Raw genomic sequence first — 72,089 nt, 5'->3', positions numbered from 1 at the left:
GTGGCGCAGGAGAGAGGGATTGGATGTAACTTCTTTTGGAATTAAAACTTGACAGCTAAACATTAAAACATTTGCATGATGGGGTGAGTCACCTACACCCCATCATGCACCCCTCAAACAGACAGGACAGGTGCACACACATTCAGGTAAGGCAGGATACACCTTCACGTTTACGCAACACGTAAGGAGAGGCATTAAGTAACAGGCTCACTGGCCTTAGAGTCAGGCTCAAGGATAGCATTTAGTTGTGGGTTTGTGTAGCGGCGCAACAATGGCGTTAGCATTGTGCTGCATGAGTGTGCAGCCTACCTGCCATGCTGGCATGTTTTCAACAGTTGACCATGGCCTTGTTTTTTTTAATCAAGTTTAGAATATTGAGTGTAATATAATTTTCAGTTGAATTCATTATTACAACCAATAATGACAAGTCATCTACTGTTGCAGCTAAAGATGTTTGTTCTGTATCTAAGCCAGTTTCACTTAAATTAGAACCCCCTTTCTCCCCATTTGCTGAGCTTTCCTAGCAGTGACGTTGCAACTTTTCTAACCTTTGGCCTGCTTTCAGCTGTCTCTATAAATGTCACAATTGTCTGGTTTCTCATCTTCTTTAAAATCTTTGTGGAATCATAGATCTCTAAAAGGGAGACTCCCTCCTGCCAGTGCTCTGTCTCTTTTGACACATTCCTGCACGCTCATTTTATTGTCCGATGAAGCCGACATATAAAAAAAAAAAATGGTGTTATGATGCACTGCTTCCTCCATGTCTACCTATTATATTTGCAAAAGAAAATAGATACACTACTTTGAGATATTTATAATACACAGAAAAATTTAGATTTTGGCAATTTAAATAAACCACCTTCCAGTATCAACTTTAACCCACTAGGACTGACCTGTTTCCTTTTTAATCCGGACAAATTATTCTAATTTAATCAAAAATAAATCGCAATTTAAGACCAGATGTACCTAATAATAAAATAACCATTATAAAATCATTTTATTTACCAGTAGCCTTTATTTAGCATTTTTTCTTAATGTTCAGGTTTAAAGAGGACATATTAAACCCCTTTTCCACCTTTCCACAGTCCTCTGTGGTCTAAATGAAACATCTGTGCTGTGCTTTGGTCAAAATGTAACATGAATCGAGCACCACAAGGGGAGTTGTCAACAGTGTATCAGTTGATATTCAACTGAAGTATTTCAACAGACAAGTAACATACATTCAACTAACTATTACTAGACTATAAGGTGCATTATCAGTAGATATGTAGTTGCATGTCAACAGTGTATCAGTTGATATTCAACAAGACTTGTCAACAGACAAGTTATATACATTCAACTTACTGCCAGTAGACTATAAGTTGCATTTCAAGTTGTTACAACATTTTACAAAAAATGTCTTCCAACTCTCTTATTCTTTTAAACAGGTTATTGATTGACATTCAACTAACTATCTGTAGCTTGTCAACGTCTTGTAAGTTGACACTCAACTACTCTGAATCAATCTGTCAGGTGAAAGTCAACAGTATGACGTCAATGGCTGTAGCTCAGTTGGTAGAGTTGTGGCCTCTCAACCGGAAGGTTAAGGGTTCCATCCCCAGGCACAATATGGATCTTGTCTTTTCTAAAGCAGCTACAAATAATATAACTCTCTGATGATAATAACAAAAAAAGTTGTGCACTCAATCAGTCATTTTTGACAGAAAAGGCGCAGGCAACCCAGGTATAATTTTGGTCCCCCAAGTATATGTCAGACCTTATACTAAAATATAACTTAAGATAGCGACTATCTAATTACATGATAGAAGGCAGGATATGACGTTTGGGATGAATTTGATTGGATCTTTTTTTATTGCTCGAAATAAGTAAACACCCTGTTTTGCAGGAAGAGAGAATGTAGATTTGGGCCCTTTCCTAAAAGCAATAGTTCAGTATGGAGTGCAGACTTTTCAGTAGGGGGTTTCAGTACACAAAACAGGCAAGGCTGACTGTCCACAGTAGCACCCAGTGACTTCAAGACGGACATTACTGAGCTGGATAGCTGTTGTGGGTGCAGTTTTACTTAGGAGGCTACGATGGAGGGTCCAATATAGTTTGTGTTTTTGAAATTTGTTTCCTGTACAGTGTGGGCAAAGCAGCCTGGCAAGTTTAGCCGCCTGGCAGCCTAGCCTGTGAGCCTGTGCTCAGGACAACAAACCCCACTAATGTGTTTGCAGATCAGAATGTTTCAGACACACATTTGAAGATATGTGTACGCATTTGTGGATCTTGCACGGCAGGAGTGTTGCAAAAGTCACATGTAAAATGACAGCCAATGGTAAGGCCCGCCTCAGTTTTAAGCGATCATTTGTGTGTATTTTCAGGATTTACAGCTGAAAATGTTCACTGCCATTAATAAATAAGTAAAGATTTTCAAAATTGGTCTACATATTTGCAGACAAGTACACGCATTTGTGGATCTGTGTGTGCATCTGTGGATCCTTTTACGCATTTGTGGATCTGTGTGTACATTTGTGGATCTATTTCCGCATTTGTGGATCTGTGTACAAATATTCAAATAGTTTTGCCACAATAATAGCTCCATGACTAGAACTAGGATAAGAAACTACAAAATAAAACAGGAAACACTAAAGACTAAACTATGAAACATTAAGACATTAAGACACAAGGGAAACAAGCAACACTAGGATGAATAATCACAAGGAAACTTAAACTTAGAAAAAGACAATACACAAACTAAATAAGGCTGAATCATGACAGTTTTTCTCTGCCTTGGTGAAAGGTATTTGTAGTTGCAAAGAGATAAGTTAATAATGCGTGAGTGTTAATAATGGCTGTTTGAATCCTTCTAGAATGTGAACATTTTATGCAGAGAATGTGGTTCCTGTATTTTTTTCAGAGAAAATGTAATACCTTTTTTGTTTCACTTTACATATATGAAGACACTTCCACTATAAACAATTGCATATAAAATAAAGGAGAATACAGGCAATAAAAGGTTTGACACTGAAACTGTCTAGTGGAGGTTAGTTTGAGTGAGAATGAGAGATGGTCATGTAACCTGCTGCAGTTTTAAATATTTGTTTGTAACAAACAATTACTTAGCAGTAATGGTTTTTATGAACATAAAATGTACGTCTATTACAGAAAAGTTCCAAAATTCGTTTGTTTTTGCTGTTAATTATAGGGCGTGAAAGAAAGAAAATTGGTATTGGACTAAAATCAGTATCGGCAGGTCAGACCAGGTAAAAATCTGAAATCGGCCAAAGAAATTGCAAAACGTGTATCTTTAGATAAAGTATGTGTGTAAACACAAGCGTAAGGTAAGGTTATAAGGTTATAAGGTTAAGTATTTAAATGGTGAAACAACAAATTACCTACAAGAAATATGCTAATGTATTATTTCAAATGTTTTATAAATCTTTTGCATAAAAAAACTAATCTTTTAGATTCTAGTTCTTAGATGTTACACAACCTGTCCATGTTTGTTTGTGTCAATGACTAATCAGGTTACAAAAAAGCTTACAATGATCAATGAGAATTTAATATAATTAACCTTGTATATATGATTACATAAATGTACTGCGATGTTCTGGACTGCTCAATACGCCAAGAGGTTTTTAATCCCTTTGCTTTATCATTATCATTCCTTTTCATTCCAAGTCCTTTGGCAAGATGTTAAGCTAGGCACAGGGTGGCTAGAAAATAAAAATATGTTAAAGAATACACACAGCAACAGATAACAACAGTATAACATGATGCCAATATACTGGCTCCATTAAAACATATAACCATACAACCATTCATACAAACCACCATGGTTCGACAGCACAGATTCAACAATACATAGCAACAGACAAACATGCACTCAGATTAAATACTATCAAAGCTGTTCACATTTTTGATTGCTTAAAAGCCAATCCTTAAGACGGTGGGTGAATGTATGGTGGGAGGTGCAATTTCTAATCTCCACTGGCAATTGGTTCCATAATTTAGAGGCTCTCACAGAGAAACATAATTGACCAAAGGAGCTGGACCTAAGAGGGACTACACATTCCCCTCTTAGGGCAGACCTTGTGGTTCTGCTGTTGGATTTTTTCTGCTGTATAAAAGTGCAGAGTGGTCGGGGAGCCTTGCCATTGATAATCTTGAAAATTAGGCATGCGTCAGTGTGTTTTAAAATATTTTCCCAGCTGAGCAAGTTATATTTGTCAAGGATGTAACAGTGGTGGTAAAGCTTGGGTTTCCTGTCCAAAACTTTAAGCGCTTGTTTGTGAAGTGATAAGATAGGCCTTAATGTTATGCTATTCACCTGGGTCCAGCTCGTCATACAATATGTTAAGTGGGGAATGATCATAGCATTCATGTAGAGCTTTGCTACAGGTGTTGTCAAACAGTTCCTTATATATCTAAAGTTGGCTAGATTGTATTTGGTTATTTGCATTACCTTGCTCACTTGGTTTTTGAAGGATAGAGTAGTGTCAAGGATAATACCTAGATATTTAAAATGTGTAACTGTTTGAATGACCTCACCAGACACATAGACCTTGGGTTCACAGTGAGATACAGTGTTAGCCTTGCTAAAAAACATACAGACTGTCTTCTTTACATTGAGATACAACTGTGAGTGAGCAAGCCATTAATGTACACGTACCATTGTATCACTGAGTTTGAGAATTCATATAAAGACTGAACAGAATAGGGCCCTATAGATCCCTGGGGTCTATAGATCCCTCAGGGGTGGTGATGTCTCACCACTTACCCTTACACACTGAACTCTATTTGACAGATATGATCTCATCCAGTCAATTACATGGGTTGAGAAATGAAAATAAGACATTTTGTGAATGAGTATTTAATGATTGACAGTGTTGAAAGCTTTTTTAAGATCTAAGAAAATTGCTCCAACTATGCCTCCTTTGTCCATTTCTGATTTGATGTTTTCCACAAAAAAACAATTTGCTGTCTCAGTGGAGTGATTGGCTCTAAAGCCAAATTGCATGGGGTGTAGTGTAAAAGGACTACTGTTAAGATGCTCAGTCAATTGCTCAGCCTCACATTTTTCAGAGATCTTAGACATGACAGGTAAAATACTAATCGGCCTTTAGTCGTTCACATCAGTTGTGTCCCCTGATTTATAGACTGGAACAACAATGGCTGACTTCCAGTCCTTTGAGAGTTTTCCCTCCTTAAAAGAGATGTTAATGATTTTAGTTACTGGCCCTGTGAAAGAGGCAGCATGTTTCTTTAAAAACATAGAATCCAATCCAAATATGTCTTTTGATTTGGAATTGTTCATAGAAGTAATGATAGACCGAACTTTGGATTCAGAAATCTCTGTCAGAGCGAAAACTGGCTTTGTAATATCAATTGGTGATGAGTATAGTTGACCACTTTGGGGACTATGTACAGTCCTTTCCCTGTTAGTTTATGTAGACAGTCCCAGATTTGTTTATGATTTCCCTTAGCGTCATGTATGAGATTAACAAAGAAGTTAGATTTAGCTGCTCTGATTTTACTTTGTTACTCTGTTTCTTAAGGACACAAATATATGCCTTTCAGTCAATGACTTGGACTTAAGAGAGTGCTTCAGAGCATTATCTCTCTCCTTCATTAATTTCCTTATATCACTAGAAATCCAGGAGAGGGTGTATCTATTATTCCCTTTAGATTTGCCTTTCTTAAGTAATCGTTTTGTTATGTTTTGGATTGTGGACACGAGGACATTTGTGTCAGTATCAACATCTACACCAACTATGATTTGGTTCCAGTTAATGTTTTTAATTTCGTTGTCAAATTCATCAATATCATGCTTAGGTTATCTTAATTGGCTAGATTTGGTGTTGGATTTCAAGTGGAAGCAAGATTTAGTGAGCTTTCTGGCTATAAGAGTAAGGTTATGGTCAGACAGACCAGTGACCATACTGAAGGATTTTGTCACCCTGTCAGGTTTGTTGGTGAATATCAAGTCACTTTGAGTTTTTGAGGATGAGGTTATTCTAGTGGGCCCTTTAATTAGTTGTGAGATCAAATTTATTTGAGAACCGTTGCAGTGCCTTATTAGTGCCTTTGTCCTCCCAATTAACATTGAAGTCACCCATTATTAGTATTTCCTGCCCTGAGCTGCATTCCCTTAGCACAGTTTCAAATTTGTCACAGAAAATAGCTTTTGCAGATGGAGGTCTATACACTCCAATGAGAATGAAAGACATCTGTGGTGATAGGCTAATATTAAGACAAATATGCTCAAGCTCATTCTCAACTGAGCAATGAACCTCTTTACATGATATATGGTCTTTGATGTATAACAGTAACCCCCCACTTCTGCCAACAGCTCTATCTTTCCTAAAAGCATTATAGCCAGGAATATGTAGGGCTGAGGATGGGGAGTTTTTATTCAGCCAAGTTTCTGACAAACATAAAAAGTCCAAGTTAGAGTCCGTTAGAATATGTTTTATCTCATCACTTTCAGGAACAAAACTGCAGATATTCAAGTGACCCCCCAGCAGACCACTGGGTTTTGCTTGAGGACTTTGGCATTGTTCACTGTTTGAAAAAGGTTGAATTTTCGCAGTTTTTTAATTGCTGGATTTAATCCTGCGGCTTTCCATTGAGTGGCACTGACTCCTGTTCTAAAAGTATTTTTGATTGGCCCACGCTTACCTGGACCACCGTAGAGAGTGTTGACAGGAAGAATGAAGTTTGTTGGTTTGAGATTGACTGGTTGTGTGCTGCCTGGGGACTGGGCAATGATCACCCTTGACGATGAGATTCTTTGAGCCTTGTCGGGGAAGACCTGGGAGTCGTCCGTGTGGTGGATTTGCTGTCGTGCGACTTCCCCGGGGATTGGCGAGGATGTACACCGTTTCAGCGATTGCGGCTCTCCCTCTTCCTCCTTGCCAGATAGCCCCCGTGATCTTGGTTGAGTGGTAATTGTAGTCGATATACTCCCCGAACCATCCGAGGAACAAGCATGGCAATTAGGTGGGTAATGAGAAATTATTTGTAAAGCGTTTGTGACAGCAGTTTGTATCTGTAAGACAGGTGAATAACTTGTTGTAAAAGTAAAAGATTTAGTTGCAAGTTCAGTGTGGAACATTGGGCCAGGGCATTGATGAACGTCACCAGCTAAGAGCAGACAGAATGTAAGGAGGAGTCGTTCCCCTCGTTGATCCGTCTCGGTGAATTGTTTGTCCGAGCCCTGCATTCCCATGCCAGAGCGGATAAAGGTGGTAAACAAAGCGAGGTGACCAAGTCCAAACTGCTTTTGTGATGTATGACTACCTATCGAAGTTAAGCAGTTCAGTTCATGCGAATGTCTGGCTCCCAAGAAGTTTGTTAAGAGTGCGTAAAAGAGCGCCGCTGCCATCACACCATGTCTGCCCGCCATCTTTTCCTTTTGATGTCTAATTTGTGATTTTTGTGCAAGAAAAAGAGCTCAAAGAAAAAAAAGGTCATAAACATTATTATTATTGTTACACAGCAAATCATGTGAATTTTACGAATTTTGACTTACAGGAAGGCATAACAAAATTGTATTATTACTGTGGAATCAATGTCCCACATATTATTTGACATGACCTGATATGGTACCTCAAGTAGTACATGAAGAAAACAGACAAATGTGCAAAAGTTAACACCCTATGACCTATTTCAGAAATATGTGCTGACCTACATACATATTACTAAATGCAAATTCATTATAAGATCGCTTCTCAAATCAGCAGATATATATATTAAGAATTTTTTAAAATCATGCAAAAATCACGTGCTACCATAAAATCCTCTGATAAAGCTGTCAATGACCACCACTTACCCTATGCTATGGGCACCAAATGATAATATTGACACAGGAGCTTTTTATGGAAACTGTTTAAACTTAAACCGTTATCAATCCCATCTTGGCTGACATTCTGCCTGCCAGTGTAGCCTAGCATACTTATGAACCATCTATGGTATGTTCTTGGGGATCTGCTAGCCCTGCTTCCCCCGCTTGAGTCTAACGTTAATTTATATATTATCGTAAATTTGCTTTCGCCAACAACCAGCCAAAATCTGTTTAAATGTGTATCACATTAATTAGCTAGCGAATAGGCTACAGCTAATTGAGTTACAGTTAATACATTTAGTGGTTGGTTTGGATAACATTATTCAGGATGTCTTGGTTAAGTACACTTATTTTTAAACGTATTCACTGAACTCCCTGCTTTCTCCGACTCGTCTCCGTCATCATCCCCGCGTCGAGCTGTAGCCCATGTAAGTGCCCACCGCACCACTCATATTGCAGGTAAGGGGCGGTTCAGCAATTTCGCCTGTTTGAAGATGGCTTGTTGATGCTGCAGAGAAACGGGAGATAACAATAATGTTTCACACACAAGTAATGACACTTGCTGTCTAAATAACACAATGTTTCTCGAGGGGGTTGAGGCTTACCGTTTTATCCAAAGTTCTGAAGTCCTGCGCCATCCTGAGCAGTTTGCGGAGTGGCTTAGCCAATCAGATAGTAGGAGCGCTCGATTATAATTATTTAGTCACGTATCAACTATGCAAACCCATAACCTCTGGGCTGGGGGGCGTTAAGAAGTATAAATCAAACGTATCTCTACTTCTTAAACCAATCAAATGAAAGTGCACCAGATTTGAAATTTCTGGGACATTTAGGCCTAGGTGTTATTTCCTCAGACCGCGGGCTCTATGGCTTCACTGCAGAGACAACTTCTAAGAAAGGTTAAAGAACTGTTAAAGAAACAAAAAATCCCACTTTAAAGTTAATAAAATGGATGCTAAAGCAAGGCGTGTTGAAACGCAAAGTAAAATGCAAAAACTACGGACACAGAATGAAGTTGGCCTCTTCCCAGTGCAAGGATCATTACATCTGGTAAGTAACACTATAGGCTAAATTATTATAATCTTAAGGGCCTGTATTTTGTTTTTGCTAATGTCACTTTTTTAACCGTAACACCAGAATTTTCAAGACCTGACCAATCACTCATTTTAACCGGAATGGTTTGAAACCTGTCCTGAACCTACAAGGGAAATTTGCCGTATGAGGAGGAACCGTTCTGAGAAGACCTTAAAAGAACAGCTCTGCTTCATAGAGTGGACCGACTGGTTAGCGAGAAAACATAAACATGGTGTACTTGCAAGACTTCTAAAGGACATAAGAAATGCTTACCACAGATAAGACAAAGTCAAGCTGCCTCTGGTTTCCCTCATGGAACCTTTTTCAGAAAACAATTCGTCATTTTGTGTGCCTACTGAGTTTGTTTTGTTTAAAACCAACTCAAATTAATGAGCTTCCCTTCTCTGATATGCAGTTGTGCAAACATGTCTCTGTTTTGCTCTGTTGATGGTTTATAGAGTTTGTACTGTTCTCAACTGTTTTTCACTTTAATTGGATAGTCCTAACACAGGTCTACAAATGCTTAGTCGAGAATGCCAACTGATAGTCTGTTGATAGTCATCTTTATATATGTTGACAATCAACAGATAGTCAACATAGCTTATCTATTGATAGTCAATTAATCTAATCTGTAGTTGACAACCAACAGAGTATCAACAGAGTCAGTCATTGATGAGTGAGAAACATTGGGGATATGTTGACATCATACTGTTGACTTTCACCTGACAGATTGATTCAGAGTAGTTGAGTGTCAACTTACAAGACGTTGACAAGCTACATATAGTTAGTTGAATGTCAATCAATAACCTGTTTAAAAGAATAAGAGAGTTGGAAGACACTTTTTGTAAAATGTTGTAACAACTTGAAATGCACCTTATAGTCTACTGGCAGTAAGTTGAATGTATATAACTTGTCTGTTGACAAGTCTTGTTGAATATCAACTGATACACTGTTGACATGCAACTACATATCTACTGATAATGCACCTTATAGTCTAGTAATAGTTAGTTGAATGTATGTTACTTGTCTGTTGAAATACTTAAGTTGAATATCAACTGACACACTGTTGACATGCAACTGAATATCTACTGATAGCTTGTTGAGTGTAAACAGACGGACTTTTGTTACCGGAATCTCAATGTGACATCCCAAGGAGAACAAATTTGAAACAGAGCATTTTTCTTTGTGTTGTAAGACTTATGCAGACTACAAACAAAGGACTGGATGGATTTATTTCACATTTTGTAGCTCAGTAGACACTCAGGTTCCCCAAATAAATGTACACCATAAAAGTCGATTTTTCATAATATGTCCCCTTTAAAGTTTTAACAGTATCTATTTTAATCTCAGCACCCGGATGTGGCTCAGTTGGTAAATTGCTTTGTTGGCAACGCATGAATGAGTGAATGAGATTAGATACTTCTGATGATCACTTTACATAGCAACCTCTGCCATCACTGTGTGAATGGGTAGGTGTTACCTGCAGTGTAAAAGCGCTATACAAGCTCAAGTCCATTTACTTAGGGCGTGGTCACACTGACTAACCGTGCCTAAAAGCACGATTACCTCTTGTTCATAACGTCATAATACAACGCATGCATGCTTTATGTTATTATGAAGCGTGCTCAGTTGACAAACAGGCAGACGAGAGAGAGAGAGAGGGGGAGAGAGAGAACAAAAAAGGGACGCGCAGTCAAGTCCACGTCTGCACGTCGGAGAACAACACAGAGAGCATGGCAGCTACTTTACTGACTTTGCAGCTTATTTTAAGCTATTTGTATCAGACACAGCCATAAATTAATTTAAAAATAAAAGAGACGAGCGGCTGAGTCCGCAGGTGAGTCCGTGGCCGCACATCGGAGAACAACACAGAGAACATGACAGCTACTTTGTGGCTTATATTGTGTCATTTTAGTCAGATACAGACATGAAACTCTGGATTTCTCCTTAAGGGAGGCTGTCAGTGTTGTGTACCTGTACGCTTGTGCTCGTGCATGAAGTGTACCACGCCGAAGCACACCTCTCCGAAGTGTGCCAAAGCCAAGGAAGTCACACTGGCCAAACGAACTGGACTTTAGGGTTGAAGCGTGGTTGGGCACGGTACAGATGGCCAGTGTGACCGCGCTCACACTTAGTGTTTCCGTTCAAAGGCAGCCAGACTGCTGAGGTGGGCATGAATCCAGACCGGACATGAATCCAAACCGGACTCCAAAAATGTTATGGAGTAGCATAGAAAAAAAAAAGATTTACATGGAGAGGTTCACAGCATGGAAAAACTGGGAAGAAATAAATACAGTTAGCATTGTGTGTGACAAACATACGTTACATATTATATTCCATTACATTTGGCAAATTAACCAAAATGTATTAAAAAAACGTGTTGACTTTTGGCAAAATCTCAAAGTTAGGCCTTGAACTGATATGTTGATGGAAAAGATGCATAAGAACACAGTAATTATTATGTATTTTTGATTGCATAGTTGGCTGTTGGTGTCTCAGAAGAATTATATATTTTTTTCCACATGATACATCTAGGTCTTATTGCCCCAACGATGTAGGCAGGTTTAAAAGAGGAAACAACTACCAAATACTACATGTTGCAATTTGTGTGAAAACTAATGGGATGAGTCCTGTTGTGAATTTCTGGATGAGCTGGTCAGACAGTCAGTCCATGTAGGGCTCGTCTGAGCCGAGCGGGGCAGGAATGTAGGGAGCAGTCTTCCTGTTATGGGAAATATTCAGAGAGGATTTAGACTAGGAATCTCAAACTTGCAAAGAGCTGCTTCTGTTCATGCCGTAAATCTGTTGGTCAGAGATGAGACACTGTGTGTCATCAAGTATCTCCTTGATTTTACTCCACACACATCCTCATCCTTTGGTTAATGACATGCAGGTCAGTGACATCAGCTTCAGACTCTAAAGAGTGTTATGGACAAGACCATTCGACCCATATGTAATTATTAAACTTCTATTCTGAAACCATGGGCACTAAAATATATCAGCCTTCATTCTGCTGATATACACTTAAATCAGATTTTGGTAACATCTGCTGGGATTTGCTGTCATTCAGAAGCCAGAGTTTTCATTCCAGCTCATCCAAAAGTTGCTTGATTGGGTTAAGGTTGAAGTTTTTCAAGAGCAAACTTGGAGAATAATTTCCTTAAGGACCTGGCTTTGTGCAGAGTGGCATAATCACATTGAAAGAACAACAGATCTAGTCCAAAAATGACAAATTATTGTGTGCTGTAGGCTAAAGATTCCCTTTTAATTGGAAAAAGGGGATTCTTGCTCAAATCCCCAAAAAAGACGGAGAGGGACACACAATTTCTTCTTTTTCTGATCACTTTTGTGACAATATTAGATTTTGCAGTAAAGGCTGAAGAGCGACAGAAAAGAATGGGGTACAGAGAGATGGTATGACATCTGGCAAAGGACCAGGGTTGGAAATTAACCTTGACCCAAGTGTTGAGGACTTAGTCTCAACGGTGGTCACCCAGGTGGGCTACCAGGGTGCGTGATAAAGTGACAAACTGCTGCAACACGCCCACTTGCAGTTAGATCGGTCACACTGCTAATTTTGCATAAATCATATCCTTCGTTAAATCAGAAACGGGTGATTTTATTTTTTTAAAGTCTCAACCCACACAGTGTGTGCTGATACAGACATTTACTAATCAGACCAAAATTATTTTTTGTACAAGGCTGTAAAAATGTTACATTTCTGCAGTCAAAATTGACATTTTAATGTGGCGTGTGTATGGGACTTCCAGGTCTTTTGGAGCGAGCCTCAAGTGGACCCTCTCTGGCAAGTCTTCAGAGGTAGTATCGTCTTGAGTGGCGTATCCAGCACTTCCTAAAATTGTTCTAATCTGGGCTGATGTTTTGCTCCTTGTGCGTCAAGTTTTGTTTGATTGATAACTTTATCTCAAACGTCAAAAAAATAAAACATATTTAAATAAATTACTAAAGTAGTAACAAATACTAAAATGAACCTAAACAACAATTTCAGCTAACATTTTCAGCAATACACTTATTTTATCCCACCCATTAAGTTATAATAACTGCTTATTTTTTAAATGAGTTTTTCAGCATGAAAAACAGTAAATGCTATGGTGTGTTTCGTGTTCATGTCATCTTCAGTTTAGTATTGACAATAGCGGCATTTTGTTCCCCTATTGCATTTTGTTCATATCAACAGCATGCTACAAATGAAAATGTGTTTTAGACTATTATTAGAATAGCAGAAAAAATGTCTAAGAAACAGTATAGCTGTGTACCTGCTTGTATTGATTACAAATAGCTGCCAATACACCAAGTCCAATTTAGTTGTCAAGTTCTTTGAGATCTCATTTTTAGAACCTAACGTTAATATAACCAACTATTTTACCTCATGAGCAATTCAGACCGATTTTTATTTTGAAAGAAATTTCTTGAAAAAAATACATTTAACTGGACTTGTTTGGAGAATGTAACATATATTAAGTCAGGCTTTCCAAACCTTGGGGTAATGACTCCACATTGTCCCATGGAATTAAAATGGGGTTGCCTGATATGTTCATTTATTGATCAATAAGAAATATATTTTATATTAAAATATATTGAACACAGGCTATACTTTGGGCCATAGCTGATGCCAAAACAAGAAACTTGCAGAGTCGCTGTCTGTCTGCCATGCATTGTGCAGATATCTCATCTCTTTCAACAATAACACACACGAAAAATGCCTGAATGTTGTCTAAAATAAATGTTTACTTTCAACACTGTCGAAAATTCTATAACATGATTGAGAACAAATTCATTTAAGCAAAAGGTTGAGTGTGTTTTGGATGCCTAGGGTTGCCAGAGTTTTGTGAAGTCAAAGTGGGGTCTTGAGTCAAAAAAGGTTGGGAGCTATACTGTATTAAGTGTAATGAGATATTTTTCACTAGGATTAAGCAAATCCACTCAGTAGGATTTGAGTATTTGCAGTGAAAGTGTATGTCTCAGTTGTGGGAATAGAGAAAGTGTCTTCTTTGTACAGATACACTTGGACTTGTAAATTTGTAGTTCTGTCTTTCAAAATATGTGTCACATTCATCAATTTACACACTGATGGCAGAAGATGCTTATGTTAAATGTCCAACAGTTACTTCAGTCACCTGACACTGGCGCAGCAGTGGAGGCAATTTGGGGTTCAGTGTCTCGCCCAAGGACACTTCAACATGTGGCTGCAGGAGCTGGGGATCAAACCCCCGACCTTCAGACCTCCTAGACAGCTGAGCACATCTTATAAAAACATGCTTTTTTCCCCCATGAAATCACTTCAAAATGATTACATGACATTTTTATATTGGGCTGAACTGATTTCAACAAGTGATTAATACTATTCAGACAACACAATTATTTCAAGGCATCCATATGTTTATTTAAACACTTTTCTGCAGAATTGTATTTTTTCACATTTTTGTTGGACAAGATTTTCATAATGAACTTAAAAAATATATATTTTCTTATATACAAATAGCACAAATGTGTAGCTCCAGAAAAATATTCTCCAATTAACAAATTATAATTTCAAAAAGAAAAGAAGACCCAAGAGGACGGAAGAACAGGATCTAGAAAAATATCTTTCAGCTGAGCTGATTTCTTGTATCTTGGGATTTCTTCGTTCAGGTTTTCATCTACAGAACTGGCGATAATATATGGATTAATATACAAGTCCCAGCCCAAAACAGCCAATCACACCTTTGACCAAAGAAGGAGCCTTTTAGGCTTTAAGATGATGACATCACATTGGTAGAAAAAGTTATATTACATCATAACAGCTCTATTAAGGGCCATCCATCCTCAGTCTGGTGTGAATGCCTTCATTTGACTCTACACTGTCAGAAGTGGAGTCAGGGGATTAGTGAGTGTGTCCACAGCAGGGCTGCAGAGCAGGGACGTGTCCTGCAGGAGAGACACCAACTCAAAAGAACCAGTCTTGTTTTGTGTGGAAAGGGTGACAGACCCATGATGATGCACTCTACGCTTTTTGAGCACCACTCTCTTTGTTTCACTGTAACCACTTAACCTGGACGCAAGAGATCTACTTGGTCTGGGCTTTTTAGTCTTCTTCCTCAGCGGGTCGTGAGCGATTCTGTGACGCTGGAGAGACTGCCTCATAGCGAAGGTCTTCCCACAGCCTGCATGGGTGCAGGCGAAGGGCCGCATCTCCTCGTGGAAGGAGGTGATGTGGCTCTGCAGGTTGAAGGCTGTGGTGAAAGACCTCCCACATCCATCTCTGGGGCACTTGAGGACCACCCGCACATCAGAGTGGACGTGCTGATGCTGCTGCAAGAACCAGGAGTCTCTAAACTCCTTGCTGCACTGGTCGCACCTCACAGTGAGCCTGTGCCGCTCCTTCCTGTGCTTCAAGTAATCCGTCCACGTCTTTCCTGTGAAGCCGCAGCCCTCCTCCTGGCAGGGGTAGCCTCTGTGCACCTTCTCATGTCGCTTCAGCTTGCTGGGGAAGGCGAATCGCATTTGGCATCCTTCGTGAGTGCACTGGTAAGGAGGCAGCTGGGTATGCTGCTCACACATGTGGGACTTGAGCTGCTTGTTCTTCTTGAACTCGAGCCCGCAGCCCTCAAATTTGCAAACGTACTTCTTCTGCTCCTGAGCGTGAGCGCGGTTCATGTGTCTGGTCCGGTTCGTGTTGGTGGTGAAGGCCTCTTTGCAGCCGTCCACGACACACTGAAAGGGTTTCACGCCGCTGTGACTGAGATCATGCCGGGCCAAGTGATACGGGCTGCAGAACGACTTACCGCAGCCTTCGTGCTCACACGCGTGAGGTTTGATTCCCGTGTGCTTACACAAGTGGGCGTCCAGTTTCCACTGTTTGTTGTAAGCGGCCGAGCAGTCAGAAATCGAGCAAATGTAACGTTTGAGTGACTCCGTTTTGATTTCCATCTCGGAGGCATCGATAAGTGACAGGTAACACCAGTTTATAAATATTTTTCTTTGACCGGCCCTGGCCACGTTTTGCGTCTTCTTGACACCGGCACTACCCACAATCCTTTGCAACGTGACGCTAGATCCTGAACTCAGTCTGCATTTAGGTGCCACTCGGATCCTCGGAAGTTCCCAGGTAAAGAAGTCTCTCGTCGAGGTTCACTGTGAAAAAATGATCAACATATAGAATACGTGTTTTATTTCAGGACTTAGTAACAGTTTACTAGAGTATTCAAACTAAATATCACGACTTTTATACGGAAATTACAAATGTGCCAAAAACTGATATACAGTACGCGATTTAAAAGAATTATTGACAACCTGTCCATCAATTACTTATAATAAACGTGATCCGTAGGACACTAGTTTTTCTTCTCCGACGTTCCCGGTTGTTGGTTCGACTTCACAGAGCATTCAAGTACATCATCACAGTGGGGAACTTTTATTTCCGATTATTCTTACAGCGCGTGAAGTCAACAGATACGTCTAATTACCCATGAGCCTCTTGTGTTCGGTTGAGCAGCTGAGCAGCTACAAGAGAATTACGTTGTACGTTGTTGTTGTTTGTTTGTTTTACTTTTAAACAAGAGTAAGCTTTTCAGAACCGACATTAGAATATGGGTTTAGCTGTTGTCGTCATGTAGCTTCGTGTTGCTCGTATTTAAACGTCATAAAGCGTCATACAGCGAGCACACTATTGCTCATGTTTGCTTGGTGTTAGCCTCGAAGCTTTATAAAGACAAACTGAGATAGTTCACATGAAGGCTTTTAAACTTTAAGATTTAAGTTGTAAGTAGGTACATAGAAGTGCATATTTTAAAATCAAGTCATTTGACCTTTTTATGAGGACAGAAAAGAAAATATCTGTCGGACGCTTTTTTAATTTAGATGTATTTTTTTCTCCCAGAGATGCGGAAACTGCTTGAATCTGAATTGTATGTAAATTTAATGTTGAAGTTCATTGCAAAGTTTTTACCTCTGTTCCAGTGACATGACTCAACAGAAACACCTCAAATATAAAATCCCCCCTTCAGCCCTCCACCTACTTTTTGACCTAGACTGGCTCTTTTGGGTTTATATGCTGTACAAACATTTAAACTACCTGGGTTCATGACAGCATGTGGTCAGTGACGTCGCTTCTGTTTATTGTTTGTCATTTGAAAACAGGGTCGTACGATCATTACTAGTGTGGAGATCCAGTCGTCAGTATGGTAAGCTTTGACCTTTATCATTCAACTGTGTCTGTCTGCATGCAAATGGTCTCAAGATTACATGTTTAATCTTTCTATACTGACCAAGCGCCCTACAATGTTCTCCTCTACAGGGTGAAAGAAAAGGAACAAACAAATACTACCCTCCAGATTTTGATCCTGCTAAGGTGTGTATTTGGTGACAGATGGTGTTCTTGATTTTGTTTAAATCTAAGTGCTTTAAGGCTAAGATATGTTTCTATAACATTCTGGTGTCTTCAGCATGGATCCCTCAATGGCTACCACAAGACCCATGCGCTGCGTGAGAGGGCCAGGAAACTGTCCCAGGGCATCCTCATCATCAGGTGAGGACACAAAGAGAAATGACAAACAATTATTATTTAAAATCCATGTTGCTGACTTGTTATCAGATTGAACGTTGAATCCATTTGGGTTTTAAATGTTACAGACTCCAAAATACACATTTAAACAAGCAAATAAAAGACTGTGATACAATTTTACAACTGTTTATTTGTTGTTGTGGGAATACGAAGAAAGGCAAACCGATAGATAGTTAGAATCTTTATTATCATTGTATTCAAGGACATAATGAAACTTCGTTAGCAGCAATCCTAAACAGCAGCATTTACAAAAACAAAAATATATTTGTGGTGATATGAAAGAGAAATATGCAAAAAGTGGCCAGAGCAATTGCTGTTCAGTGAATGAATGATAATAATAATAAATAAATAGACAGTTGTGGTGACTGAAAGAATATATACAGTTGTTATTTTGCAGTGACTGATTAATTAAAAAAATATAAATATAGAGATATAGTGCAAATAAGTGAAGTTATAGTGCCGTGACAGAGTATCAACGGTTATTATTCTGCAGTGACTGGATGAGTAAATAAACAGTTTTAGTGCAATGAATGAATGAATGAATAAATAAATAGACAGTTAAAGTTAAAGTGACAGTAAATAAATAGACAATTATAAAGCAGTTAATTACAAAGTTATTGCACAAGTAATATTGAACAGTTTCAGTGTTATCAGTGAATATTCTGATAAATTGGGAACTCGTTTCCACATTAACGGTTTGAATGAATGTGACAGTCTTCATAAAGTAGTCTATATCTGTCTCTATGTTTTCCCTCAGACACGGTGCACATTTTAAACAGTTCTAATATTGCTAATTAGCCAAAATTTAACCCGAAGACTATTTGTTACGAAACTACAGATGTAAAATCAACAAAAAAGTACCAATGATAATACCAGTAAATGAAAGCATGTTAAGTTCTGTTGGCTGAGAGATATGGACAACAATACAGCTGAACGTGTAAACAGCCTGTTAAGTTTAGATATCCTGTAAGCTACTGTGAGTTGCTTTGGAGTGTTTTTACCCTTCAAATAAAAACAATGACAATCCTGCTGTTGTTCTTTGACATTTAAGTTAAGTGTATGGACTAATTCACTGGTTTTGTCTGCCAAGGTTTGAGATGCCCTACAACATCTGGTGTGATGGCTGCAAAAATCACATTGGCATGGGTAGGTCTGAAAAAAAGATAATCCATTTAGTCAGGTAAACAGTTTCCCACTGTGTGTGTTTTTCTGTGCACTAACACTGCTGTGGTACAGGGGTCCGTTACAACGCTGAGAAGAAGAAAGTGGGGACCTACTACACCACGCCAATCTACAGGTAAACACTTTTGACCCTCTGACCCCTGTGGTACAAGTGACACTTAACAAGAAAACATCAGAAAATCCTTGTGATTCTTTCTTAAAGTAACTTAAGACTCTGGCTGAACAGACAAGTTCGATAACAGACTAGTATCGTAAATTACTGGTACTGGGAAATGAGAAAACCGTCCATTTTTGTTTGCATCAAACAACAGAAAAGCGGCTCCAAACGCGTTTTCACTTGACTGACAGAATGCATGTCCTTTGATGTGTCCTGTGTTACATATGCGCACATCGCAGTTGCGATAGTGAAATGATATGTCGTTTAGCCCTACCGAATACTTAAATCACAACTAAGAAATTGAGAACTTGCACCGTTTGTGTCTCCTCCAGGTTTAAGATGAAGTGTCACCTGTGTGTCAACTACATTGAGATGCAGACGGACCCGGCAACTTGTGACTACTTAATAGTCAGCGGAGCAAGCAGGAAGGAGGAACGCTGGGACATGGAGGAAAATGAGCAGATCCTCACCACAGGTATAGCAATCATTTTAGGCATAATATTTCTCACAAAGATACACTATCCTTCTGTGTTTGCCCCCTCATAATCATCTCTCTCCTCTGTCTCCCTGTGCAGAGCGGATGGAAAAAGAGAAACTGGAGACGGATGCCATGTTCAAACTTGACCACGGTGGGAAAGACAAGGAGAAGCTCAAAAAGGCTTTGCCTTCTCTGTCCGAGATTCAAGACTACCAGGCCGGCTGGAAGAATGACTTCCAGCTCAACAGTACCCTCCGCAGGAAGTTCAGGGTAGGAGGTCAAATCCTTGGGTTTTTTTAATCAACATTTATGAGTGTATTTTTACTATTTGTGTGTTTAGTCTTTCTTTAACCATCACTGCAATCAAAAGTAAAGTAATACAAGTGTTAACAAGAAAAGAAACACAGTATTTTTGCATGTGTATAATTCTATATAATCACTGCTCCGTTTCTCAGAGCTTGTATTCCTGCACGTCATTACACATAAAAGAGAATCAAAAACAGCTCCAAAACACTTTATAGTCACAAGTAAATCCCTTCTTTTCACATAACAAGCAGTTTTGCATTTCTTGAGTTTTTAAATGCTGGTACACTTTGAGATCACCTTTAATTGTTTCTGTGGACTGAAAGCTCTATTTGACTTTGTGTATGCAGACACAGAAGAAGGTTCTGGCTGAGCAGGAGGAGAAGGACAACACAGTGAGGATGAGGACCAACCTGTCCATCCCGCTGCTGCCAGAGAAGGAGGAGGACAAGAAACTGGCATCACTGCTCACATACCAGGCACCTGACTGTAAATAACACATACAGTGTTTTATTTCACACATACAGATCAATTAAGATTATAAGAGATCGCAGATGTCTCTATATTAGCCACAAAAATGAACCAGACCATCAGAAAGAAGATTGATTATTTCTGTTAAGTTATTTTCAATGTGTGTGAGTGCTGTGACCAGGTAGGTGTCAGACAAGGAGCAAGAAACAGCCTTTGTAAACATTTTCCACAGCAAAGATCCACACTGAGTGATATCTATGACTGATGAAAGACAGCAGGAGGAGATTTTCATCAGATGACACCACTACTACATGTACAGTACAGGATCAGAAAAGGGATAAGACACACTGCTTGGTCCACATGGGGGTGCCAAAAATCAACACAAAATGAAAAGTACCTCACAGGAGTTTTAAAGGGAATTCTCTGAATGATTAAACAAAGAACTACTGAACACACATGAACATGGATTCGGCCGGGCTGGCCTCAGCAGCTTTCAAATTGAATTGATCAGATTAAACTGACTAGAGAGAACACACTACTATCTCTTTGGACCTGAAATTACGTTGTAATCAACTTCATGGTCTATACTATTCCTGTTTTCTCATTCAACATTACACTTCAGTATTTAGAGTAGTCAGTCCTAACACATTGATGCCATCAGGCTGTACACACACAAGATACACTCTTTAAAAAGCTGAGGTAAAATGAACACAATCAAATTAAAGCTTAAAAATGTAGCATAAATTAAAATAAGCATCTTTCTGAAACAGTTTAAAAAATGCAGGCGAATCAAAAACCTGTTTTGCTAGCTATGCATGAAATTACATAAAATAATTGTGATATAACTCTGTGTTATGATCACATGGATACACATACTAGTTCATTCCTAATTTCTCCACTCTCCCCTCTTCCATCAGCCTACGAGGACAAGCAGCACAGCAAGCGGAAAGAGATCTCCTCTCGGTCGTGGTTCAACTCGTCCTCGGCTGCACCTGGAAGTGCAGCTGGTATTCTGCTCCATAAGCTCGGCCTGCAGGGGAAAGAAGCCTCTGTGGCCAAAGCTCTGAGCTCCTCACCCAGCCCCCTGATCCTCAAACGTTCTGGGGCACCAGTAGTCAAATCTGAACCCTGTGCCACCATCACCAGCAGACTGTCACAACCTCAAATCATCACATGTGATGGAGAGATTTCAAAGGAAGGCCCGGGTACAGTAACCACACACCTGGGACGGGAGGTTACGGAGACAAATGGCTGTAGCTCCAGGGAGACGCATATCAAACAGGAAGCAGACGAAGGACTGATAATCATGAAGGATACTGGGAAGGAGAAGGAGAGGGACACATGTTTAGGAGCAGTCACATCTCTGGTTGCAGACTACAGCGATTCGGACTCAGACCCTGGACCATGAGGCTGAATGTAAAGCTGAATGGACAGTTTCTGTGTTTTAGTGAATGGATGTTGGAGTTTCATTTCGTGGGAGTTAAAGACAACCTGGTGTTTGTATCGACCGTGAAACATCTGAGATCATTTTTGCTGCTTTCGAGTTGTTGAAATAGCAGATGCGCTAAACCCACTTGGGCTGGGTATTAATAGTCTAATCCCTTTAAACATTGACCAAATAAACCAAATATAATGTATCAAATCTTTGGTCAATTTTTATTAGCTGCATTTAAACCTTTTTGTCCCCAAATTTAGAAAGTCTTCTTGAAGCCAATCACAGCAAGCGTTCTTTAATTTAATGCAATGTGTGACTTGCATACTAGCCAGCAGCTACAGCTCATACAGCCTGTGATGTGATGTTGTTGAGCACAGTGCATGTGATGGTTCAGTGGGGCGAGATGCCACCAAAAAATACTAAAGTGTAGGTTAATTAATATAAAGTTTATACACTCAAAATGTGTAAATGTAACAAACATCTGGATAAGGGGAGCGGTAGGGGTATTTTACACAGTTAAATGTTTCCCCTGAAGATAATTGGAATCAAATGAAGTACTTCTATTAGTATCTTTACACTTTAAAAAAGTTCTGGTGTGGTCCTGGGATCATTATATTTCTAATAGAACCCAGCTCGTGTGCTCACAGAGGAAATGTACTTTTTCCATAAACAAAGTGTGAAATAAGAAGTGGGTTTCCTGTTGGTGGCCTGCAGAATACATCAAAAATGTTTAATTTGATGATCAGTTCTCTTAATAAGGCGCTCCTGCAAATACTTTGAGTTTAAATGTGTTATTTTGATTAGATTTTCTTTTTCCTTGTTAAATTAAATGTGAATTCTGAATTAAGCAATGTTCACTGTTTGAGTTTTTACCTAAATGTTTCAAATTATCAAGACCATCTAAATAAGGTGTAAACCTAAAAATCTAGCTTACTCTTGCTGGTTTCTCCATATGTTTATATGCTTTAGGAGTGTGTCTGCCTCTTAGTGTGGAAGTGACTGGGATTGTTCTTCTGTGTCTTAGGAAACATAGTCTAGATTTACTCCATGCTTTCCCAACTTTGTAGCACCAAATGTAAAAATGTTGTAGATTTTTCAAGTAGCTTTAAAACTTGTGTGATGTAAAACAACATAAACCACACTTAAGCTACCTGTATGTTGGTTGAGTAGCTCCCTTCTTTTGATCTCCAGAAAAATGGGGCCTGCTGAAGAATGAGATAGTACTTGAAAGTACACATGAACAGGCTCCATCCATCAACCCAGAAGGCAGAAGGTGTGTGAGTTTTCTAATCAACAAGGACTCTGCATGTTTTTAAATCTAATGCAAGGCCAATGGACAGTTATTCGACCAAATAAGAAGGTATTTTATTTCTGATTGTTTGGACAATTTCTATCTTTTCTTAAATACTTTTTACTATGTGTACTGTGTCTGTTCTGTGTGTTCTTCACAGACCGTCTTGGCATGATGTTTTTGTGTGTATTTGTGCACAAAGTATGTATGCATGGTTAATACCTTTATTGTTCTTGTACTTGTAAGTGTTTGTTTTCTCTGAATCTGCTCCTCAGATTTGAACCAGTTGACCAATTCTGGGCGTGCCAGTAAGTAGTCAAAGAAAACAGACAACATGAGATCAATTGAACTTTAAAATAAGTCTTAAGACGGTTTAATTCACCTTTAACCGTGAGGGAAAAGTCCTTTGACTATTTTTTTCGGTTTAGCCTTTTCAGCTTAAAGATAAATGACAGGATTCGATTTGTTTGACAGTGAAATATTAACAACTACAAAAAGTATCAACCATCAATCAATCTTAATTGTATATTGCCAATTCAGGACAAATATATCTCAAGACACTTTACAAAAGAGCAGGTAAAAGACTTCACTCTTTGTTATATTATCTACAAAGACCCAACACTAATCCACCATGAGCACTAAGCATCATTTAGCAAAGTTACAGAGGTAAGGAGAAGCAGAAACCTCGAGCAGAAGCAAATTCATGAAGGACAGCCATCTGCCCAAAGTGTGTTGGGCTTGGAAAGGGGGATAGAAGGAAATTGATGGAGACAAACAGCAACAACAGCAACAATGTACAAGATAGATCTATAGCTACAATGTCCGGACCGTGGGAACTTTATCATAATTCTAGGACCCATTGGAACCCTGCTCTGTTTTTATTCATTCTACACCTCAGGAACTCTGAACTATTTGTGGTTCCTAGAACCCCATTTAGAGGAACATTTTTATCTCCTGCTTCAGAGTAGGTACCATGGCAGTGTGAATGCAGACAGTGTAAGTGTAGTATTAGCAGTAACAGCTAAGTATGATAACAGGCTGATGAGCGTAATATTTATTCTAGGCGATATGTTATCCAAGTTAAATGTTTCTATCTTATGACTTTCCAACTATTTCCAATTATCCATTACTGCAAAAAAAGTGCCTTTTTAATATGAATTTCAACTAAAACTGATAAAATAATGGACAAGAAAGCTTAAAAATGAACATTGTAACATGCTAGAAATAGTTATTTTGTGTCAAGCTTTGTCCCCCTTGTTGATTGTCATTATAAAATTATTTTGTTTGCTTGCTTGCCCAGTGTGACATTTGGAAAATGTAAAGCTTTCCTGAAAAACAAAGATTAAGGTGAATGCCTAGAATGTGTCATCTGTCTTGATCTTTAGTTCAAAGTTATGTCAAACACTTGTGAAATTTTAAAATCAGGTGCCATTAATTGTTGAAAACAATCCCTCTAAAAACCAACCTTTGGAAAAACAAAATATTTCTTCTTCTCAATGGTTGAATAAGCTTTCTGATGTTTGTTTAGCTTTCGAGAGAAATAAGCTACTGTACACGACCACATCATCAATATAAGTAACCACAGAGCTCAACCCCTGAGTAATGGTATTCATCATCTGCTGAAAAGTAGCGGGAGCATTTTTCATGCCAAATGGAAGAACATTGCAAATATACAGACCATCCGGTGTCACAATGGCTGAAATCTCCCTAGCCCGTGGAGTCAGAGGCATCTGCCAATAGCCTTTCAGTAGGTCTAACTTAGAAACAACCTCTGCTCCTCCGATCCTGTCTATGCAGTCTTCAAGTCTGGGAATTGGGAAGGCATCAGCTTTAGTCTGCTGGTTCACTTTCCTGTAGTCAATACAAGGTCTTGACGTATTATCAGATTGTGGAACAAGTACCACTGTAGAACTCCACTCACTCATGCTCTACCACCCCAATGCTCAACATATAAGACAACTCTTCCCTCAAACACTCCAATTTAGATGGTGCTAACCTGTACGGATGTTGTTTGATTGGAGCCGCACTGCCCACATCCACATCGTGCACCGCTAGAGCCGTGCACCCTGGGACATCCTGGAACAGGGGGGAGAACTCAGCCAACAGAGCTTTCATCTGACTCTGACACTCTGCAGGTAGATGCCCAAGTTGGTCATCAAGCGACCTAAGAGCCTCAGAGTTTCTCAGACGGAACCCAACACTTGTTTCCACTGTGTAAGCTGTGTTTCCACTTCCTCACTGACATCTTCAGCAACCAGCACATCATCTTGTAAATAAAATCCCTCTGCCAAGTTTGCACTCTCCTCCAAAGATACAGCTGTCTCCCTGAGAGAGCGCAGAGTGGGGTCCTGTTTCTGCTCTGTAACCAACGTCTATCCCTGTTCAACACAGGCAGCTGATCCACGCCACACCATTTAACAAAGACTGTATCTGCTAAGTCAACGGGGAAAGCTTTCTCTGGGTTAGATGCTTTGATCTGAGGCTGCGTCTGCCCTTTGTCTTGTCCTGACATCTTCCATAGTTCTTCTGAACTTTTTGTTGATGCAGATGTGGTCGATTTGGTTTTCCGTGACGTGATCTGGTGACACCCAGGTTGTTTTGTGGATTTTCTTGTGGGGAAATACACTCCCCCCAATCACCAGATTATTGTTCACGCAGGTCTCTGCAAACATCTCGCCATGTTTGTTCATGGTCCCCACTCCATGTTTACCAATCACCGTCTCATATCCCTCGTTTTGGCCTCCAATCTTGGCATTAAAGTCCCCCATCAGGATAATGATGTCCCTGTCTCCAATACTACTGAGTAGGTGGTTTAAACTGTCATAAAACCTGTCCTTGACCTCCTCATCTGCAACGTTGGTGGGTGCGTAGCACTGGATTATATGGGCTTTCACTCTCCTGTTGCTGGTATTGAAGGTTGCTGAGATGATGCGAGAGCTGATGGGTTTCCATGCAGTTAGGGCCTTTCTAGTGCCTTTCGTCATCATGATTGCCACTCCCTCCGTATGGTTGGCTGCCTCCTCTTTGTGTCCAGAATAGATAATGGACTGGCCACTGGTCAATTTGACCTCACCCGACTGCGTCCATCTTGTTTCTGTCAGGCCCAGGACTGAGAGGTTGTAGCGCTCCATTTCCTTGGCAATGGTTACAGCCTTGCCACCCTGGAACATGGTTCTGATGTTCCATGTCCCCAGGGGGATGGGTGTTCTTGGCGTCAGAAGGTGTGTCGGATTACCAGCGCCCTTGCGGGTTTGGCTGGTAAGCGTCATAGTCCCCATTGCTGGGGCACCTTCTTCAGCCAGGTGTGTGATTTGGTTTTTATTCGTTAGCGTTTCTGTAACTGGAACGTTTTTACAGGATGGGGTAGTTAACCCCACGCCTAACCCCCAACCTGGAGGGCCAGTTGCTGCTTTTCGTCTGACCTCTACTCTACAAACCTGCCCGGCATGGTTGAACCTGCTGGGGGGTATAAACCCCCCACCAGTATAGCCTTCGGAGTCACGGAGGCACACAAGCAACCCCACCACGACAAGATAGCAGCACAGCACATCACAAGAAAGTGCAGTGAGTGTGAAAAATCAAACCCAGAGGGAAGGTGCACACACTGTTACAAGTGTGGCAGTAGTGAACATTGGGCTATTGGCTGTCGAAAAAGAAATTATACAGCTGCCAGCAGTTGTAAAATAGAAGTTTCTGGTGAAAAGCTGAACCAGGCTGCTGTGTTGCTTAGTCAAGCTCCAACATCAAGAAAACAGGAGAAGACAGCAAAGTTGGTGGGGGAAAAAAGTCTGGTTCACTGTAACCTTGGAGGGGTTCCAACGACAGTGTTATGGGATTCAGGATCCCAAGTGTCAATGGTTGACATGAAATGGAAACAGACAAACTTAACAGATGCTGAGATTCGACCAGTGAAAGGGTATATTGGACCTTTCTCTGTAAACGGGACTGAGATACCTTATGAGGGCTGGATTGGAGTGGAGTTCAGCCTGCCAGAAAATAAGGACAGTGAACTCTTAGTACCTATATTGGTGAGTTCTGACCCACTTGCAAGACTGATAATAGGTTTCAACGTCATTGAAGAGTTAGCACTGATCAACATGTCTATGGACAGAACAGGTACAAGTAAATTTGTACACAGCCTGGGATCTGCACTGGACGTGGGATACAAAAAGGCCAAAGCAGTGTATTCCATGTTGAAAAAGCAGAAAAACAGCTCAGAAGTCCAAACTGCAAGGTTGGGAAGGCAGGATGTGATCATCCCAAAACACAAGATGGTAACAGTTGCCTGTGGGAAACTCAACAAGTGCATATTAAAGGAACAGTACGCAAAACTGGAGCCAAATGAAAACACACCTTGGCCTGCTGGACTTCAGGTAAAGCAGCAATTAGTACAGTTACCTACTGAAGATAAAGCTACCATTTCAGGTATGGTTGAAAACAACAACGACGGTGACAGCAGACTGCAGAACAGAACTGTACTTGGCTGGTTATATGCAGTAGATGCTGTACAGATTGTTGAGGCGAAAGCAAACTGCTGCAGCACCTGAGCCACAAAAGCAAAATGAAGATTTTAGCAAAAGTGACCAAGTAAAACTGTGTCAGGAAACAACATCAGAAAAATGTCATGAAAGTAAGCTTGAAAAACAACTTTGGGATCCACCAGTTGATCTCTCTCACCTAACAACTGAGCAGCAACAAAAGGTGAGACAAATGCTGAGGGAAGAGTGTGAAGTTTTTGCTAGAGACGACTGGGATACTGGATGCAGCCCCGGTCTGCAGATGTCCATACGCCTGAAGGATGACATCCCAGTTTCAAAGACATACAACACCATCCCTCGTCACCTATATCAGGAAGTAAAAAAACACATTCAAGACTTGCTCAGCAGAGGATGGATTCAAAAGTCAACCTCTTCTTACTCATCACTGATAGTGATAGTAAGGAAAAAGGACTCCTCTATTCGACTTTGTTTTGACTATCAACGGCTAAACGAAAAGACACACCCTGATCAACACCCCATCCCAAGAATTCAGGAAATCTTGGGGAACCTTGGAGGAAACTCATGGTTTACAGTACTCGACCAAGGTAAAGCATATCATCAGGGCTTTGTCAGTGAGGAAAGCCAAGCCTGCACTGCCTTCATCACGCCATGGGGATTATATGAATGGCTCAGGATCCCTTTTGGACTGACAAATGCTCCGGCTGCTTTCCAGCGTTATATGGAGGGTTGCCTTGGAGATCTGAGAGATGAGGTATGTGTACCCTACCTTGATGACATTCTAGTATTTAGCAAAGACTTTGACCTCCACGTTGAGAATGTAAGAAAGGTGCTACAGAGGCAGAAGAGCTGTGGAATCAAGCTCAGACCCAAAAAAATGTGACTTGTTTAAAAGAGAAGTGTGCTATGTTGGACGTGTCGTCTCAGAGGAAGGATATCGGATGAACCCGAGAGAGGTGGAAGCTGTTCAAGCACTGAAAAAAACAAGACCAAACAGTCAGAAAGGTAAGATCCCTGGTTAGTTTCCTCGGCTATGACAGATCCTTTGTTGCTGATTTTTCAAGAATCGCCAAGCCTCTTTATGACTTACTGTCCCACCCCAAGACTGAAAAAAAAACAAACAAAGAAGGGTCGAGGCTGCAGTTCTCCACAGCTACCTCCATCCCAGCCAGTGGAGTGGACAAAAACACATCAGCAAGTGTTGGAAAAGCTTGTTGACACATTGGCATATCCCGATCTTGAGAAGCCACTTGTGTTACATGTAGATGCATCTGAAGATGGTTTAGGTGCTGTCTTGAACCAGCGTCAAGAAGGAGGCCGGAGAGTGATAGGATATGGATCACAAACACTCCAACAGAAAAGAATTACAGATTCCACTCTGGAAAGCTGGAATTCTTAGCTCTTAAGTGGGCTGTGACTGATTACCTCTTCCACGCCCTTCATTTCACAGTCTACAGTGACAATAACCCTATGACGTATGTAATGAAGACTGCAAAACTGAATGCTGTGGGGCATCGTTGGGTGTCAGAATTAACAGATTCCTGCTTCAGTCTGAAATACAGGCCTGGAACTGTTAATCGTGATGCAGACTTCCTATCTCGTCAACCTGCAAAAAACTCCTCTGTACATGTCAGAATGTACAGAGGAGTGTAAACCAGATGACATAACAGCAGTTGAAGAAGGACTGCAAGCTCAGTAAGAAGGTGACACTGACTGGATTTCAGCCATTACTTGCAAGGTAGATGTCTTAACTCAACAGACCACTCTATGTGAGACCACAGTCCAACCAATACCAGCTGAAAGTATTTAGTCAGGTCAGAGAGAGGATGCAGGGATAAATAGAGTAATCACTCTAAAAACAACAGAATGAATGTTTGAGATACAAAGACAAGATCAAAGAGTCAGTGGCAGTGAAAAGCCTTCTGAAGGAGTGGCCTCGTCTTTATCTGGATAAAAATGGAATCCTGCAGCCAAAGACCATTTTTCGAACTCTATTGGTGGTTCCTGAAAAGCTCAAGTCACTCATCTATCAGCAGCTACATGAGGAAATGGGACATTTGGGTGCAGACAGGATGATCTCTTTTGCCAGAGAGAGATTTTTTTGGCCAAAGATGAGAGAGGAAATTGAACATTATGTAACAAAAATGTGCCTTGCCTGAAACAAAACAAAAACAAGCAGAAAAACAAGGACACCACTGCAGAGCATAACAACAGCAGCACCTTTTGAAATGATCTCCATTGATTACCTTCATCTGGAGAGAAGCAAGGGTGGAGTGGAATACATATTAGTAATAGTAGACCACTTTACAAAGTTTGCACAGGCTTATGCAACACCAAATAAGTCTGGCAAAACAGCAGCACGCAAGATCTTTGATGACTTCATTCTCAGGTTCGGCTTCCCAGCCAAGATTCATCATGATCAGGATAGGGAGTTTGAAAATGAGTTGTTCAAAAAACTGGAAAGCTACAGTGGGATACAACATTCACGAACAACACAATATCATCCTCAGTCTAACCCATCTGAACGTTTTAACAGAACGTTGTTAAGCATGCTTCGGACACTGGAAGAAACTCAAAAACCAAACTGGAAGGACTATTTACACAAAGTGGTTCATTTTTCTTCCTTGTTAAATAAAATAAATGAATAACCATAATTGGCTCAATTGCTCAATGGTGCTTTGTATATCAGATCCTCATCAATCAACCGCAAATACAATGATTTCCTAAAATGGTTACACTGGAAGAAGAAAATGCAACTCCCAGTTTTGTAAGCATGTTAACACATAAATATTGCATGCTGAGGGAAGGCTGGTCTGTTCTTTACAAAGGATATACTGGATTTCTGCTATATTTATGTATAAAATGGAACACATTTTTCCAAGAGCTTTGTAAGTGAGAAGAAGGATTTTAAATTATATTCTAGGTTTTATGGGAGCCACTGCAGAGAAGCCAATACAGGAATGATGCTATCTCTTTTTCTAGTTCTAGTCAGTCCACGAGCTGCAGCATTTTGGACCAGGAAGAGACTTAATGAAGAGACTGGATGTTCTCAGACCGTAACTTATAATATTTCATGCCATAAAGTAACCGAGGGGGATAGAAACAAGACTGAAGCATGTGTGAAACTTAAGAGGACTCCAAAAATATTCAGTTAAGATAGATTTAAGAGGTACACTTTATCATTACTTCCATCTTTCTGTCCATCTTTCTACAACAATATTTAAACTGTGGGATTTTCCTGGATTTGTTTTGTTTCCATATTAAATAATATTGAGTTGCACTTCAGAGTAAGGCCCTCTGTCTTTTCCTGACAACTTTTGTTTACTGCATCAAAGGGAAAGTAACTGGACCGACACTTTTGATACATAATGCAGTTTGTCTGGCTTAGACAGTTTAAATCCCATAATCACTTCAGACTTTGTCATATTGTTGCACTAATAAGGGATATCTTAATGGCCACTATAAAAAGTAATGAAAGATCTCAGTTGGAATAAATTAATTTCTATGTACATAGATATGGGAGCATGAATATTGAAGATGCGGATTACTGCGGCATCATACTGTGATTACAATACTCTGCAACCATTATCCATACTTTACTACATGGCAGCTACTTTGCACCATTTTTCTCAGGTCTATATACCGTATACTCTATGTGTCACAGCCAGACAGGATATGTTTTACTCTGGACAAACCTCAGCACTCTGTAAAGGAGGGGGAATACGTCACCCTTCTCATGTTTCAGTCTAAGCGGGAGGAAGTCCGTAGAGACCACAGGAAGACGAGGGGGTCTGCCCCCTCAACTAATAGCTGCACATACCCAATGTGGTTAAGTACCCTCCCCCGTTTTTAAAAGTCCTTTGTGCCCCTTTGACCTATTTAAAAATGTTCACGTCACATATTTTTTGTTCTGAGACATACACAACCACTATTTCCCATCCAGACAGAAATTCACTTTTCTCTAACACAGCCACGTAGAAATTCACTTTTTCTCTTTTACACAATATTAAAACACAAAGACGTAGGCCTTTACATACACAAAGACAAGGAAGTGTTTTTTCTTTTCTTACTCACACTTAAACTAAAATAGAGTTTATCTGTTTCTCCTGTCTTCTGATTCCCTTGTAACGCATCCCTGCTACTTAATGTAGCTTCACTCTGACTCGATGTAAATAGATATGAAATTATTAATAATGCCCATTCTCATAGACATTGCAACACTTTTTACACTTATAATTTGTACTAAGAAATAATCTTTTCCTGTGCTCTAATTATGAGTGTGCAGGTTACAGTCTGGCTTTATTCTCAGCAGTAACTTTTTCTCTGGTATAGAGAATTACTTCTACTAGCCATTCTTGGCATTTCACAAAATAACATGCACTCTTAACAGACACTTGAAAAGAAACATTTGAGATTTTAGACACATATAACTATCCCAGGCATGGAATCAGACTGTGCATATTAACCAAAAGTCAGATAAAAACTGGTTTGTGCCTGTTGCTGCCCAAACTATGTGTCTCTATTACACTTAAATCTTTCAAGGCTCAAAATGAAGTCAACTTGTTTGTTGCACTCTTTATTCTTTAAATTTTGTTGTACTTTCCCATTACTTTTTTTTAGGAGATTCTATAGAAATTTATGGCATATACATCTCAAGCAATAAACCTACTTGGCAATTAAACATGATTCCAATTCAGATTTTTCACATATGGAGGAGGTAAGAACAATAGAGGAGGTCCTGAAAGTGAAGATCAGGGAGGCCAAGGACACTTTTAGAAGGAAGCTGGAGCAAAGACTCCAGCAGAACAACATGAGGGAGTTCTGGAGTGGCATGAAGACCATCACAGGCTTCAGGTCAAGCCGCAGCAGAGAAGTTGAAGGCAGTGTGGATAGGGCTAACAGACTAAAATCATTTTTTAATAGATTTGTGGAGTACTTCACCATGTCTTCAGCTTGAGCCTGAGTCTTTAGAGGGTCCCTGTGCTGTGGTAGATGTTCTGCCTTGGTCCTGTGCCGAAGACGCCGCGCCCAAGCCCCTTATTTTTACTCTAATTCTTCTATAACTATTTCTTGTACTTGTTGCTTGATATTTTACTTACATTCCCATCTTATTAATATTTTAATTGTATTTAACTTTATTTCTATTGCTATATTGTGTTTTAGTGCAACTGTAACGACCAAATTTCCCTCTGGGATTAATAAAGTATTTCTGATTCTAATTCTGATTCTCTTGATAAATTCAATTTGTGAAACTAGAAAAAAAATCCCAAATTGTGTGCCAGGTGTTTGCCTGGAAATTACTCAAGATGCCTTGAACCCAAAAAGTTGATTGTGAATAATTAATGTTTGATTTTGTGAAAGGAGACTGATTCAACAGGGTCCCATTTAGAGTAATGACAAACTTCAGGACGAAAAGGATTTATGTTAAAAATGTCATGAATATAAAGTCTTAATGACTCTGTATTGGTAAATCTGCAGTGAAACGTTGATTAAGAAGAATGCTTTGGAGTCAGTTAGTCTGTAAACCATCATTGATTTTCTACTGTTTATTTTTTTTATCAGAGCAGAAATAACATTACTCAACTGCTGCTGGGAAATTGTGTGTTTGTGTACAGAGAGACGCTCTGGGGGGAGACTGAGGTGATGTGGGGGTGCAGAAGGAGGGTAGAGAGTGGATAAAAGGAGGGTGCTGCAGGGTGACACTCTACTTTGTCAGGGGATCAGGATCTGGTAAGAGGATGAGGAGGACGATGCTGTGGCTGCTGGCCTCTCTGGCCTTTGGATCTCTCTCTTCTCTCGCTGATGGAGCTCCACTGTATGTACCACCTTACCTTTGTAATTCCACCTGGGCTCAATGTTTACTGAAGAAGAAATGAGATATGCACTAGTATATGTTGTGTATGTTAGTTTACGCTGCTCCTTGTGTTCAACTTGCTCTTAATGAAAATGTTTGGAAGCAGCTAACACTATATGGGGCTTCATCCATATTCAATTTAAAAAGCATATTTCATAAAGCTAATGTCTTACATAATGAGAGGCAATGGTCCAGTTTGCATTTTGTGTCACAAAGGTTAAACTGTGGTCTGAGTTTGCACAGTGATGTATTGCACCAGACTTTATGAAATGTTGTATTGATCCAATGTTGGATCTGAAGCAAGATAATTAATACATTACTCATTATTTGTGAAGTCCATGCAGGAGCTCTTCCTCTTTTGTTTGATTTATTGTTTCTGCAATTTGGCTGAATTGAAACTTTAACTAACAGACTCCAAGATAGAGGCTCTCACCCTTGTCTGACCATGTTTTCATTCATGTTTGATTTTTGTCCCTTCATTGTTAGGATTTATAACAGATATCTGTTCATCCTACACCTTGACTGGTCACAAAAGGTGACCCAGTCTTTGCGCTAAGGAACTCCCTGTCTTCATGAAGATCTCAGGGAGGCAGACTCAGTGTCCTCTTTGAAATTTCTTCCTGAAACTCACTTTTAAAGTCCCGCTTTTTCTCAAACCTTTGCTCTCATGCACTTTTTTTAACCTTGTTTTAACCTTGTTTTACTGATGATGAATGAATCTATATTTGTTATTTGTCTAAGTTTTAATTGTGAAGCACTTTCTAACTCAAAAGTGCCACATGCATTGGCAACGTAAGGCAATTTTATTTAAAGAGCACCATTCATATAAAGAGCAACCCAAAGTTCTTTAGACAGTTACAAAACAGAAGATTAAACACACCATTAAGCAGAAACAATTACAATAAAATACTAAATATATTAAAATATAACTCATACAACCATTGATTCTAACGCCTTGAAATTGATGCCTGAAAACAACACCCCTGCTTGATCTTCTTCTGAGGGGAATTTCTAACACACACACACACACACACACACACACACACACACACACACACACACATACAATTTTGTCACATATGAAATTTTGTGGGGCCTTTAACCTCTGGGGAATTGATTCCCAACCTGTGGTCCAGGCAACCCTGGAGGGGGGAGCTGTTTGCTCTTAGGTTGTCAATATTAGACTTGCACATATTCACTAATAATCTAGATAACACACAGAGGAAAAAAGGGGTTGGAAACACTGCCGTGGGCCTTGTATGTTTCAGCAGTCACATTTCTTAAATAAATAAAAAATGATTCCATAATCATGCAAATTAGATAAAGTCATTAATGTTATTATTACATAGCTTGAAGCGCTTTTTGCACCACGCCTACATAACAGTCTATCTTTCCTTCTTCTCTGCAGGCAGGTGATGTCTGCCCCCAACCTGTTGCGTGTAGGAACAGCAGAAAACATCTTTGTGGAGTGTCAGGACTGCACAGGAGCAGATATTAGTGTGGATATCAGCGTGATGAACCATCCGACTAAAAACAACAGGCTTGTACTCAAACATGTAATCCTTAACACTGGAAATAACTTTCAGGCACTTGGGCAAATTACGGTAAATTGAATATTATTACCTAATTTTCTGCCAAGACAACAAATAAGATGTCTAGAATCCATGAAAGCCAACTATAAATATTCCATCATATTGGTTATTCATTGTGTTTGTCTTCTTGCTGGTTTCAGGTCCCTGTTGGAGACTTCAGTCGGGATCCAAACATGAAGCAGTATGTGTACCTGCAGGCTCAGTTCCCTGACCGCCTGCTGGAGAAAGTAGTCCTAGTTTCATTCCAGTCTGGGTACATCTTCATCCAGACTGACAAGACGCTCTACACCCCCGACAGTAAAGGTACACACTGCTGGAAACACTGTGGAAAGTGTTTTTTTGTTTTTTTTTAACAAGACAAGAGATCATTTTCTGAAAATAAGTCACTTAAAGGCAGGGTTGGTAATTTTCTCCAGATCCACTTTTTAAGATGTTGGTTGGAATTGTCCTTAGATCCTGACAGAAATTAATAACTCATGTGCTCTGAAAAGAAAATCCGTCATCTGCAGCAGCTGTAAGCCTGTAAAAACTTTGACCAATGTCTGCCACGAGGTACCAATCTGATGAACCAATCACGCCTCCCTGTCTCCCCGCTAGTTCTCTACCCAAGCCCACACTAAAAGCGTGTCACAGATGACGAAGTTTATACTTTTAGAGGATTTTAGAGGTTGGCCCTTCTGAGTAAAATAGTCACGTTTTTTCAACATCTATTATGATATATAAGTATATAAGTGTAGTGTTTAGTTACCAATGAATTAGACAACGTAGTTTCTACACAATGCAAGCGATGAGTTGAGGTCTTCTTTTGAGGTAGCACAGAGGGGAGGGGGTAAGTGCATATGGAGCACTGAAGGAATCCTAGTTTCAAATCATGCTAGATAAATTTTTTGGCTTTATGTGCCTTTATCTGAGATAGGACAGCGGATAGAGTTGGAAATCAGGGAGAGAAAAGTGGGGAATGACATGCGAGAAAGGAGCTACAGGTCAGATTCAAACCCTGGCCGCCCGCTTGGAAGAATACAGCTTCCATAAATGGGGCGTGCGCACTAACCACTGCACCACCAGCGCCCCACCCTCTTATTTCCTATCTCTTTTAGTTCATTACAGAATGTTTGCAGTGACGCCCAAAATGGAGCCGGTAGAGAGGGATGAAGATACCGCAACTGATGCTTCAATTGCCATTGAGTTTGTGGTATGGTATTTTATTTTTGGGCAGCATAAACTTTAATTCAATAGTAGCCTATCATATCATCAATAAATGGCAGCTTTTTTCCTGACGCTAAACAACCAGCCTTGTGTCTTTGTCAGGTTTGGGGTCTACCTCATTTTAACATTTAACCAAATCAAATACAATAAAACATAATTGCATGTCCCCCTCTAGTTGTTGGGGTTTTGTCCTTCATTCAGCCTCTCCATTCAGTGGAAGAAATTTAAGGAATTATTTAAAAAAAGAAAAAGAAGCCATCTCCTTAATAACCAGGCTAATGTATCGAAATAAAAATAATTATATATATGTGATGTAATATATGTATCATGTTACATCATGTATGTATTAATCTGTACATTTAAATGTCTCAAATAAATGGTTACCAAATGTTGTTTATTTTTTAGACACCTGAAGGCATGATTTTACCACTTGATCCAGTCTCTCTGAAATCAGGGATCCACTCCGGAGATTACCAGCTGGCAGAAATTGTCAGGTATGACTTATATCTAAATTAACACAATAAATTCTCACGTTTTACTGTCGTACATTTAGTTGTGAAGTGGTTATCCTACATTTCATTATGACTAATAACAACAACAAATCAGGCTTACCTGGACTAATTACTATTATAATACATTTTATTTTGTTAGTGCAAAAAATTGTGTTTCTTACTCAGTGTTTCTAAAACCTCTATAAATATCTATATTCAAGTAGGCTACTGCAGGCTACATTAGGAGAAACAGTTTTTTGAATTGAGCCCACTGGAGTTTCAACTTGTGAAACAGATTTAAGTTAACTAAATTATGAAATATGAGTTATTAGATTTGAAAGGTAAAATACTCCACTTTTAAAATGACTGAAATGTATCTCCTCAGTTTAAAAAAACACTTACAGTGTTGATAAAATAAAAATGGACAGGTCATTTCCAAAAACAATGACATATATTAGTTTATAATTTGATATGTTGTCTTGTGTCTTGTGCTATGTTACATTTATTCATGGGGTTTTAATATTTTGTAAAACACACTCTATTTTTATTCATATTTTACACCACTTCCCACATTTTTATGAAATGGGGTCGTACATCACATCACTGTGAGACCAAAACTAAGCTAGCAAAAAACAGCTAAGTTGAAGCAGGCTTGCTAAAAGGTAGCTAACTAGCTTAGCTAGAGGGTCACTTTTCACTCATGTGGAAACAAGCAATCTAGTTAGTAATTCCAGCTTTAAGTAACTTGTTGTCTTGTTAAAAGTTAAGGCAGGTGATATTTTTACTTCAGTCATATCTGTCCATTAAGTATAGCATCAGGGGACAGTTAGCTTATAAGTAGAAACAGCTAGCCTAGCTTCTTCTGAAGTAACACATTGACTGGCAGCCATTGATGACTTATGGAAGTGCCTCATCCCATTGAATGCCCAGTTTAACACCTATTGGATGGTTTTATTATTTTTGTTGTAACAGATTAAACAAAAATGAGGAAACCCTGAACAAGTAGATTTGAGAGGTGCTTCAGGAGTCGTTTGTTTAAACTAATAATTATTTTCCTGTTTCTAGAATTTGTAGCAAGTTCAACTTTTTATGGCTTACTATATTTTATGGCTAACACACAGATCCAAGCTATTAACTTTTTATTTTTTATTCAGAAAGTGATTAAGGTTTAATTATTCCTTTAAATAGTGTTTTAACTAATTTTATCTTGAAATGAACAGAGTAGGCCCAACTAATTATACTCTAGGTTTTACCTTTAGTCTCCCAATGTTATGAATGTTTTTGCTTGATTACCGACATATACTGTTTGTTCTTGTGTTTGGGTGGCTGTAGTCCAGGACTGTGGAAGGTGGTTGCAAAGTTTCACAGCAACCCACAGCAGAGCTACTCCGCTGAGTTTGAGGTCAAAGAATATGGTGAGCCTTTCAATTATCTCCTCTGTTATGTACACAGCTTTACATACTTTTTAAAACTAGTTATTAAGTTAAATAAGGTTTATTATTAAATTAAATTAATAAATAGGGTTAAAATGTTAAAACATTTTCAGTGCTGCCCAGTTTCGAGGTCAAACTGATTCCTGTGAGCCCCTTTTTTTACGTGGACAACCAAGAGTTCACCGTCGACATCAAAGCTACGTATGTAAAAGATTTGGTACATTAATTTGAGGAGAATAAAAAAAAAGATAGATAGATAGATAGATACTTTATTGATCCCGAGGGAAGTTCAAAGATTAAAGGTTGTGTTGTTGACAATCAAATTTTCTATTTCCCCCTCTGTTTTAGGTACCTGTTTGGTCAAGAAGTGGATGGGACGGCCTACGTGGTGTTTGGTGTTATGCAAGATGGTCAAAAGAGGAGCTTTCCAAGTTCTCTTCAGAGAGTGCCGGTGAGCACACAGCTTTACTTTTCTGTTTTTTTTTTCTTTTTTAGCTTGATAGTTGATCACTTATTGTATGTCTTACTGCTTGGCTTTAAAGGTCATATATTATGCAAAATACACTTTACCATGTTTTTTGAACACTAATAGTTGGCCCTAGTCTGTCTACAAACCCCTCAATTGTGAGGAAAGTCTGTCCTCTACATATTTTGATTGCTCAACGTTTCAGAAAATGTGTGCTCAAACAGGCGGTCTGGAGATTTTCCCTTCATGACATCACAAATGGAAGTAATCCCTCCCCCAGGTGGGGGACACTCCCACAGCTGGGTGTTTGTTCTGTCCTCTGAGTCTGCCATCTCACTGTGAACAATAGAGCTCAACAGTGACCGCCCACCTTTTCGGCACCTCTGGTTCCGGAAATACATTTCAAATCCTCCCTTGATTTTTCACAAAATCCTTTTATCATGAGATTGTCACATGGAACCAAGATAGCCAGCTACCCCAATACTCGTGACTATAGTACATTTAATTCGGCACCAAAACAGCATTAAAAAAGGAAAATAAGGCAAAAGGTACAAGACCAAGTACATCATTTTCATCCAGAGTCAAGGAACTACCCATCCCACAATCCATTGCAAGTGATATCTTTTCTTCTTAAAAGTAACTTTTGTTGTTGTTATATTGTTTATAATGTTAATACAAGTGTTGTACTATCTTGTAGTTTTTGTTGTGGAAAATATAAACTACATTCACTGCAGCATGACAAGGTTATTGGTAGGCTACATTTCGTGTTTCTAACTAACTAGCTAGCCTGGTCGCGAAACGTATCTGTTCGCATTCGATTCCGAGGGGCAGGAAAAATTTCTATGGTAACAGCAGGCTCAAAGAATCAGAAACACTCTATGATCGTGGGTAGTGTAGTTCTTTTCCCCGATGTTGCGAAAAAATCTTGTTTTTTAAATTGAGGTTGATATCATACGAACTTGTGTCTCCTACAGGAGCATATACCATCGTTCTACACTCAGGTAGCTCGTGGTAAGTCTACCTTGGATGGTTATGGCTAATAATCAAATCTGCTATGGAGAAAAGAAATGGCAATTTTTCATCCGGAACCACACTGTTGAGCCCTATAAGGCCGTCATCACAGCTGTGATCAGACACAGCTCATTTGCATTTAAAACTACAGACACAGAAACAGCCTGTTCTGAGCAGGGCTGAAATAGAGGGGTTTATAAGCATGTTAAATACAGGATCAGAGTAGATTTTTTTTTAATCTAATGTAATACTTTATTGTCCCCTTAGGGGGGAATTTGATGTCACAGCCTTGCACAGTTCGTACACAGGTATACACATATACACGGAACACAGGAAGAAAACATTTTGAACAAGAAACTTCACAGACATGTTTTGGGGACCTCTGCGACTTATTTAAACTGGTTGAAAAGGAGGATAATATGTGACCTTAAGCATACATTATATGCAGTAATTGAAATCATAAAAAACCCCGGCAGTACCCGGGAAGTGACTTGGCGTCTCTCAAGCAACTACACCAACTTCCATACTTTGGTCCGCAACAGGATTTGAACTGGTGACCCATCCGGTTCTTATCCAAGTCCCTAATGACAGAGCTATAGCCACCGTGATCATAACAGCCATGCTGATGGATTACATTTTCAAGTTTAGTGAAGTACCTCCAAGTATTCACTGCATTACTGTACTACATTTAAAGATGCATTCCTGTATTTTGTCACATTAGATCCAGGGAGGTAACGGATTGGTTACTCTGAGGAGGGAGCACATCACACAGACCTTCAACAACATTATGGAACTTGTGGGAAGCTCCATATTTGTAGCAGTCAGCGTGCTTACAGAGAGCGGTGAGACTGACTGTTTCTGTTCTGTATGATCGATCATTTTATATTCTTACTAATTCAGCCTCTTAAGTTTCTAAACAAGTTTTATTTATGTCAACATTTTCCAAATTAAGATGCGGAAGATGTAAAGGATGCATGTTTCTGTATCGGTTTATCAAGCAGCAAGCAAAGGGATGTTCAAGTTTTGTTATCAATTTGTGTGATCATGTGATTCTGGATGAACTCACAGGTGGTGAAATGGTGGAGGCAGAGCTGAGAAGTATCCAGATTGTCACATCACCTTACACCATCACCTTCAAGAAAACGCCAAAGTTTTACAAACCAGGGATGTCCTTTGATGTTTCGGTAAAGTTTTTCTCCTCCAGTTTTTAATGTTTTTGACAGCTCAAGGATGACAATTAGCGGCGCTGGTAGCGCAGTGGTTAGTGTGTGCGCCCCATGTATTGAGGCTTTGGTCCTTCAAGCGGCCCAAGTTCAAATCCAGCCTGTGACTCCTTTCCCACATGTCATTCCCCACTCTCTTTCTCCCTAATTTCCAACTCTATCCACTGTCCTATCTCCCCATTAAAAAAAGAATCTCAATCTCATCTAAAAAAAAAGAAAAAAGGATGGCAATTACTTCCAAAGAAATAGGCTTTTGCAAAAACACATTTATGTATGGGAAAGTCACATGTTATTTTAAGGATCCTCTATTATTTTTGGTCAGTTACATTATATGCACAGCTGGTGCAGTTTGCAGAAAAACAACACCCCCATTCCTAAATGACAAACATTTCCCCCAAAATGTTTGTCATTGAGGAAGGACAGTGGACACGAGACTCTGATCCTTTTTTGTAACGCACATCAATATGACAATCTTGCACAAGCAAGGACCACCTCATCAATCTCTGATTAGAGTTACTCATCTGCGCCAAAAACACAAGAGGATTATGGTCAGTATATACCACAACGGGCAACGAACTAAGACCCCATATAGACTTCGAAATGTTGCAGGGCGAGCAACAACGAAAGAGCTTCTTGCTCGATAGTGCTGTACCTCATTTGGTGCTTGTTGAACTTTTTGGAGAAGTAGCTGATTGGATGATCAACACCATGCCCATCCTCCTGCAGCAACACCGCACCTGCACCGTTCACGCTGGCATCCACCTCCAGCTTGAAGGGGCGTGCGAAAACAGGTGCTGCCAGTACAGGTGTACTACAGAGGAACGCTTTGGCTGATTCAAAGACTGCCTGGCAACCTGAGGACCAAATGAAGGCTTTCATAGCACTGGTTAAACTGGTGAGGGGTGCAACAACATCTGCGAAGTTCCTACAGAACCCTCGGTAATAGCCCGCCATGCCGAGGAAACGGCGCAGCTCACGACGGGTCTGGGGCGCGGGATACTCAATGATAGCCTGGATTTAGGCAACGAGAGGGCGCACCTAACCCTGGCCGACCTCCTATCCTAAATAGGTGACAGTAGCCTTACCAAAATCGCATTTGGCCAGGTTATGCGACAATGTCGTCATCTTACACCATCACCTTCAAGAAAACGCCAAAGTTTTACAAACCAGGAATGTCCTTTGATGTTTCGGTAAAGTTTTTCTCCTCCAGTTTTTCATGTTTTTGACAGCTTAAGGATGGTACCCTGAATGTGTTAGATTACTCATAAAAATCATGTAAGCAACTGTTAATGTTAACTCTGGATGCTGAAAAGGCATTTGACCGACTGCCATGGCATTTTATATTTGATACTTTTGAAGCTTTTGGATTTGACCATAAATTCATACAAATTTTAAAAATAATATACAACCAGCAAAATGCAAGAATTAGGGTCAATGGGACACTGTCTGACACGTTTCTACTCAAAAGAGGTACAAGACAAGGTGATCGTCTGTCACCACAAATTTTTGCTTTATGCATGGAACCACTAGCTGAAAGTATAAGAATAAATAAAACAATAACTGGCATTAAAATTGGAGAAAATGAACATGAATTAGCACTTTATGCCGATGATGTGATAGTTTACGTAACAAATATAAATACATCCCTCCCAACTTTAATGGAGGAAATAAATATATATAGTTTAGCCTCTGGATATAAATTAAATATTAATAAAACAGAAGCAATGACAGTAGGTGAGGAAATAGAAAATGATCTTAAGAGAGAATACAAATTTAAATGGGAATGCAAAGAATTATTATACCTGGGGGTTAAAATCCCCCAAAAAAACTGGAGGAACGGTTTTCAATAAATTACACAAAATTGATAGACCAAGTGAAAGAACATCTGAATAAATGGAAAATATTGAATCTATCTATCTTTGAAAGAATTAAATCAATTAAAATGACAATACTTCCAAAATTATTGTTCCTGTTTCAAAACTTACCAACTTATATAAAGCCAATAACCTTTAAGGAATGGGATAAAACCCTAAGAAAATTCATATAGGATGACAAAAAACCGAGAGTGAAATTAAAAAACTTAAAGAAACTGAAATCCACTGGGGGGGTTGGCATTACCAGATCTCAGTAAGTATTTCTATGCTGCTCAGATAAAACACATAATGACATGGATGAGTGAAACCAAAAACCCCAAGTGGAAGGAAATAGAAATGAGCTCAGTTCAATTTTTAGACTCAGTAATATTTGGTAAAAAGAAAGGAGACTGTGGGATGAACAGTTTGCAGAAAAACAATTTGAAAGCACAAGTTCTTCAATAAAAAATAATTCTGACTAATTGGGTTATTTTTTTAAATTTGGGACTGCTGGGACTACAAAGACAAACACTTGCCTTGTACCTGACCTTAAGATTGTGCATGCAGCTGCATGTATACATATGTTTTCTGATAATTTAACTGTTTGTGTTTCAAATGACAGGTTGAAGTTGTGAATCCTGATGGCACTCCAGCAAGAGGTGTTTCAGTGGTGGTCGATCCAGGTCAGGTGCAGGGCTTCACCGTAGCTAATGGCATGGCACGGCTATCCATCAATACAGCGGCCAGGACCAGCAGACTGTCAATTACTGTAAGTGTTTTTATAAACACCTTCTTAATTTAGATTAGATTAGATTAGAAAACTTTATTGATTCCCAGGGGGGAAACTCATTTGTCACCTGGTCAATTCATACACACAACAAACAATATAAAGCCAGTTTATCCGAATAATACGCATTTTTCATAGCTATTTACAGGTGTGTAACGCAGTGTTGACAGTTTTCTGCCCCCTGGTGGCCAAATACAGAATAATACAGCGTTAAATAATATGAATAGAAAGTCATAAAGCAGACCAAACCAGCAGGCACATATCTGAAATCATTCATAACTTCAGTTAAGTTTTAGTTTGACTTGATGTTTATTGGATGTAACTTAAAGCAGATTACTCCTACAAATAAATAAAAACCAAACATTCACTTTTTACCTCACTAAATTAAACAATATTATTGTATGCAGTGTTGGTAACAGACAATGTATTGTATCATATGCAGACTTAAAGACTTGTGCTTTGTTGTTTATTGTATGAAAATACTTTGGATTGTTTTGGATTTATGTTCTTTATTCATCATGAGGGCACACTACATTGCTAGGCTAAACTATTTCAGTTCAGGCAATATTAGCATAGGAAAAAGGTTTATCCAACTATTTAAGCCTAAGTAGACTAACCTGTTTGTTCTTTAATTGCAGGCAAGAACCAATGATCCACATATCTCCCATGAAAGACAGGCAACAGCCACCATGACAGCTGCACCGTATACCACCAACAGCAACAACTACATCCACATAGGTGAGGAACAACCACAAGTAACACAAGTGCATGGTTGTTCAAAAGAAAAAAAAGATTACCTTGACGAATAATATCAGATAATCCAATCCTGGATTTCATTTGGATAAAATATATGTAGCACTTTCTGTACCCTTTTCAATAGGCAGCGCACCTGCACCTTTAATTTCAAAGTTAAATGATTATCATACAACTCCTTTTTGTGGTCTTACTGAGAATATAAACACATTAAATAAATCACATGACAAATATGTCCCAAGGATTGACCCGGAATTTATTAACAAAAAGAAAATGAGTGACTTTTACCATATATCAAATAACAGTAACCCAAAATATGGTAGCCTACAACTGACTTTTCTCAAATGAGAGTTTTAACTCAGCTGACTGAATTAAATGTAATGTTCCTTAACTTTTTTTTTATTCACCCCAAACGCATTGTACCATAGAAAACCTCTAGTAGTAAACACCAAAAAATAGCTTTTAACACTTTTATGAAGAACTAGAAATAAACTTGTGGGCCCACACACACACACACACACACACACACTCTCTCACAAACCGGCAAAAAATAAAATAAAACAAACCCCCGTTGCAGGCCTGGTTGAAGGTGTAGAGTTGTAGCCGAATACAGTTGAAGCTGGTTCACGTTGACCAGGCAGTAATAGCAGGTGAATACTCACAGTAACAGAATTCAAGTCACTAGCATCAAGCTAGTAGGATACACTGGCAGGCTGATTGCGAACTGCGGGCGGGCAGATGACGAGCGGGTGGCGGGCAGGCTGAACATGGCAGACCCTCAGTGGCAGAAATCTTATTCCTCACTCAGTGGTATACAGCTAGCCGCTGCTCTCACAATCAACAAAAGTCTTACAAACTTCAAACAGCAACAGTCTCTTACACAACTCGGAGGTGAAGACAAAGCTAGCGGACTAATGGCTGACTGCGGAGGACCGTCGGACTAGATAAAATCCTCTTCTTCCCTCGTCGTGTCGGAGCTCAGCTTGCCGCTGCAGCTCACACTCACATTAACCAAGTCCACTTCCAAAGTCGTTACACTCCGGGGAAACTTTTAACTGACCGAGCTGGACAGTAAAAACTCACTTTTCAGTCTTTTAATTCTGCTGCACGCTGCTGCTGCCACGGACTTCTCTCTCTCGTCTCTTTTCTTCCTCATTTACTCTTACCGCTAACTCCCACCCCACCGCCAATCACCAAACAGAAAAAAATGACATGACTTATTGACAATGAATCACATACATTAAAATGCAACAACGTAGGTTGTACCCTGTAATCATCACGTTAGCCAGGTACAAAAAATTGCATATAAAGCTTTTAAATTGCCCAGGGCTACATATATTTTTGAAAACTTTTGAGAGTTGGGTAGCTTTGACATAAAGTACCCGGATCAACCATAGATTGTAAATATTACTGGACGAACCCTGAGTGACGTCACCCATCTGTTACGGAGGCAGCAAATGAGTCTAATCGACGGGCACATCCATATTGGAATTGCAGTCTCAATGGGGTCTCAACCTAACTTCGGATCAACCTAGCAACAGCATTAAGGCGGGACTTAACTCCGCCCATTCAGCTCAACGATCCATTTCACATCAAAGCCAACGGCTATGACTGCTATCATCCCCTACGACTTTCCTGCTCGTCTGGAGTTATCTCTATAAACAGTAAGTTAACATTTATCTTTTGTACAACACAGTTAAAACAAATTATCTTCAACCCAAATATTTAATTAAAGTCTTAAAACTACACTTTTTTTAAATATACAACTATGGTAATTAGTTATTTGTCAGAGCAGTTACTAGACTTTGTCCGGGTTAGCAGAGCAATACGTTAGCAAAGTATTATCATAAAATGTAAGAAACATTTTGAGGCTAATCTTTACATTTTTAAATTCTCACATTGTGTTCTCTATCGTATCGAGGTTGTCCCTTCACCAAACATATTTCCAATATGGGAATTGATTCCATTCAGGACATCTAACGTGGACAAAATCTTTAAGACACACCACTCCCTTGGCTGCATGCGAGAGTATAAAAGGCCCATGTACGCATGCTCCAGTGATTCACTGCACGCCATGACCACGCCCTTTGACAAAAAAACTTGCAGCGCACAACGAGATATGTTGAGCCTGTCTAGAACGCACTGACACTGTGCTGATCGGATGAGCGCCCTCGGACAAGTTCATTCAAATAGGAAGGCTGAAATTGGCAATTTTTAGCGATTTTGGGCCATTATCGTGAAATTCAACTTTATTTGTGGACTTCCTGTCGAGTTTTTTGAAATGCTGCAAGAGGATTTCTAGTCCATCCTGACAAGCTTAATATGCGTACCAATTTTCATGAGTGTACGTGAAAAAAACCTTCATGGAGAGGCCATTTTGAAAATTTCAAGGGGGCGCCACTGAGCCATTTTGCGAAATTTGTTTACGAAACCACCAAAATATCGAAATAGCGAGACCTGAAGACCCTGTAAAGTTTGGTGAGTTTTCGTGCACGTTCAGGCCCTCAAAAGTGGCCGCAAAGTGGCAGAACAATAAAAATACTAAAAATAATAATCGCTAGGGTTTCCTCGCACGGTTCGTGCTCGGGCCCTAATAAACATTTTCACATTATTTTTATCCATTATTGCTTGTCCTTTAATTTTGACAAAACACTGTTGTTGATAAAACTACTGTTAGACCATAGACCGTAAATAAATATGTGAGACATCCAGAAGAAATCAATATTACAATGCATATAGTTCATGGTTGTTACTGTTCTGACAAAAAGAGGAATGTCTTGGACTTATATTTACTGATGTCAACAGCGATGTGGGTGAACATGACAATTGAAAAATAAATATTTAGTATTTATCATAAGATATTTGTTTTCTATAGAACCCCGTGAAGTCATGGAGTCTGTGGTCATGGCCAGTGACGAATGGTGTCAGCTGCACACCAACAACTGTAAGTTTTAGAAAAAATAGTATTTAAGACTGGCATCTATTATTAGGAGTTGCAGCTACCTTGTTCAAAATTATTCCTGCAGCTGTGGCTAATAAAAAAACACCCTGTCACGTGTAGTTAACTGTACATTTTGTCTTGCCTGAGGCATTAATTGAACACCTTTGTATTTCTCCTATAGACACAGTGTGGATTATTGGTGACACGTCCGTCGAGGTGCCCAGAGAGTTGTTTCTCTTCAACAACTCGCTGCGAGGGCCTGAGGCATGTCACCCACATGTTCCTGCATCGATGGCGGTCTCCATGCTTGAAATGCTTACCTTCATTCAACCTAGCGACAGGCTGAGAGCTGGAGCTGAGGCTGGTTTTAAGCCTCCTGGCAAACCGTTACACCGCGCCCGCCGAATCAGGTCAGCTACACGCCTTATTGTGAATAACTCTTATGCTTCATCAAATCAAAACAGAGACAAGACATGAGCTAATCAGACCTATTTGTTTGTTTTCTACCAAGCTGTAAACATGTTAATCTCTGCTGTAAAAACAGGCTTTTTGAATGTGTTTTTTCAGATTAAATAAATATTTCTATATAAATGCACTCCTTTGTCTCTACTTATGAGTATACATTTTAGATTTGAAATGACAAGACTAAATTATGCATTAATGCTCAACTCAATAGCTTAGGGAAGGAAGTCTACTTTTACACAACTTTTTATTCTTTTCACATTTTTTTTACCAAATACTAATGTAGTTCTGAAAATGGGATGGTACAGAGTCATTGCAAAAATATGACCTTTGCAGCCCCATTCTTAAATCAAGATAAATCGAGAGTAAATAAGATCAATAACTTGTGAATGAAAACAGTTAAAATTATTTAGAAATGTAGTCTTCCCAGCTCAATATCACATAATATCAACTTCTCCCATCTAAACTGGACAAAGGGTTTTAAAATGGGAAGAAAATGGTTTGATTCCAAGTTGTTAGGAGGAGATCTATTTTTATTTGAACAGCTGAAGCATGAATACAGTCTGCCAAGGTGCAGACCCTCCTTCTCCTGAAGCTTGTGGAGCTCGTTGATGCCGTCTTATCTGCTGGCCATCTTCTCTCACCAGAACTTCAACTGTTGAAAAGTAATTCAGAAGGAGCTTGAGCATGTGACATGGATCCAGGAGAACATGGACTTTTAGTGCGGTGTCTAAAGGATGGCAAAGAAAGACAGAAAATAGCAGTTATCCATTAAATCATTTTTTTGTGCATTTTCTGTATTCATCTGTGCGTAAATTCAACAGTGTACTACCCAGACAACAAAGGTACAGTATTCAGGTAATCAACATCTATTCAAAGTTAAGAAGCTAAACCTTAATGTATTCATTCTATTTTCAGCTCTCTCACTCACTTGAATGATATTCTACGTAGAATTATCTCAGATTTTGGAGGAAAAATTTAGTATTTTATTGTGGATAGTACTTAATCTTAACATGAAACAAATACTACCTGAATTATTTAAATCATTAACAGGTCCCAACTCTCTGTGCTTCAGTACCCAACATACAGTAGCTCATTTGTTATTAACATGAGTTCGGTACATGGCTGTAATCTTCAAACTATTTCTTGTACTTATGGCTTTATATCTTATTTTCATTCCATATGTTATTTGTATTTTATATTTCTACTGCTATGTTCTTTGTAAGAGCATCTGTAACGATGAAAAACTATATTAATAACCATATACATTTTTCCTGAACTCATACAAAGAGACAAAAAAAATTGAATTTGGTAACCGTTTGCACAAATCAAATTATTCTGTTTGCACAAATCAATTATTCTGTTTAAGCTTCAACATATAGCTGATCTCTGTCTGTCGACAGTTTTAGTTTTGTACTTGTTACCGCCTGTTTATGTTATAATAATAATGAGAGAAAATGTTGAAGTTTGAGTTTGTGGGCCGTCGAAATGAACGTCAACCATGTAACATTAATATCATCCTCTATAACCTGTTTAACCATCGGGTATCATCTGATTAATATTGAACTTTATGCACAAAGTTTGTCTTTTAATGTCGACATTTACTTGGAGTCTAACATTCATCATAACATTGGATAACCATATTTACAGTCTGCGGTTAACCACCGAGGTGGACCTTTAGTTTTTGACATCACACAAACTCCGTTTCAAGTTCTTGGATGGTCTGTTAACCGCAAAGCAAGCCATATATGTTGTCAGATATGTGTTAAACAAACTCTCCAAACGAAGAAAAAAAGATGAGAAACACGACGGACCTAGCCTCCTGACCTGACAGACAGATGCAGTGCGCAGCGCTGTCAATCAAATCTGCCACAACCCGTATATGGGCATAGTGTATTTTACGTAATAAAATAATCCGATGAGTCCGGTGCATGGAGCGGCAGTACATGACAACAGACACTTTTTTCAAACTTTAGCTATTGTGAACATACTTTAGTAGGTACATAGATTAAATATACGAACCCCAAAAAGGTCATATTATGGGCTCTTTAAGCACAGGTAGTGATAGTGGTGAAAGTAACAAAGCATTAGCAATGCTCCAGATCTTTGCAGTGTCAGGCACTCATAACAGTCGGTCATATCAGTGTGTCACTTTTGCAGGTGTGGATGCAGCTGAGCTGGAAGTAGGAGAAAATCTTAAAATTAATCTTAACCTAAACAGGCAGGAAAACGCACGAAGTGATATCACATACCTGGTAAGAGATGTTTTGCATCTGCACATGCAATGTGCAATGTGCATATGCGATAGTTTTATTGTTGTTTTTGATTTCTATATTCTGATTGTTTATGTTTGAGTCAACAGGTCCTCAGCAGAGGTCAGCTGGTGAAAAATGGCCGATTCCATTCAATAGGTCAGGTGCTGATTTCCCTGATAATCCCTATCACCAAAGAAATGCTGCCATCGTTCCGCATCCTAGCCTACTACCACACAAATGATAATGAAGTGGTGTCCGACTCTGTTTGGGTGGATGTCAAGGACTCCTGCATGGGCTCGGTGAGACCCACATGTAGCAATGTGCCACAGCACACCCACACACAAACTGATTAACATGAATGCATATTTCTAGGGAATTTTCAAAATGAATGACACTCATTAAACTGATAAGAAGCTTCAGATCTCACTGACATCTCCTTCACGTTTAGCTGAGGCTGGAATCATCGAGACCCGCTCCATCCTTTGAGCCTCGCAGGATGTTTGGTCTGAAGGTAACAGGAGACCCAGGGGCCACAGTGGGACTGGTGGCAGTGGACAAAGGCGTCTATGTCCTGAACAACAAGCACCGCCTCACCCAGAAGAAGGCAATTTTACTTTTGTCTTTTAAAATGTTTGTTTGGGGTTAAATTGTTAAAGATACAAATTGCACACATAGAAAGTATTCATTTTGTAAGCCAGACATGTGACACATATCTGAGCCTTTGCTGTTTGTTTTGCTGTGTGTGAATCACCTTCTCCTGCAGGTGTGGGACATTGTAGAGAAATCTGACACAGGCTGCACACCAGGTGGAGGAAAAGACGGTATGGGTGTGTTCTATGATGCAGGGCTGTTGTTTGAGTCCAACGCTGCTTCTGGGACTCCCTACAGACAAGGTACCAAGACTCTGCTCTACCCTTCACTCAATGTACCTTCTTTGGTCTTTTATGTACAGAAGGGAACATATGAAGAACCACTCAGGACAAGTGGTTGTGAAATCATCAATAAGTGCACAAGAAGGGCAATGCGTCCAACTTTGTTGAGTGACCTTATTTTGATTTAAGAGTATTACGTCCTTAATAACATGCAGGAATAAGTTGGCAAAACCTTATTGGGTTTTAGGGTATAATATGCAGCTTTCGATCCAGCAGAAGTCTCACTTCAGCACCAGTCTCTCAGAACAAAACTCTCTTAGTGCACCACCCCCTGTCCATATCTCACTTCTGACATGCAGCACAAAGTCAATTCAGTTCTTATTTCTTTGAAGTATTTTAGTCCAAACAGAGTCTTTTCTTCTGTTTGGAAAATCAGTTGGTACTCCTTCAGTTGTTCCCTTGTGTTACGAGTGAGTGAAGCACCGGCTACACGTAAAAAAAACAAAAAGCTAGCCCTAACCTGAAGTGTGAAGGAAAGTCAAGAAATGGCAGTGACAGAAATGACTGGATCTCACGACAGGGAAAACACAAGGCTGGGTCAGCTCGCCTACAAGCCGGTCTGCTGGGCCACCGGCGGCCTTGCTCACACTGGACGGCATTTTGGCATAGCTCCCCCATGAAAACAAGTCCAGAGTAATTTTCAGAACAGAAAGGAAAAAGAAGGAGAAGAATAACCTTACTGTTCCCTATCATCCCTCAGATTTTGAAACAATACTCTGCCATTATGCCTCTACATACACCCTGAGTGGATGGGGCCATTTACCCGAGGTGGCAGGGCTAACGGTTGAACAGGGTTTCATCCAACCCTTAGGCCGGATAGGGGTTTGAGTGGGAAAAAAATGTCTATGGAACATTTTTGAGCCTCTGATTGAAACATAAACAAGCTAATGGAACCACCATCCCATTAGTGTGAACACAGAGCTAAGAAAAACAAACACTGAGAGAGTTTGATTTCACTATTTTTTCCTGAAAACGATTACTCATATATGTAGTTAAGATATATTTGACATCTGCTATATTCATGTTTGAAATGATGCATAGTGCACCTTTTTAAGAAATTGTCTGTGCTGTGTTTCCAGAATTAAAATGTCCCGCCCCCAGCAGGAGGAGAAGAGCCACTTCTATAACGGATGTCACAACCAGCTTAGGTAAGAATCAACACCTTTACGTACCACATAGCTCCATATTCAGTCACACTCAGCAAACTGTTCTAACATCTTGTGGTGATAAATATACTAGTATACTATACAAAAATGAGCTAACCCTATTTTTACTTTTAAAATGTATTTCCATGATACATTGTATTATATCCATGTGGGACAGGCTTTTAAAAAACAGTTTCTACCTATGCCTGTTCAGATTGTCTGAAGTGCAAAGATGGCGCCGCAGATGGTTTCTGCGCTCTCTAGTACTTGTCGTGTTTTTATTTAATTTAATAGTTTTCTGCTCCCCTTCTCTGGTCTCATATACCAGAGAAGAACTACTTAGCATTGGACTGTCCTCTGCCGAACTTTTTCACCGGTTTCCACTGAACCAGAAAGTTTCGCGGAGATTCTTGCCGGAGGAGCTGAATCTCTCTATGGACTTTGCCGCAGACGGGGCAGGCGAGCAGGAGCGTTCATTAAACTGAGGCAGCGGGGATTACGCACTGTTCCCCTGTCAAATCACCTGGTAAATGTCCGCTCTCTGGCTAACAAGATAGATGAGCTGCTGCTCCTAAACACAAGAAACTTGTACTTTTGAAGATCCGCCGCCCTGTGTTTTACTGAAACCTCGCTCAGTGAACACATCCCGGATGGGTCAGGCCAAGGAGGAAGCCTACAAGAGTGGGGACCTGGACCTGTTCAAGCAGGCCAGGAACAAGCTGACGAGGGAGATCAGGGTAGCTAAGAAGAGCTACGCTGAGAAGCTGAAAAAAAACTTTGTCAGTTTGGAGAGGCCTGCGAGAGGTCACAAGCTACAGGAGACCCACCCACCCCCCTGCAGGTAACAATAGACTGTCTGAAGACCTGAACAGCTTCTATTGCAGGTTTTCACACTCACCCCATCAACACCACCCCGACACCCAGACTATGGCTGTTTTCGAAACCGCATGCTATACTACTAGTACATACTGATTTGGCCAAAATGCAGTATGCAGTATGCACTGTGTGAACAACTGCGAGATCTGCAGTATGCCAAAAATACCTGGATGTCATACTGATTTGGGAAAATTGTACAGTATGCATCGGACCAGTCTACCTCGCGTACTGTTTCCCACAATGCAAAGTGCCAGGTCAGAGATCAAAATGCCGGAGCACAGCTGTTTGAACTCGTCGATGGCGGTGACTGAATATCTTGCCACATTATGAACCAATAACAAATATGACATTCATATATTTATAAGTCTTACTGCCTCGGATTTTCCTGCATTGTAGACTGTACAGTGCATGTGCCACAGCTGGACAAGCAGCTGCAATTACAGGGTCCTTGGCTTGCTCTATTACTACAAATTATTCACAGCTGAGTAAAACCAGTTTAACCAGGGCCAAGCATACTGCAAAATAACCGACGACTGGCAGTCATACTACATACTACTGTTGAACTCAGTATGCAGTATACAGTATATACTGCATACTGATTTAGATAGTAGTATGTAGTATGCGGTTTCGAAAACAGCCTATGATCTTCTTTCTGCCCTCAGTACCCACTCCCCTCTGACTCCCCACCTGCACTAACAATCTGCGAGAAGGAGGTAACTGAGCTCTTTCAGAGATAAAAAAAGATCCAGAACCAGACGGTGTGTGTCCCTCCTGCCTGAGAGCCTGTGCTGAGCAGCTGGCCCCCATCTTCATGCTGATCTTCAACATGTCACTGGAGCTGTGTGAAATGCCCTTGTGCTTCAAAAGCTCCACCATCATTTCATTCCCGAAGAAACCTGCCATCAAAGGACTCAATGACTACAGGCCCGTCGCCCTGAAGTCTGTTGTCATGAAGTCCATTGAGAGACTGGTGTTGAGCCACCTGAAGGAAATCACAGGCCCCCTGCCCCCTGTAGTTTGCCTACCGGGCAGACAGTTTCGGTGGATGATGCAGTCAACATGGGTCTGAAATAAATCCTGCATCACCTCGACTCCCCAGGGACCTATGCTAGGATCCTGTTTGTGGACTTCAGCTCGCCTTTCAACACTATCATCCCAGATATTCTCCAACAAAAACTCACCCAGCTCACAGTGCCAAACACAAGACGGAGAGGAACGCGTAATTCTCGCGATGTAGCGGTAGAGACCAGCAGCATCATTCATGCCTGCGGAGGGTCCGCAAGTAACGCATCTAAATACAAGCAAGAACGTATGATGAAACAGCGCATAGGAAAAACGTTTTCAGCCAAAACAGCTTCTGCTAACATACTTGAACCAGTATGTTCCTTCCTTCCCCAGCGAGGGGAAGGAAGTGAGGGGACCCGGAGGTGGGTGGGCAAAACAAAGAGCAAGAGGGAGAGGAGTTGGAAACGACTTCCCTTTATAGAGTGCCCCTATGAGGTGATAGGCTAATGAGGACCCCATTGAAAGAAAGGCAACACAAACTCACACATTAAGCAGGGAGGAGACACATCATCCTGCTACATAAAGAACAAGTACATTGACACCCCAGTTCAGAAAGGTGGCATTCCAGGAGATCCCGGGTGCCTGGAACACACCGAAGTTGTCACTCAGTTGATCAGGGAGGCCCGTGAAGGGAAGGGGGACCTGGTTGTGCTTTGACTCGAGCTAGCCAATGCGTACGGCTCAATACCTCACAAGCTGGTTGAGACCACCCTGGAGAATCACCATGCGCCCAGCAGGATCAAGGCCCTCATCCTGGGCTACTATGGGAACTTCAGGCTAAGACTGTCTGCTGGGAGCTCAACATCCGACTGGCACAGGCTTGAAAGAGGGATTATAACTGGGTGCACCATCTCAGTTATTCTTTTTGCCCTAGCTATGAACATGTTGGTCAAGGCAGCTGAGACTGAATGCAGAGGCCCACTGTCCAAGTCTGGCAACCTGGCAGCCCCCCACCAGAGCCTTTATGGATGACCTGATATCACTACACCACTACATCAGTCCCTGGGGGAAGGTGGATCCTCCAAGGCATGGAAAAGGATCATCATTTCAATTCCTTGTGGATGGTGTTGCAATACCATCTATCACTGAGAAACTAGTCACAAGCTTTGGTAAGGTCTTTGACTGCAGCCAGGGCCTGTTCAACCCTGGCTGGGTCGCCTGAGGGAGGGTGTCTGATGTTGTGGGACCTGAAACACCGATGAACTCAGAATACATCACTGATGATGTGTCCCAGTGCATCCTAGGATATTTTTTCAAACCTCTAGGGAGATGTTCACAGAAGCTGTTTGAAATGTTAATCTTGTAGCTCTTCTCTGCTCAAATGTATAACAGTGGCAGTACTAAAAGTATTCTGACTACACAGTGATAGTTCTCCACTATAGGTTAATTCAAAGTGGATAAATATTATCACCATAATGTTTAAGTTGTTTAAGTATTGTTTTAGTAGTGCAGTATTATGTTTTCTGTGAGTGTTTAATGATTACATTTGTTTAACAGCTCTTGCAAGTTGCGTTTCTTTTTTTGCTTGAGTTGTGTAAGGTTTTTCATGTTTTTTTACGAGTTTAGAGAAAAACAGCTAATACGACCTGTCGCCTTGATACCAATTTTTGAAATCTGTAAAATTTAAAGAGAGAAAATGTTTGGATTAAAAGCAATATTTAAAATGTAAATTTTATCGACTAAAACTGGGCTCAAATGTTTTGGTTTTTGTCGACTGACACTGGACTCAAACCTTTAAGGGTCATTTTAATGGTTTATTTTTGGGGGATTTTTATGCTTTTATTTACAGACAGTACAGTGGATAGAGTCAGAGATAGGGAGAGAGAGGTCCATGGCCTCCCTACATGGGGCGCACTCACTAACCACCAGGCTACCGGTCCCTCGTAAAAAATGACTAAAATATGAGTAAAACTGATGAACATTTTAATCTTGACTATGACTGAATCTATTATAGCTGCCAAATTAACAATGTATTCCAGACCTTTCCACCCATGACTCTACTCTACTCTACTCCCCTTTTTATCCAGTGAGCCAATACAAAGACGAACTACAAAGCCAATGTTGTCGGGATGGCTTGACGGACTTCCCAGTTTCATGCAGTTGTGAGAGGCGCAGTGAGTACGTTGTGGACAGTCAAACATGTGTCGATGCCTTCCTGCACTGCTGCAGGGAGATGGAAAACCAGCGGACAGAAAAGAAGGAAGAAAATCTCCAACTGGCTCGAAGTAAGAGACAGGGACAATAGACAGGACACCCTGGGGTGTTTTATACCATAATCATGCTGAACATCGCGCTCATTGAACTCTTTAATCACTCTTTAGCTGGGGAGGATGACAACAGCTACATGGATAGCAATAAAATTGTGTCTCGCACCAAGTTCCCTGAGAGTTGGCTTTGGTTGGATATCAATCTTCCTGCTTGCCCAAGACAAAACCCTAACTGGTGAGTCAGACATCTCTACACACAATAATCACACTTGAAGTCATTAATAACATCACCAAGTTTTTGAAGCGACCTCGTATCTCTTAAAAGTATGAAAATGTTTCCTCTTTTCAGTGACACCACATCATCTGTGAAAAATGTTCCTTTGCAAGATTCAATCACAACCTGGCAGTTCACCGGCATCAGTCTGTCCAGAACTCACGGTGAGGATTAAGTGACTCGTCTTTATTTCCATGTGTGCCTCTTTGACCAAAAACTAATCCACCTTTTTGTCTCTCTTTCATCATGGTCTTTTATCCTCTCCTCATATTTAAGGAATCTGCGTTGGCGAGCCTTTTGAAGTAATTGTACGGAAAGATTTCTTCATTGACCTCAGGCTGCCCTATTCTGCCGTCCGAGGAGAGCAGCTGGAGGTCAAAGCAATCCTCCACAACTACAGCCCAGATACTGCCACAGTAAGTCTGTGTTACTCAGCTCCAATTAATCAGGACAGAGCCAAGGAGATTGTGATGTTTTTATAAGAAGCATGTTGGTCAAAATGTTCCTCAGAGTGATGAGAACTAAAAGTTCAGCAAAGCACAACTTTGACCCAGAACCCGTCAAGTTGTTGGTTTCTTTCGGCCAAGGGCTTTACATTGAACTTAATGTAAATCAGCAATGTCGTCCATCAAATCACACTTCAAGCTGATACAATTCAGTCAAATTGTTATCAAAATCACCTCGTGCAAAACTTTTGATTTACCGTCTCCATACGATTGCTGAGAACATGATTCTTGATCTTTTCTAATCCTCTCATACCTCTGTCTTGTTTCTGTTTTGTCTGTTATTTTTTTAAAGGTGCGTGTGGATCTGATTGAGGAGGAGAATGTGTGCAGTTCAGCCTCCAAACACGGACGGTATCGTCAGGAGGTCACAGTTTATCCTCAGAGTACACAATCAGTAACCTTCATCATTATTCCCATGAAGGAAGGATTGTACGGGATCGAGGTCAAAGCAGCTGTGAAAAACTCGTCCCTCAATGATGGAATCATGAGGAAGTTACGTGTCGTGGTAAGAAACACATCACATTCCATGCGTCTCTTTCAGAATCAGAAACAGTTTATTAATCCCAGGGGGAAATTTGGTTGTTACCATTGCTCTTAAACACAATATAGCGGTAGGAAATATAGAAATGATTTAAGAATGTAAAAATAAAATAGAAACGAGATAATAAAATAAGCAATAAAATAAGTAACCAAGTGAGACTACAATAATAAGCTGTATACAAAGTGCAGTGACTTAAAGATATAAACACTGAACAAACTCACACAGTTTCCAGCTTAAATAAATAAGTCCAGGTTAAAGGTCCAGTAATGTTCCATCTAAGTGTCTGACTCTCAAACGGCGGTAAGAGAACCGTAACCAGGTTGGTTATCTTACTGCAGTTGTATACGTATAAGAAAACAAAATCTGCCCAATCTCATTAAAATCATTAAAATCTGTGTCTGTTATTGTAACAATGTAAATACAAAAGAGAATCAGACCACCAGAGATAATTGAAAAGGCGAGCAGCATTGCATTTTGTCACTTACAGTATATTACAAATACTCAGTATGATGTATAATGTGTGACCTTATTATTGTCTTTCCAGCCTGAAGGTGTACTTGTCAAATCTCCTCAGACTGTAACTCTAGACCCAACAACTAAAGGTGTAGGTGAGTTGACCATTTAAATAGCTACATAATGCAGTTATTTACTGCTGTGCCTTCTTAAAATGATTACTGATCACCCAACACTGTTTCATCTTTAGATGGCAAACAGGAAGTAATATTGAACAGTGGGATTCCTAAGAAGGATTTGGTTCCAAACGCACCGACTAGCTCTCAGATCTCTGTGACAGGTAAGGTACAGTCTTGTATTTGGACATGTGATACAGTGCCTGTATCTGCGTTTTTGTGAAATTAAATTATTATGTGTGTGTGTGTGTGTGTGTGTGTGTGCAAACAGGAAGAGAAGAAATTTCTGCACTGGTGGAAAACGCCATTAGTGGGAACTCAATGGGGACTCTGATCTATCAGCCCTCTGGCTGTGGAGAGGTGAACATGATCCACATGACCCTGCCCGTCATAGCCACCACATACCTGGACAAAACCAACCAGTGGGAAACTGTGGGCTTTCAGAAACGTAACGAAGCTCTCCAACACATCATGTTTGGTAGGCAGAACGGATGTTTTTATGAGCTCAGAGACTAGAAATTCAAAAGATGCAAGTTCCTGACTAGGCAGAAGGGTTTTAGAAAGAACTCTGACTACGGGCCTCTTTTAGAATATCTGTCCAGGTAAGTCCATATAGTCCATCTTTGCAAAGTCTGTGCTTTCTCTACTCCAATATAGGTTAAGAAGGGGTCCCATATTTTATAAAATGAAGAGGGTTTCTCCTTGAGCCAGTAGGTCATGGCCTCCAGGGGTATGAGTTCTATTATAGAATATTGCAGAATATAAACCGAGAATACAAGAAACAGGCTTAAGAGCTAAGTTTTTACCAAACATTACAGAAATTTCCTTACAAACATGTACCCAAAACATTTTGATGAAAGGACAATCGAAGATACAATGGAAGTATGTCCCTTCAATAACCTTACATTTATTACAATACTTTGAAAGAGAAGGGTTGAATCTATTCCGTAGCAGTGGTGTAATTTGAAGCCTATAAATAATTTTGAATTGCATTACCTTAACTTTGTTAGTGGACAAACACCCCTATGAACAAGACCAGACATTTCCCCATTAATCATCTGAGATAGATCAGTCTCCCAAAGTGATTTAAGAGGACTCACGCCCTCTACTGGGGGAAACAGAGCATTATAAAACCTGGTCATTAATTTTCGATGGGTGGGATACTGCTGCACTTTTTTTTTTACAGAAGATTGAGAGAACCCCCTGGGTGTAACCTTATTTTTGAGGAGACAAAGCTCCGAACCTGCAGATACCTAAAAATGTGTGTAGTGGTAAGGCTAAACTGATCCTTGAGCTGGTTAAAAGATTTAATAATACCATTAGCCACTAAATCTGCTATGGTGCAAATACCCTTGTGACCAAAACGTGAATGCACAATCTACAAGGCGAGGGGGAAAATCTGGATTCAGATAAATGGGGGTAAGAGTAGAAAGACAGTCTTCCAGAGCCTCTATCTTCCTAATAGTTCTCCATACTTTTAAAGTGTTCAGGAGGAGGAAATTACCCCTTACTTTCTCTGAAACCCATTTTTTTTAAATATACATAGTATTACAAAGAGGAATTTTCCAGATGGGCAGCCTCTAAATTGAGCCATGTAGATGTAGGGTAATTTCTAACCCATTCCCACAGATGTACCAGCCAAGGCAAGCCAGTTGGTAGTATCTAATATTGGGCAAAGCCAGTCCACCCTCTTCTAGTCGGGCTGCAGCTTCTGTAGTTTTAATCTAGCTCGCTTATTTTTCCATAAAAAGGATGATAATGAGCTGTTTAGAATAGAGATTGATTTTTCTGGTCTAAAGAACTGGGATCACTTGAAAAACATAAAGCAGCCGGGGGAGTATGTTCATTTTAAAAAGATTTACTCTACCCAAAATAAATAATGGGAGGGAAATCCAGCGCGCCAGATCGTCTTTAATTCTGTGGATTAAAGGCACAAAGTTGGCTTTATGAGATGAGATTCAACTTTATTGTCATTACACATATACAAGCATAGAGTAACGAAATGAGGTTTGGCATCTCACCAGAAGTGCAAATAAGCAGAAAGTGCAAGAGTCTGTGCTATGTACAGTAATTACAAAATTTACAGATGTAGACAAAAAAAAGTGAATTATTAGGTATATATGGATGGCTGGATTAATGGGATGCAATAAATATAAATAAATGCTATAAATAAGTAATGCTACAAAATAAGTGTATTCTTAGGATTATAATATACAGATTAAGGTGCAGTGAGCATGCTATACTAATAATATACAGATTAAGATGCAGTGAGCATGCTATACTAGTTTACAGATAATATAAAGAATATGGACATAATATGAACATACTATAATACAATAATACAGATGGATGAGAGATGTGTGTGTGTGACCAGGAGGAGTGGTGGGGGGATGATGGGTGTGAGGTGATATGCAGGGGAAAGGGGGGGGGGGGGGTCAGCAGGGTGCGGAGAGAGAGAGAGAGAGACAGAGTTCAGAGTTCGGGGGGTAGAGTTCAGTAGAGAAACAGCTCTGGGGAAAAAGCTGTTCCTCAGTCTGCTGGTTCTGGTCCGGAGGCTTCTGAAGCGCCTGCCGGAGGGCAGGAGGGTAAACAGTCTGTGGGCAGGGTGGGAGGAGTCTTTAAGGATGCCATGAGCTCGCCGCAGACAGCGTGTTCTTTGGACATCCTCAATGGCAGGAAGTGGACACCTTGTGATGCGCTGGGCGGTTTTTACCACCCGCTGTAGCACCTTACGGTCTGCGACAGAGCAGTTTCCGTACCAGACTGAGACACTGCTGGTCAGGATGCTCTCGATCACACAGCGGTAGAAGTTCATCAGTACAGCTGAAGACAGGTGGTGTCTCTTCAGTGTCCTCAGGAAAAAGAGGCGTTGATGAGCCTTCTTAACCAGACTGGAGGTGTTAGTGGACCAGGAGAGGTCCTCTGTGATGTGGGTCCCCAGGAACTTGAAGCTGGAGACACGTTCAACAGCCATCCCGTTGATGTGAATGGGGTTGTGCGTGCTTCCTCTTTCTCTCCTGAAGTCCACGATGATCTCCTTCGTCTTGCTGGTGTTGAGGAGCAGGTTGTTGTCAGCACACCAGGCGGCCAGATGCTGTACCTCCTCCCTGTAGGCTGTGTCATCGTTGTTGCTGATGAGGCCAATCACCGCTGTATCGTCCGCACACTTGATGATGGTGTTGGATCCATGTACAGGTCTGCAGTCGTGGGTGAAGAGGGAGTAGAGGAATGGGCTCAGCACACAGTCCTGTGGTACGCCTGTGTTGAGTGTGATGGTGGTGGAGCAGGTGTGACCTGACCTAACATACTGGGGTCTGTTGGTCAGAGAGTCCATTATCCAGTGACGGAGGGAGGTGTTGAAGCCCAGGTCTCCGAGTTTAGTGTTTAACTTGGAGGGGATGACAGAGTTGAATGCTGAGCTAAAATCCACAAACAGCATTCGTGCGTATGTGTTGTTATTGTCCAGATGAGTGAGCACAGAGTGCAGCGCAGTGGAGACTGCATCCTCTGTACTCCTATTGCTGCGGTAGGCAAACTGGAATGGGTCCAGTGTGGGTGGGAGGCAGTTTTTCAGGTGTGCTAGGACCAGTCGCTCAAAGCACTTCATTATGATGGGTGTGAGTGCCACAGGGCGGTAGTCGTTCAGGCCTGTCGGGCTGGAGTGTTTCGGCACTGGGACAATGGAGGTGGCTTTGAAGCATGCTGGCACAGCTGCTTGGGCGAGGGACAGGTTGAAGATGTCCGTAAAAACCCCAGTGAGCTGCTCCGCACATGCCATAAGCACGCGCCCGGGGGTGCCGTCTGGACCAGCAGCCTTTCGAGCGTTGATCCGGCTCAGTGCAGCCTGGACGTCTGTGGAGGTGAGTGAGAGGGGCTGGTTGTCTGCAGGAGGTCTGGTCGTGGTCTGCGTCTCTCTGTTGTCTCTATCGAAACGAGCATAAAAGTGATTTAGCTCGTTCAGGAAGGAGACATCTGTGGTTATCGGGGTGGAGTTTCTGGGTTTATAGTCACTGATGGCCTGGATGCCCTGCCACATGCGTCTGGGGTCGGAGTTGGAGAAGTGTTCCTCAACCTTCAGCTTGTAGCAGTGCTTGGCCTTGATGATGCCCCTCCTCAGGTTTGCCCTGGATACGCTGTAGGCCATTGCATCATCTGATCTGAAGGCGGTGTTGCGGGCCTTCAGCAGGAGACGCACCTCCTTGTTCATCCATGGCTTCTGATTTGGGTACGTGGTGATCTGCTTCCATGTTGTAACACTGTCGATGGTGGTGTTGATGGTCTGACTGTCCCAGGTGGGGGAGGGGGGTCGTGGTGTAGGCTCCTGCGATGTTTGTGTAAACATGGTCCAGAGTTTTGTTTCCTCTTGCATTGCAGGAAACATGCTGGTGAAATTTGGGGAGCACTGTCTTTAAGTTTGAGTGATTAAAATCACCTGCAACTATAAATGCAGCCTCCGGGTGAGCAGTCTGTTGTTTACTGATAGCGGTGTAAAGTTCCTTCATAGCAGCTTTTGCATCGGCATCAGGGGGGATGTAGGCTGCAGTTACAGACCAGTTATAAAGACCAGATAGGGCTGGAGTAATATATATATACCCAGATAAACAAACCCAGAAGGGGACCATCGGAAAGGGGCAGAGTTATCTGATGTCCAAAGGGTATTAAGAGTTAGGGGCATAGCATCTGATTTAGCGTAATTAATTAGCCTGAGAACCTCCCGAAATTATTGGAGATCTCAATAACTCTAGAAATGGAGACTTCTGGGTTGCTTAAGAATAACAAAATGTTGTCGCCGTAGAGAGAGAGATTTTGTGCTTATGGGGACCTATATCAATACCTGTCACCAGAGGATCGCTCCGTATCACCTCTGCCAATGGTCTACTCACTATTGCGAGAGTAAACAAAAGTGGGGAGATAGGACACCCCTGGCGGGTGCCACGCCCAACCTGAAATGTAGGGGACTTCCAGCCATTTGTAAGAACTGATGCTCGAGGGGAATCATATCAAAGACAAATCCATTTAATAAAGTTATCTTCCAGGTCGACTTTAGAAAGAACATTAAATAGATAAGGCCTCTAACATGTTTTAGCTTCACTTGAGGCCAGATATTTCACTGTCCATTTTTTACAGTTTTAACCAGGATTCTTTACAATAACTTGTGTCATCAGTGCAACATGAAAAATGATATAATGTTACAAAGGAAAACATGTTTTAGGTCTTCTCCAACCAGCAGCCATTGAACAAGGAGTTTTTTTTTTTGTGTGTGTGTAGGCTATCAGAAACAACTGACCTACCGTAAAACTGATGGGTCTTTTGCTGTGTGGGCCAATCGCCAAAGCAGCACCTGGTGAGGCATTCAAACATCCATGAATTTGTACATCCTCTGACTTTTTCTGAACGGCTTCTGACTAATATGTTGCTCTTCCGCCCTTTCGAAAGGTTGACAGCTTACGTTGCCAAGGTGTTGGCCATGACAAACAATCTGGTGGCGATGGAAAAATACGTGATCTGTGACGCTATCAAGTTCCTGATTCTCAATACACAGCAGACAGACGGCATGTTTAGAGAAGTTGGAAGGGTGTCCAATGGAGAGATGATTGTGCGTGAATTCACAAACTTACCTTATTTAATCTTGATGCTAAAAAAACTGAATTACAAAAATCATGATTTATGTCACTGACTGATATTGAACATGAATTAAAAATGTTTTTGTGAATGTGTGCACATGTAGGGTGACGTGCGCGGCATGGATTCTGACGCCTCCATGACGGCCTTCTGCCTCATCACCATGCAGGAGTCCCGTTCACTGTGTTCTGACACTGTTAATGTGAGTACAGCACAGCCATACATTGTTTTCTATTTTTCTTTGAATCCTTTTATTTCTTCATTTACTATCTTCTCAGGAGAGATGGGCAGAACACTACGACAGAGTATTAAAGGGAGACTTCACCCATTTGCATAGGCTTTGTATCATTGGAAACCTGGTAGTATTTTTTAATGGTCGTGCATCCTGCCCTCATTTTCCCCTGAGATGGGAAATCTTTGTCTTTCTAAGTCGGAAAAGGAGCTTCCAGTGACGCAAAATGACGATTTTTGCATCACTGGAAGCTGTTGCGGTTAGCGGGGTGAGACTACAAGGCTAGTTCCTCATATTTTCGACCACTGAAGCTAGAGACCAATCACAGATCAGTGGGTGGGAACTCACTCCCAGAATCTAAACTTACCGTCCGCCATATTGCTTGGAAGCTATGCTAAGCGGCTCTGAGGAAAAAGCTGATAATGCCGAAAAAATGGGAACCGGAGAGTCGCCGGTTCAAGTCCCGGTGTGGATCAAAAATGGAAGTTACTTCCTGAGCACTGCCGAGGTGCCTTTGAGCAAGGCACCAAAACCCCCTCCCCACCACCAGCTCAGGAGTGCCCGCTGTGGGCAGCTCCCTCACTCTGACATCTCTCCATTAGTGCAATGTCCATAGGATCCTGATTGTGCATGTGTATATTTCAGCCTATGTGTGTGTTGCATGATTAACAGAATGTAAAAACAGAATTTCCCCTTACGGGGATCAATAAAAGTAAAATCTTACTCTTTGTTTTTTAACATTACAAAAGAGCAGGTAAAAAAAAACATACTCATTGTTATGTTACAAAAAGCAGGTAAAAGACCTTACTTATTGCTATATTACAAAGATCCGGCCTATCCATCATGAACACTTTAGCAAAGCAGCAAAAGTTACAGTGGTAAGAAAAAACTGCCTTAATAAAAGGCAGAAATCTTCGGCCGGATCCCCGGCTCATGACGAAACAGCCTTCACAGGCCTAGACTGCGCCGGGCTTGGAAAGGGATAGGGGGAGAGATGGGATAAAATGCAGGAAGAGGGATAGGGAGCAAGGGGGGGTGTTGGGGTGTTGTTCAGGCAGGCCGTCAACCAACGATCTTGAGGAGCCTAAGACAGCTCAAGAGCTCCCAGGAAAATAGGTGGTTAGTGACTGAGATTTACAGATAGATACATGCAGTAATATGATGTACTGTATATGCAGAGAGAGAGAGAGAGAGAGACAAAGAGAGAGAGAGAGAGAGAGAGAGAGAGAGAGAGACCTTAAAGCAGCTCATTCCACAGAGAGTTAATCAGTCTCGTTACAGACTACACAAGGAAGTATCTCCTTATTTGTGAAACTTTTACTGAAGTGCAACTTTACAAGATGCTCCACTTTCCTCATTTTCATACAGGCGGCTGCTGCTACTGATATAACTATAGACTAAAATAACGACTTTTATCTTGTAAATGTATGACTTTAATCACGAAATCTCAGATTTTTTCCCCTTATACTACTTCATAGAACACAGCTTTCTGTAGAACTGAACCAACATGACCATTTGCTAAGCCTCCCCCATTTTAAACTATTAATACTCCTATTAGAGGTGCACTGATTCCAATTTTTTTTGGCCAATTCTGATTCCCGATTTTTTCGAGGTCTGACCTGCTGATTCTTGTTTTTTGTCGTTTCAGATTTTCTTTCTTTAAATAACTATAACTGATCATTTTACTGTATATTGTTGACACGATAAACAAGCCATCCACATTCCTTTTCTTATCATTACTCTTTAATTAATCTTTGATGCCTTGGATTATTGCTTGTTGTAGCTACAACTGCATCTAGTACTACAGAAAATGGTATTATACTGTATTCAAAAGCTTTTTAATCTCTCACAATATTCATCACACTTAATCAATTTGTTTGTGTATTTTCCTTTCAAAAAAATGTTCTTTAATGTTGATTTGAAATCTCTGAGTTTCATCTGTCTTCGCTTTATTCCCCTTCATCCTTCCTTTTTTTTTTTTTTTGTTCTATCCAGAGTCTGCCAGACAGCATAGACAAAGCATTGACCTACCTGGAGAATCGTCTGCCCACCCTTACCAACCCATATGCAGTTGCCATGACATCATACGCCCTGGCCAATTCAAACAAACTGAACAAAGAGATCCTTTACAACTTTGCTTCCCCAGGTGCTGTCACACGAATCAATAAAAAGTCACTTTAGTAATTTTGTAAAAATAAAATAACGCATTAGTGTCTTAGCTTTGGGGGGCAGATTCTTGCTAAATGCTGAATTTTACATTTAAAAATCAGAGACTCATTAACATAGATGTTTAACTCCGATGTCAGTACCTTATCTGTTATATCTTTTCATATCCCTTTTGTAAGTTCATATTTTTGATACTAGAAGATTTAGAAAGACTAAGACAAAGATCAAGCATCCTGCTGTTACAGCAGACTCACAAAAATGTATCTGTGTCTTCCTCAGAGTTGTCCCACTGGCCATCGGCAAAGGGACACATATACACACTGGAGGCCACAGCTTACGCTCTCCTCGCTCTTGTGAAGACCAAGGTGAGCACTTTTTTAGTGTTCCAGCATGTAGTAATGCTACACAGAAAAACACAAAAAAGACCATCCAGGAATTCTGAATCTGAAAGTACAACACAAAGGAGGGAATAACATAAATATTGTTTTAGAAAAAAAACACAACAGAGTTGGGGCAAGGTATGCTTCATTTTAACGTTTGCATTTTTAATGATTAATTGATTGTAATTGTAAGCCTCTTTCACAACTGCACTCCTGAAAGTTTCAAAGAGTTGCCCTTTCACACTGTTGGATGAGGGAATGGAGGGGTCTTACTAGGAGGCAAGACCAGATGTTAAAGGATGTGGCAGCAGAAGCAACAAAAATAAAAATAAATACCACCCTGCCGATCTTTTCACCCTTACACGTTCCTTTTGTTCATAAAGGCCTTTGAAGATGCCAGACCTGTTGTCAGATGGTTCAACAAACAGCAGAAGGTGGGCGGAGGTTATGGATCAACTCAGGTAACACAGACTCTTCTCTCAATCTTGATACCTCACTTTTTTTAATCATCCAAATCCTCATAAAATATGTCCTCCTTTTTTACCCTCCCCCTTTTTTACCCCTAACCAGGCTACCATTATGGTGTACCAGGCTGTATCTGAGTACTGGGCCAGTGCTAAAGAACCAGAATATGATCTGAATGTGGACATCTTGTTGCCGGGCAGATCAAAGCCTGACAAATACAACTTTAACAGGGACAACAGCTACGCCACGAGAACGTCCAAAGTGAGGATACTTTCTCACACAAGCTCTGAGGGGCTCATTCATTTCATCATTCCTGTCATTTTCTGTGTGTTTGTTTCTTCTGCTCATCCTAATAAATGTGTTTGTGCACATGTTTGAATTCCTGCAGTTCAACGATATCAATCAGAACGTGACTGTGTCCGCCACAGGCACAGGAGAGGCGACAGTTAAGGTAAGTAAAATATATGAAAACAATGAATGGAAGCTGGCCTGCTCACTTTGAGTCAGGTAATATTCGGTAAACAGTGCGCTGTAATTGAGACAAGCAGCTTACCTCCGTGTAGTAACCTCTCCCACACAAGAGTGCCTGTAACTGCTTCAGAGACCACACCACTACTACACGGAGGTCACTTTTGGCTCTTTGTTTTCCAAGTTAAATTTAACGTCACCATTTTTGTATGTGTTGGTTATTGAATCACAGAAAAGTCCTTTGTAACTTGTGTGAATTGTATTTTTTTTTAAATGGATGCCTTTTAGTTTCTCCTGTACAAAGATGCTCTTTTCTCTTTGTGCCAGATGGTGTCGCTGTACTACGCTCTGCCAACAGAGAAGGCGAGTGACTGTCAGAAGTATAACATGTCAGTGCAGCTCCTCCCAGGTAATTTGGCTCTACTTTTTAACTGCTTTGTTATTTGTTTTGTGTCTATTTTGTCTCTCTTACCTGAGTTACAGCATGAAACAAAAACAATCATATTTGCTAAATGTTTGCTGCTTGCAGAGTATATGGGTGAAGATGAGAAGATATACAGGCTGATAATAGAGGTCTTGTAAGTACAAACACGAGGCTTTTTTAAATTATCCTGTCCTCCATTTCCTGCATAAAAGGCTCTTCTTTCCTGATCTCTGTCTTCCTTCACTTGATATTTGACCTGTTCTGTTCTTTTTTTGTACAGGTACAAAGACACAGAGCGCGATGCGACCATGTCAATCCTGGATATTGGCTTGCTAACTGGCTTCACCGCAAACACACAAGACTTGGACTTAGTAAGAACCGTTACAGATACACACATACAAAAGCAGCAAACAGAATATCAGAGTTTATGGCTAGAGGAAACAAACTTGTTTAAAGGTAAAAAATAACCATGTATCTGTGTGTGTGTCTGTGTGTGTAGTTTTCCAAAGGACGTGCCCGCACCATAGCCAAATATGAGATGAACACAGTCCTGTCGGAAAGAGGCTCTCTCATCATCTACCTGGACAAGGTAAGAGATCATTGTGGCATTGAGTCCTATTTCGTCTTTTTTTCTTTCTTCTTAGTGATCTCATCTGCCTTCTGCATCTCCCCACAGGTTTCTCACACTCGGCCAGAAGAGATCTCATTTAGGGTTCATCAGAAGTTGAAAGTTGGAGTCATGCAACCAGCTGCTGTGTCTGTCTATGAATACTACGACCGTAAGTGTTACGAGACAGCACTGCCTACACATATACATAAAACAAAAAGCTACCCCTAACCTGAAACGAAAACTTTCATCATAGCAAGGACTCTGCTTAGTCTGCCATTTCCACAAGTATTTACTGTACATATTATAATGTAATGCAATTGCCATTTAATGTATGTTCTAAAAAATGTGTCTCTCTGGCTGCAGAAACAAGTTGTGTGAAGTTTTACCACCCAGAGAGGAGAGCTGGACAGCTCTGCTGAAATGATGAATGCACATGTGCTGAAGGTAAACAAAACACAATGATCTGATTGGGAATATTTGAATTAGGCAAATTTGTAAATAAGACAAGTCTGTGAATAAGATTAAAACATGTAGCAGTAAACAAACATTTAGGTCCAGTCAATTCAAATAAAGATAAATTCAAGAATATTGATTTCAGTCTCCATTGAGTAATACCCTCTCTTAAACTCCCTCTGTTGCACATCATTTAGTGGTATGTTGCCATTTTTTTCCCTAGGATGGTAAAGGCATGACCCGCTCTATTCTGTAATTGGCTAGTAGCTTATGTGACACGTTAAAAAGTAATGCACTTACAGTTAAGAATAAAACACAGAGTTCATGATCTGTTACAGGGTTAAATAATTGATTGTGGATAAAAACATTGCATAGTCACAAGAAGTTATATAGAGAGTGATTAAAAAGTATAAATAAGTTAAAATGCTTAAATATCAGTTTTATGTTAAAAGAAAAGGTTAACGATGCTAAAAGAATGTTTAATAGACACGATTTAGTTCATTCTTTATTGTTAAAAGTAAGATTTGTTGATGCGTATCTGTGATCTACTGACTTGTCTGCGTTAGCCCATCTGGGAGCGATTGTTGTTTTGTCTCCACCCACATACCAGGAGAAATCGTGGTGTTTTCCTCATTACACTAAACGCTGTTTATGAGGAAACACAACTGAATCACTCTCGTGATTATTTCTCTCCTTATTCAGGTATGTTTATGGTCATAAACACAGCTAACATGTCCAAAATAACTTACTAACAAGTGAAGAGTTTCATGACTAAGTAATTTCGATGTTTGAGTAAGTTTAAAGTTAAGTTTCAGAACAGTAAGTTTGCTAGCATACGAGCCCGTGCTCGGAGCCACTGCACAACCCGTAGCTGTGCCGCAGCGTATTCTGTGTGTAGTCTTCTGTTTCACAGGAGTGAGGATGTGTTTAATTTTTTTCATTGTCTTATGTAGTTGGACTCATGCACTTTTATTAGCTAAATATGAGTTTAAGACTTAGATATTTGATGCTTAAAAGAAATGTGAGGAAAAGATTTAATGCAGGAAAATACTGTTTGTTATTGTTTGTAAAAGGAAAAGGTGTATATCCTACCTCCACCTCTATTCATTCTGAAATGTGAAAGCTGTTGTAAATGTGTACTTTTGTACATTGTTATATTTCTGTAAACATGTAATTGATTACACTAAATGCTCTTGATGAGGAAACACAACTGAATCACTCTCGTGATTATTTCTCCCCTTATTCAGGGGTGTAAGACAAACCCAAAAAGAAAGCACAGACATGAGAAAAAGAGACAAATACAGTCCAGAAGGTGAAGAAGAAAAAGGAGGAGGAGGAGGAGGAGGAGAAGGAGGACAAGATCATGTTAAACAAAAACAAAGCACAACACCACAATACACACTAAAAGAACAATTATATGATGATGATAAAATACTATGCAGTGAAACATTTACACACTCCAAAATTAGCCTTTAAAAAACTCGTGAGCCGAGTTTTAAAATCATTAATAGTGATGAGTTCCTGCAATTTGAGTGTTTTTTGAAGACTGTTCCATGCAGAGGGAGCAGAGTACATGAAGGCCCTCTTCCCAAACTCAGTACGAGTTCTGGAGACTGACGTAGATAGAAAGTCCAGAGAGCGCAAACTGTATGATGGATTTGATTTAAAAGTGAGGTAGATGCAGAGGTATGAAGGGAGTAGTCCAGTAATTGCTTTATAAATGAAGGTGTACCAGTGAAGAAGCCTACGAGCTGACAGGGACAGCCAGCCTACTTTAGAGTACAGGGTGCAATGATGGGTGAGTGATTTACAGCCGGTAATGAAGCTTAACGCACAATGATAAGTAGCATCCAGCATGTGCAGTGAGGTAGAGCAGGCAGTCAAGTACAGTACATCACCATAATCTAATAATGGAATAAAAGTAGCAGCAATAAGCCTCTTTTTAGAAACAAAAGAAAAACAAGATTTATGTCTGAAATAAAAGCCCAATCTTACACTTTACTGTTTGCCTGGAGGCTAACTGGCTAGCCATACCATCATCGTGTACACTTAAAGTGCCGTGATGAGAGACGATATGTTGTTCTAATCTGAGTTTGTTGTTTACTCGGACACTTTATGTTTAATTGTTGTCTTTTTTTTATCTCTCCACCTTTTTCGTCTATATTGTAGAAGTCTATATCATTGATGCTCATAGGCTGGCACTTTATCTGAGGTGTCCATGGTTCTGAGGTGCTAAAGTTCACAATGTTTCTGTGGCTGCAATGTCTACAAATTGTATCTATAAATGAGGCCTTATATCTCATTCACACTTGGTGCTGAATAAGTCTATCATTCTGCAGTCTGAAGCCAGTTTTTATTTTTATTTTATTTTTTCTTCCTGTATTTTTCTATTCAATGCAGTATAGCTCAGACTATCTTAAGACCTCAATTTGATACTTGCAGATTGTTTATTTTTTGTACGGTGTTGGGCCAATATTTCATATTGTATTCAGAGGGTTACATATCAGATTTTTCTCTTTTACGAGTTATGGGATCTGAGATGATTCCTGAAGGAGTGAGGACACAGAAAGGGAAGTACACATCTTTTGTTTTGGTTGATAAGGATTTGTTAAGGGACATGGGTAAAGTGGGTTGGGAGGGATGGGAGGATCGTTCTTTCTATGAGGAGGTTATTTGGGGAGGGAGAGTTGAAGCTGGAAGTAAGTGCCAGCTCTACGGGTGTGTAGGGAGGGGGACCTCTTTGTTAGCCTATCATTTTTGTGATGTTTGTTTTATTCGCCATGAAGGCTTTCATTTGAGGCAGAATTATCTCGTACACATCTCATGCGAACAAGCTGCGCAGGGCTTGCCAGAGGGAATTAGAAAAAACTATAGCTAACCTTGATGTTTTACTGTCGACTTCCCAATCACCTGACTTGTACAAAGAAAGGCTAGGGCTCCAAACGGAACTTGACCTTCTTCTTACTACAGAAGCTGAACGTCTCCTCCTCCGCTCTCATGGGTCTATGTACGAACATGGTGACAAGGCGGGTCGCCTTCTGGCCCACCAACTAAAGGCCAGATTGGCTTCCAACCAGATCACCCAGGCACGAGACGAGTCAGGTTCTCTAACCTCTGACCCAGATGAGATAAACGACATATTTAGGTCATTTTATTCTAAGCTGTATACCTCCGAGTCCCCTAACGATGAAAGTCAGTTACGTAATTTCTTTGATAAATTAATTTTACCAAAAGTTTCGCCTAATGATAGTCAGACATTAGATGCCCCTTTAACACTTTCTGAAATCAAAGAGGCCATTTGCTCAATGCGCAGTGGCAAATCACCAGGCCCCGACGGGTATCCTGTGGAGTTTTTTAAACGGTTTTCTGACCTGCTTGCTCCACTCCTACTCAGAATGTTTAATCAATCATTCCACCAGGGCACCTTGCCACCCACGCTCATGCAAACTTCTGTATCTCTCATTCACAAGAAAGACAAGGACACAGCAA

The 72,089-nt window shown here is 40.4% G+C and overlaps 3 protein-coding genes across 5 annotated transcripts; 2 read left to right on the top strand and 1 right to left on the bottom strand.

Moving 5' to 3' along the window:
* Nucleotides 1-14,281: 14,281 nt before the first annotated feature.
* Nucleotides 14,282-15,951, bottom strand: LOC109991467 (transcription factor IIIA-like). Its single transcript, XM_020643765.3, has one exon. It carries the CDS (start codon nt 15,830-15,832, stop codon nt 14,759-14,761), a length of 1,074 nt encoding a protein of 357 aa, XP_020499421.1. The 5' UTR covers nt 15,833-15,951; the 3' UTR covers nt 14,282-14,758.
* Nucleotides 15,952-15,991: 40 nt separating this feature from the next.
* On the top strand, nt 15,992-22,338 carry yju2b (YJU2 splicing factor homolog B). Of its 3 annotated transcripts, none has more exons than XM_065955230.1 (10): nt 15,992-16,010; nt 17,042-17,085; nt 17,199-17,252; nt 17,347-17,429; nt 18,556-18,611; nt 18,702-18,762; nt 19,137-19,279; nt 19,380-19,552; nt 19,936-20,074; nt 20,974-22,338. In XM_065955230.1, exons 2-10 carry the CDS (start codon nt 17,083-17,085, stop codon nt 21,462-21,464), a joined length of 1,203 nt encoding a protein of 400 aa, XP_065811302.1. In that variant the 5' UTR covers nt 15,992-16,010; nt 17,042-17,082; the 3' UTR covers nt 21,465-22,338. The 3 variants fall into 3 exon arrangements, with proteins under 3 accessions (XP_065811302.1, XP_020498819.2, XP_029135164.2); XM_020643163.3 differs by lacking the exon at nt 15,992-16,010 and adding an exon at nt 16,354-16,423; XM_029279331.2 differs by lacking the exon at nt 15,992-16,010 and adding an exon at nt 16,467-16,809.
* Nucleotides 22,339-32,959: 10,621 nt separating this feature from the next.
* Nucleotides 32,960-69,804, top strand: LOC110000750 (complement C3-like). Its single transcript, XM_029281665.2, has 39 exons — nt 32,960-33,093; nt 34,541-34,736; nt 34,865-35,027; nt 35,822-35,916; nt 36,336-36,424; nt 37,754-37,836; nt 37,968-38,055; nt 38,203-38,305; nt 40,053-40,173; nt 40,400-40,515; nt 43,030-43,176; nt 43,833-43,932; nt 49,511-49,605; nt 49,713-49,904; nt 50,054-50,209; nt 50,369-50,498; nt 51,617-51,685; nt 55,651-55,848; nt 55,945-56,065; nt 56,180-56,268; nt 56,381-56,520; nt 56,903-57,115; nt 57,696-57,759; nt 57,855-57,944; nt 58,052-58,258; nt 63,049-63,124; nt 63,217-63,376; nt 63,509-63,604; nt 65,630-65,780; nt 66,080-66,165; nt 66,564-66,641; nt 66,751-66,906; nt 67,034-67,096; nt 67,441-67,522; nt 67,643-67,691; nt 67,818-67,908; nt 68,037-68,126; nt 68,214-68,316; nt 68,511-69,804. The coding sequence occupies exons 1-39, from the start codon at nt 33,017-33,019 to the stop codon at nt 68,564-68,566; spliced, it is 4,479 nt and encodes a 1,492-aa protein (XP_029137498.2). The 5' UTR covers nt 32,960-33,016; the 3' UTR covers nt 68,567-69,804.
* Nucleotides 69,805-72,089: the final 2,285 nt, after the last annotated feature.

This window comes from Labrus bergylta, chromosome 1, assembly GCF_963930695.1.
Source record: "Labrus bergylta chromosome 1, fLabBer1.1, whole genome shotgun sequence".
NCBI lineage: Eukaryota > Metazoa > Chordata > Actinopteri > Labriformes > Labridae > Labrus > Labrus bergylta.
The sequence above is the reverse complement of the archived record's forward strand: the minus strand, read 5'-3'. Positions and strand labels throughout refer to the sequence as shown.

Excerpts from the sequence above, each read along its gene's own strand:
- LOC109991467 (XM_020643765.3), bottom strand. The coding sequence starts at position 15,832 with ATGGAAATCAAAACGGAGTCACTCAAACGTTACATTTGCTCGATTTCT.
- yju2b (XM_065955230.1), top strand. Across the intron at positions 17,253-17,346 it reads CAGATTTTGATCCTGCTAAG|CATGGATCCCTCAATGGCTA; the intron begins GTGTGTATTTGG and ends TGGTGTCTTCAG. Across the intron at positions 18,612-18,701 it reads CAAAAATCACATTGGCATGG|GGGTCCGTTACAACGCTGAG; the intron begins GTAGGTCTGAAA and ends GCTGTGGTACAG.
- LOC110000750 (XM_029281665.2), top strand. The coding sequence starts at position 33,017 with ATGAGGAGGACGATGCTGTGGCTGCTGGCCTCTCTGGCCTTTGGATCT. Across the intron at positions 38,056-38,202 it reads ACCGTCGACATCAAAGCTAC|GTACCTGTTTGGTCAAGAAG; the intron begins GTATGTAAAAGA and ends CCTCTGTTTTAG. Across the intron at positions 56,521-56,902 it reads ACAGCCCAGATACTGCCACA|GTGCGTGTGGATCTGATTGA; the intron begins GTAAGTCTGTGT and ends ATTTTTTTAAAG.